The sequence below is a fragment of the Felis catus genome, chromosome E1 (assembly GCF_018350175.1).
Source record: "Felis catus isolate Fca126 chromosome E1, F.catus_Fca126_mat1.0, whole genome shotgun sequence".
In the NCBI taxonomy this organism is placed as follows: domain Eukaryota; kingdom Metazoa; phylum Chordata; class Mammalia; order Carnivora; family Felidae; genus Felis; species Felis catus.
In genome coordinates, this window is record NC_058381.1 from 39,902,075 (window position 1) to 39,963,022 (window position 60,948).

The 60,948-nt window shown below is 45.1% G+C and overlaps 6 protein-coding genes across 6 annotated transcripts; all 6 read right to left on the bottom strand.

Moving 5' to 3' along the window:
- Nucleotides 1–2,293: 2,293 nt before the first annotated feature.
- On the bottom strand, nucleotides 2,294–2,854 carry LOC123381909 (keratin-associated protein 4-2-like). The gene has a single exon (XM_045044472.1). It carries the CDS (start codon nucleotides 2,843–2,845, stop codon nucleotides 2,294–2,296), a length of 552 nt encoding a protein of 183 aa, XP_044900407.1. The 5' UTR covers nucleotides 2,846–2,854.
- A 10,010-nt stretch (nucleotides 2,855–12,864) lies between these two features.
- Nucleotides 12,865–13,699, bottom strand: LOC123381903 (keratin-associated protein 4-2-like). Its single transcript, XM_045044465.1, has one exon. The coding sequence runs from the start codon at nucleotides 13,626–13,628 to the stop codon at nucleotides 13,032–13,034; it is 597 nt and encodes a 198-aa protein (XP_044900400.1). The 5' UTR covers nucleotides 13,629–13,699; the 3' UTR covers nucleotides 12,865–13,031.
- Nucleotides 13,700–25,665: 11,966 nt separating this feature from the next.
- Nucleotides 25,666–26,226, bottom strand: LOC123381910 (keratin-associated protein 4-2-like). The gene has a single exon (XM_045044473.1). It carries the CDS (start codon nucleotides 26,215–26,217, stop codon nucleotides 25,666–25,668), a length of 552 nt encoding a protein of 183 aa, XP_044900408.1. The 5' UTR covers nucleotides 26,218–26,226.
- Nucleotides 26,227–36,238: 10,012 nt separating this feature from the next.
- LOC123381904 (keratin-associated protein 4-2-like) lies at nucleotides 36,239–37,073 on the bottom strand. The gene has a single exon (XM_045044466.1). It carries the CDS (start codon nucleotides 37,000–37,002, stop codon nucleotides 36,406–36,408), a length of 597 nt encoding a protein of 198 aa, XP_044900401.1. The 5' UTR covers nucleotides 37,003–37,073; the 3' UTR covers nucleotides 36,239–36,405.
- An 11,965-nt stretch (nucleotides 37,074–49,038) lies between these two features.
- On the bottom strand, nucleotides 49,039–49,599 carry LOC123381908 (keratin-associated protein 4-2-like). The gene has a single exon (XM_045044471.1). The coding sequence runs from the start codon at nucleotides 49,588–49,590 to the stop codon at nucleotides 49,039–49,041; it is 552 nt and encodes a 183-aa protein (XP_044900406.1). The 5' UTR covers nucleotides 49,591–49,599.
- A 10,024-nt stretch (nucleotides 49,600–59,623) lies between these two features.
- On the bottom strand, nucleotides 59,624–60,458 carry LOC123381902 (keratin-associated protein 4-2-like). Its single transcript, XM_045044464.1, has one exon. The coding sequence runs from the start codon at nucleotides 60,385–60,387 to the stop codon at nucleotides 59,791–59,793; it is 597 nt and encodes a 198-aa protein (XP_044900399.1). The 5' UTR covers nucleotides 60,388–60,458; the 3' UTR covers nucleotides 59,624–59,790.
- Nucleotides 60,459–60,948: the final 490 nt, after the last annotated feature.

Consider the following 60,948-nt stretch of genomic DNA (forward strand, 5'->3'; position numbering starts at 1 on the left):
ATTGGTTCAGCGGAAGCTAGAATGCTCATGGGTTTGCAGGCTGTTGGACATGGGATCTCAGTTGAACTCACTGCTGGATACCCACGATCCTTTATGTCCCCTATTTAAATACCTTGATCTAGGTGTGAGAGTTAAAGGAGAACTTTCCCCATTACCTTCATCTGAATGGTCCACTAGGGGGAATTTGTGCCTCCTCCTACGATAATTGTAGGCTGTGTGCCTCTAGAGGTCTCAGGTCTGAGACAGGAAAGCTCATTGGAAGGCACGTGGGTAGTTCTGATTGGAAGTAAAATTCTGGCTGCCACCTCATCCCTTTGGGTTTCTAGTGCCAGGAAGGCAGCGGTCAACGTTAGGAGCTACAGGGGCCACAGGGAATATTTTTAGCATTCAGGTGATCTGCAGGGACATTTGTGGCGTTCCTATTCCCGGCATTCACTGCAGATGGGCCAGTAGTGTAGCCTGAAGAGGACATAGGACCCATGGGTTCAGAACTCTCAGGGATGGGGACCTTGGTCACAACACCAGGCAAGGAAGCTAAAGGAAGAGAGGACCTGCCCTCTAACCCTCATGTTGTAGGTTTTTACAGAAACTGGGACAAACCACATGGCGCAAGGTTAATGAGAGAAATCCACAGACATGAGCAGAACCAGGGGTAGGTATACAATATCCCATCCTGATGCTCTTTGCCATATGTGCCCTCATCCACAAGGTAGTGTGAGTATGGACTATGAGTGGCTCACACTGATCACACACTGTAGGTAAGGGTCTCAGCCTCTGGGGTGGGGGACACCTGGAGTTCTTCCTCTCCATCCTTTCCACCCATCAGAGGATGTCAAAACGTAGTGAAAGTGATGTAGGAGTACCATGGCCTAACCCCTTAGCCCCTGTGACGAGCAAGTCCATGGCCCAGTACACACCCCTCATCTGTGGGTCAGAATACGGGGGTGGAGTTGAAACGAAAGCACCCTTTGTCTTAGCTTCTTTTACTACCCTGTGCTGACTCCGCTTTGCACTGGGTCTCCTGAGAGCACCTCCTTCCTTATGCAGTACTTATGCAGGAATACCCGTTGTAGGCTCTGGTGTTTTGAATGCAACGTGAGAATCGCAGTTTGGTGCGGTCCACCTCAAGCATAGCCTCCTTGAGAGAGACACTTCCTAACATGGTGAGCTGTTTTATTCGTGGGAGTGTCTCCTGTCCCTCGGGATACATGATCTTTCAGGAATTGGACACAGGAAGTCTAAAACCAAGTGTGTACAAGCTGTGAGAAGCAACAGCATCCTATGAAAAGATTCAGTGGTTCAGCGGAGAATAAGGTCGAGAGCCCACGGTGTCACCCAGTGACCGTTCATATCATAGGGAAATGTTTGAAGGCACTGTTACTGAGACTTGGAACACTGGTGTCAGGTCGACCTCAGGGTCGGAGCTCAAAACAGGCTTGAGACCAAGTAGATTGTCTGGGAGGTGGTCCCAAGTAGTGCTCTAGGGATACTGTGAAGTGATCCAGGGAAGGGTGGAAACCAATCCAGGTTGATTTCAAGAGCAGGTGAGTCTTGTGGGCATCAGGGGTTCGTTCAGTGCTACTGAGGCCCTCTGGTCTCACATGTCCCACTAGAGGGGATAGAGGCTAGAGCACTTATCCACCAACTACTGGCTACCTTTCGAACGCTCCTCCCAGGCACGTGCCTTCCATATTGCGTCCTTCGCGATCTGCTCCTTCATGTAGACCGAGCCCTCCGCAGAGAGTTCCAGGTGCTTGCTGCAAGCCACCGTCCTACACTGTTAGCATGGGAAGGACTGAGGTGATAGAAGTGAAAATCCTGAAATCGCCTGCTATGATCTCCTCGTTGTGCAGGTCTTCTATTGAAGACCTGGCAGCTAAGGGTGACCACTCACGAAGGAAAAAAGAATGAGACACGATTCTTTACATTTAATGCCTGGAAAGTTAAGATTTATTTGGTATATAGAAACATCTCCATATAGAACATTTGGCAGTAACAGATACATCAGGTAGGATGATATGTTATTGTATATCAGGGAAAATACAACCTTTGTACTGAATTGGGATGGACATCATAAGAAAGAGGTGGGAGGGAATTGGGCGGTGGGGTGGTATATTCCAAGGCCAACCAGTTGAAAAATCATTGGGAACTGAGGATTTACAGTTGGCCTCACATGATTCAGCTGCCAGTTGGACGACATGAAGGAGATTGGCTGATGAAAACAGCAGGGTGCAGGTGAGGGCACTCAGCAGCAGCAAGAGCCACTAGAGCAGGTTGGGTGGTGGCAGGGGGTCTAGCAACAGCTGGGGCGGCAGCAGCTGGACACACAGCAGGTGGGGCGGCAGCAGGTGGTCCGGCAGCAGGTGGTCTGGCAGCAGGTGGGGCGGCAGCAAGGCTGGCAGCAGCTGGAGCCACAGCAATTAGAGCCACAGCAGCTGGAGCCCCCACAGCAGGGGCGGCAGCAGCTGGACACACAGCAGGTGGGGCGGCAGCAGGTGGTCCTGCAGCAGGTGGTCTGGCAGCAAGGCTGGCAGCAGCTGGAGCCACAGCAGCTGGAACCCCCACAGCAGGGGCGGCAGCAGGTGGTCCTGCAGCAGGTGGTCTGGCAGCAGGTGGGGCGGCAGCAGCTAGAGATGCAGCAGCTGGGCCTGCAGCAGCTGGAGCCACAGCAATTAGAGCCACAACAGCTGGAGCCACAGCAGGAGGGGCGGCAGCAGCTGGACACACAGCAGGTGGGCCGGCAGCAGGTGGTCCTGCAGCACGTTGTCTGGCAGCAGGTGGGGCGGCAGCAAGGCTGGCAGCAGCTGGAGCCACAGCAGCTGGAGCCACAACAGGAGTTGACCATGGTATCAGAGGGTGGAGGTTCTGGGCTGGTTTCCAGGAGAGTGAGGGGCTGGACTTTGGAAGTCTCCTTGTGCCCTGGCCTCTTATATACTGCTCGTACCGGGTGATTTGTCAACACATCTTCCTTGTGTTTGTTTACCTAATATTTAAGTAATTGTCAGATTACAGAATAATGTGTGTCTATGTACTGGTTGAAACTGATGGCAAAGAGGTTTTCTTGTTGGATGTGAGAAACTCTGCGTGGTCTGCTTTTCCTCCTGACCTACACCCACTGGCATCCTCTGGACCACTCTCCTCTTCTTCCTCCACAGCAGGCTGTCATGTGGTAGGTGGCATTTGCAATTACATTTCTTGTTTTCCTCTCCTACACCCCTAGCAGCAAGGGGTTAAGGCAAACCTGTTTTGGATTGTGCATTTCTTCCAATGGTCAGTGGGAGGGAACCCCATCTGCATAGTGTGGAGGTGGCATGGGACAAGAGGAAAAGGTCCTATTTTATGGGTCAGTTTTAATGAGGAAGGGAGTCAGTGTCTATGAACACGTGATGTTGGTAACCTCTGCCACTGGAATGGGTTTTCTTGTTTCTAACTTTAATGTTTCTGCCTTTGGATCACGTTCTCTACCCCAAAGCCACGGCAGACAATTGGGTGCATGGTTCCCATCACTGCCACGATTTGTAGTTCATTGAGTGTTATCATTGCCGTCATGTATCTTTGCATTACATTTCTCTGGAAGGTCTTTAGACTGTGGAAGACACCGCCTTTACAAATTCTTATCTCATTCTTAATAAAGCATATTCTTCAATGGAGGAGAAAAAAAAAGTTGAATAATCAGAATGCACTCTCCTCTGATCTTATCTCCATAGCTGGGAATTCTAGAGTGCACATTTGTTTGGATCCATTTAAAATGTGAATGGATTTTAGTGTAGTCAGGTTACATAGTTGGTCTTTATACTTATTCCCCATTTACTAATAGTCCAACTTGAGGATGCAGCAAGTATCTGAAGGGCTCATAAGATATGGTGCGACAAATCTCAGAAGTTCTGAATATGGCGCTAGGGGTGTGGGCTGAAATTTGGCATTTCTGCCAAGTACCCAGATGATGCTGAAGGCCCCAGGATGACACTTAGAGGCCTGTTCCTTTGTCCTGATCCTTTAAGCTCTGAGAGGTGCCTCTGTGTAGTTCCTGTGTGCTTTTAAAGCCGACTTGTTGAATGGCTTTAAAGAGATACACACATTGCCAGTTGTTGATGTTCTATGTACCGTTTAGGGTCTCCTCCCCGGAAATGCACAGGCTACTGAGAAGCCCCACCATGAACACACTTACAGATAACTGCAATGTAGTATTGAAAGAACCGTCAAAGGAGTTCGTAGTAGTATGATTTAACTAGAAGAATTGTGTTTGAGGCAAATCAGCCAAGAAGACAGTTTGGTAAAACCATAGAGTTACTCATAAATAAACTACTTAGTGTTTCTTGTTTACATTTTGTGATTTATTTCGCAACGTAGAAGGGATTTACACACAGTTGAATCTATTTATCCTAAGTGTACTCATCCATAGTGATGAGTTATGATACACAGAAGCAGGTCCATGTAATCCCCCCATCTCTCAGTAGAACATTTCCATTATGGCAGAAAGTCCCCACTTGTCCCTTACTAAAGTCTGAACTACCATAGAGGCAATCACTGTTTTCATGTATTTTTCACTGTAGAATAGTTTTGATCTAGACCTTTGAATAGATGATATGTAGTATATATCTCTAGCATATATACTGTTTCTAGAGAATATGTTATTTCTCCTCTGTTTTGCACCATTAACATGCCTATGCCTATGCGAATCACTAACACTGGTGCATATATTAGTGGTTCATTTTGTGCTATATGAGAGAAGTATCAAGACTTATCCTAACTGTTTCCAATGTATGTTATGGTAGGGTAACCAGGCATTCCTTAAGCCCATCTTTCATTTTTAATCTTAAATAGAGATGCATTTCAGTTCACCCTAAATTTTTTGAAAAAGTCTTTCATATTATTTAAAATGCACATATGCAGTGTGTGCAGCATGGTCTTGGCTTTGGGAGTTGATTCCCTTGGTTTGTCACTTGCATGCAGCACTTGGTGCTTGTCCCATTGGGTGCCTCCTCTGTGCCCATCACCCATTTTCCCCACCCCACTGACCCTCAGTTTGTTCTCTGTATTTAGGACTCTGTTGGGCTTTGCCTCCCTCTCTAGAGACAGAGGCTGTTAAGTGCAGAGAACTAACTAAGGTCCCTGGAGGGGCTTGAGTGGGGGGATGGGCTAAGTGGGTGATGGCATTGGGGAGGGCACTTGTTTGGAAGGGCACTGGGTGTTGTATGTAAGTGAGGAATAACTAAATTCTATTGCTGAAACCATTACTACCCTGTATGTTCACTAACTTGGATGAAAGAAAAGAAAGGAAAGGAAAGGAAAGGAAAGGAAAGGAAAGGAAAGGAAAGGAGGAAAGGAAGGAAGGAAGGAAGGAAGGAAGGAAGGAAGGAAGGAAGGAAGGAAGGAAGGAAGGAAAAGAAAGGGAGAGAGAAGAAAGGGAGGAAGGAAGAAAGGAAGGAAGGAAGGAAGGAAGGAAGGAAGGAAGGAGGAAATCTGAGACTCGGCAATGAGTGGGTGGCCCCTCGCTGTTTCCATTGCAGATCCTAGATCTATAGAAACTATACAATTCATCTACAGAGGGAAAAGAAACAAAAAACCAGTATGATCCCTGATGTCACAATATAGGTCTACATGTCACTAGTTTGTAGACAACCAGCCTTGATTTCCATTTCTGGCTGCACTCTGAAAGCTGGGTTCCTGGCCATGTAAGAGGAAGTGCTTAAGGAGGCCAAGACATGGCCAAGTAAGTACTGGGAATTCATCTGCGCATGGCAAACAGAATAAACCCATTATAAAAGGCATTATTTTAGCTTAAGAGCAATATATTCCCATGTGTTTAAGTAAGAGTAGGTGGTATTTTTACTTTACATTTTGGCAGATTTGTTGTGAAAAAATTCAGGCCATACCACATCATCTGAAGAGCAGAGAATACGTCCGATAGTTGGGCGAGGATCTGTCCCTTGGTACTGAGCTAGAGTTAGAAGGAAAGCATAGACATTGAAGAGCCCATCAAGAAATAGAAAATTTGAACAGACCCATAACCAGTAAAGAAATCGAATTAGTAGTCAAAAATGTCCCAAAACACAAGAGTCCAGAGCCAGATGGCTTTCCAGGGGACTTCTACCAAACATTTAAGGAAGAGTTCATACCTATTCTCTTGAAGCTGTTCCAAAAAATAGAAATGAAAGGAAAACTTTCATACCCTTTCTATGAAGCCAGCATTACCTTGATTCCAAAACCAACCCCATTAAAAAGGGGAACTATAGACCAATTTCCCTGATGAACATGGATGCAAAAATCCTCAAGATATTAGCCAACTGGATCCAACAATACTTAAAAAAAAAAAATTATTCACCTCGCCCAAGTGGGATTTATACCTGGGATGCAGGGCTGGTTCAATATCTGCAAAACAATTGACGTGATTCATCACATCAATGGAAGAAAGTTCAAGAACCCTATGATCCTCTCAATAGATGCAGAGAAAGCATTTGACAAGATACAGCGTCCTTTCTTGATAAAAACCCTCAAGAAAGTAGGGGCAGAAGGATCATACCTCGAGGTCATAAAAGCCATATATGAACAACCCAACACTAATATCATCCTTAATGGGGAAACACTGAGAGCTGTCCCCCTCCGGTCAGGAACACGACAGGGATGTCCACTCTCACTACTGTTATTCAACATGGTATTGGAAGTCTTAGCCTCAGCAGTCAGACAACACAAAGAAATAAAGGGCATCCAAATGGGCCAGGAGGGAGTCAAACTTTCACTCTTTGCAGATGACTGATACTCTATATGGAAAACCCAAAAGATTCCACTAAAAAACTGCTAGAACTGATTCATGAATTCAGCAAGGTTGCAGTATATAAAATCAATGCACAGAAATCGGTTGCATTCCTACACACCGACAATGAAGCAACAGAAAGAGAAGTCAATGAATCGATCCTGTTTACAACTGCACGCAAAACCATAAGATACCCAGGAATAAATCTAACCAAAGAAGTGAAAAATCTATACACTGAAAACTATAGAAAGCTTATGAAAGAAATTGGAGAAGACAAACCCCAAAAAGGAAAAATATTCCATGCTCCTGGATAGGAAGAACAAATATTGTTAAAAGGTCAATACTACCGAAAGCAACCTACATATTCAATGCAATCCCTATCAAAATAACACCAGCGTTCTTCACAGAGGTAGAACAAACAATCCTAAAATTTGTGTAGAACCAGAAAAGACCCCGAATAGCCAAAGCATTCTTGAAGAAGAAACCCAATGCAGGAGACATCACAATTCTGGACATCAAGCTGTATTACATAGCTGTAATCATCAAGACAGTATGGCACAAAAACAGACACTCAGGTCAGTGAAGCACAATAGAGAACCCAGAAAGGGATCCACAAACTTATGACCAACTAATCTTTGACAAAGCAGGAAAGAATATCCAATGGAATAAAGACAGTCTCTTCAGCAAGTGGTGCTGAGAAAACTGGGCAGCGACATGCAGAAAAACGAACCTGGACCACTTTCTTACACCATCCACAACAATAAACTCAAAATGGATGAAAGGCCTGAATGTAAGACAGGAAGCCATCAAAATCCCCAAAGAGAAAGCAGGCAAAAACCTCTTTGACCTTGGCCACAGCAGCTTCTTACTCAGCATGTCTCTGGAGGCAAGGGAGACAAAAGCAAAAATGAACTACTGGGACCTCATCAAAATAAAAGTTTCTGCACAGCAAAGAAAACAATCAGCAAAACTAACAGGCAACGCACGGAATGGGAGAAGATATTTGCAAATGACATATCAGATAAAGGGTTAGTATCCAAAATCTCTAAAGAAGTTATCAAACTCAACACCCCCAAAACAAATAATCCAGTGAAGACATGGGCAAAAGGCATGAACAGACACTTCTCCAAAGGAGACATCTGGGAAATACAAATCAAAGCCACCATGAGATACCACCTCACACCTATCAGAACGGCTAACATTAACGACTCAGCTATAAACAGATGTTGGCGAGGATGTGGAGAAAGAGGATCTCTTTTGCACTGCTGGTGGGAATGCAAACTGGTGCAGCCACTCTGGAAACCAGTATGGAGGTTCCTCAACAAATTAAAAGTAGAACTACCCCACGACCCAGCAATTGCACTACTAGGTATTTACCCAAGGGATACAGGTGGGCTGTTTCGAAGGGACGTATGCACCCTAACGTTTGTATATATGTATATGTGTGTGTGTGTGTGTGTGTGTGTGTGTGTGTGTACATATATATACACACACACACATCCACAATGGAGTATTACTCGGCAATCAAAAAGAATGGAATCTTGCCATTTGCAACTATGTGGATGGAACTAGAGGATATTATGCTAAGCAGAACTAGCAAGTCAGAGAAAGACAAATATTACATGACTTCACTCATATGAGGACTTTAAGATACAAACCAGATGAACATAAGGGAAGGGAAGAAAAATATAAAAACAGGGAGGGGGACAAAAACATAAGAGACTCATAAATATGGAGAACACAGAGAGGGTTACTGGAGGGGTTGAGGGAGGGGGGATGGGCTAAATGGGTAAGGGACATTAAGGAATCTACTCCTGAAATCACTGTTACACTATCTGCTAACTAACTTGGATGTAAATAAAAAAAAATAAATTAAATAAAAATTGTTTTTTAAAAAAGAGCCCATCTGTGACCCACTGGCAAATGCAATCTCTTTCTAAGCCTTTCTAAATCTCTTACCCACTGGTAAATGTCAGTGGATCTTACCATGAAAAATGAGAAATAGAAGAAAGCTTACCACTTCTCAAATCCTATTAGAAAAAACAACTGTTGTATATTGTATTTTTCCACGGAGGAGCCAGCTCACATATTAACATATGAATTCTTTTTCTTGCGAAGACGCCATGGAAGCATTCATTTGACTAACAACACCCTAATATTGCATTTTTACAATGAAAAAAAATGCACATACGGTGTAAAGCATACAAAGTACATGTACGTGATAAAAAATAGTTATAGGGGCGCCTGGGTGGCTCAGTTGGTTGAGCGTCCAGCTTCAGCTCAGGTCATGATCTCGCTTTCTGTGGGTTCGAGCCCCATGTCGGCCTCTGTGCTGACAGCTCAGAGCCTGGAGCCTGCATCCGATTCTGTGTCTCCCTCTCCGGCCCCTCCCCCGCTCGTGCCCTGTCTCTCTCTCGCTCCCTCAAAAATAAGTAAACATTAAAAAAATAGTTATAGAGCAAACATCCACGTATCAAAACCTGGAGTCAAGAAATAGAACCTTGTTACTACTAAGAAGGCTCTTCTATGCCCTTTCTTGACCACGAACACTTTTCCACCCTCCAGATGATTATTATGCTGATTTTTCAAGTAATCTTTTCATTTATTTTTCTTGCAGTTTCATTACCTATGTAGGCATCCCTATATGATACAGTTTTATTTCGCATCTTTCTGAATTTTTATAGGAATGAAATCTCACTGTAAGTGTAACTTTTTTACTCAATGTTATGGAAGAGTTTGGGTAGGTAGCTTCCAAGAAGGTCCAATGTTTTCCACCTCTTGGAGTTCATGGTCTCATGTAATTCCCACCCCTCAAGTAAACTGCCTATCAACAGGATATGACAACATCAAGTGATTGAGTTACAAAGGATTGTGACTTTCATCTTAATGCCGACTCTTTCTGTCTCTCACTGGCTTTGATGAAGCCAGGTCCTATGTGAGAGATCCTTGCAGCAAAGAACTGAGCATAGTCTCCATTCAACAACCAGCAAGGAAGCGAGGGCCTCCCACCTGTGGCCCTAAAGGATCTGAACCCTGCCGCATAAATGTAGTTGGAAGTAGAGTCTTCCCCAGGCGAGACCTCAGATGAGACCCCAGTGCTAGCCAGCACCTTGAGTGCAGCCATGTGAAACCCTATGAAATGGAGAGTCTGGGTGGGCCATACCTGGATTTGGATCCACAGAAGTAGAGAAAATAAATGTCACTATAAGCTGCTAAATTTGGGGGTAATGTTACATAACAGTAGGTAACCAGTATAGATTTATCTAGGACCACGGCACACACAGGTGAGAAGGGAGGCATCGAAAGGTGCCAAGAAATAGAAATGCTAAAATGGATATAGCCATAAGGTCACAAAGCCCACGTAGCCATTCCCTGGGAGGGTCTGGGGCACTCTCTTTACCACACTATTAGGGACTCATCAAGTACCGGTGTCAGCAGCATCTTGGGAGAGGAGTGCCTATTGTCTAAAGTTGGAGGTTGTGGTAGGGAATACTGTGACCAAACTGTGCTCCCTAGGAAGAATGGGGATGGTCATAGCTCTGAATGACTGAGTCATGTGCAGGACTTAATTGTAGGAAGTAGTGTGGGTATCATTATGTGATTGCCAACAAGGTTGGAATGACAAAGGGGGCAGAATGATATGTGACCCTCAGGGATCTATCAATATGGATAATAAAGCATGATGTCCCTCATATAGGATATAGGCAGCCAACTCAGATACACCTTAATAGGAGAGAGAGAGAGAGAGAGAGAGAGAGAGAGAGAGAGAGAGAGAGAGAGTATAGGTGTGTGCGTGCATTTAAAGGAACAAGAATAAAAGAACAAAGGCTGAGACCATGAACCAATGGAAAGTCATGATCCCTGGCAGAGTTTGCAGAGTCAGGCTATTAAGTAGACCTAGAAACCATTAACCTAGAAATGAAGAGGCCAGTCGTCTAGGATGAAGGGCTGCACAAGTATATATCATAGAATTTCTTTCATCCTTACTCAAGGAATCTATGGCCATTGGTTCAGCAGAAACAGGAATACTCATGTGTTTGCAGGCTGTCGGATGAGATCTGAGCTGAACTCACTACTGGATACGTACAATCGTTCATGGTTCCTATTTAAACACCTTGATCTAATGTCAGAGTTGAAGGAGAAGGTTCCTCACTACCTTCACCCCAGTGATCCACTGGGGAGAATTTATGCCACCTTCTACCATAATCGTAGCCTGTGAACATCTAGAGGTCTCGGCTCTAAGACAGGAAAGCTACCTGGAAGGGACATGGTAAAGTTCTGTGTGGCATTAACCTCCGGCTGCCACCTTATCCTTTTGGACTTCTAGTGCCTACACATAGGAGCTATGGGAGCCACAAGGAATATGTTTAGCATATTACATGTTTAGGTGATCTACAGGGACATTCGTGGTATTCCTATTCCTGACATTCACTGCAGATGGACAAGTAGTTGTAGTCTGAAGAGGACACAGGAACCATGGGTTCAGAACTCTCAGGAAGGGAGACCATGGTCACTATACCAGGCAAGTCAGCTAAAGGAGCGCAGAAGCTGCCCATTAACTCTCATCTTCTAGGTTTTTATAGAAACTGTGGCAAACGACCTGGAGCAAGGTTACTGAGAGAAATGCATAGATATGGGCAGAACCAGGAGTAGGTATACGATATCCCATTCTGTTTCTCTTTGCCATACATGCCCTCACCCACAAGGTAGTTGAGTGTGGGCTACGCGTGGTTCACACTGATCACGCACTATCTGCAGGTAACTGTCTCAGGCTCTGGGGTGGGGGACACCTGGAGTTCTTGCTCTCCATCCTTTCCACTCACCAAAGGATGTTGACGTAGGAGCACAAAGGCCCAGGCGCTTTTTCCACTAAGATGAGCAAGCCTGTGGCCCAGTACACACCCCTCATGTGTGGGTCAGAATACGGGGGCGGAGTTGAACCGAAAGCACCCTTTGTCTTAGCTTCTTTTACTACCCTGTGCTGACTCCGCTTTGCACTGGGTCTCCTGAGAGCACCTCCTTCCTCATGCAGTACTTATGCAGGAATACCCGTTGTAGGCTCTGGTATTTTGAATGCAACGTGAGAATCACATTTTGGTGTGGTCCGTCTCAAGCATAGCCTCCTTGAGAGAGACACTTCCTAACATGGTGAGCTGTTTTATTGGTGGGAGTGTCGGCAGTCCTTTGGGATATATGATCTTCCAAGAATTGGACACAGGAAGTCTAAAACCAAGTGTGCACAAACTGTGAGAAGAAACAACATCCTATGAAAAGATTCAGTGGTTCAGCGGAGAATGAGGTCGAGAGCCCACAGTGTCACCCAGTGACCGTTCATATCATAGGGAAATGTTTGAAGGCACTGTTACTGAGACTAGGAACCCTGGTGTCAGGTCGACCTCAGGGTCGGAGCTCAAAACAGAGGCTTGAGACCAAGTAGATTGTCCGGGAGGTGGTCCCAAGTAGTGCTCTAGGGATACTGTGAAGTGATCCAGGGAAGGGTGGAAACCAATCCAGGTTGATTTCAAGAGCAGGTGAGTCCTGTGGGCATCGGGGGTTCGTTCAGTGCTACTGAGGCCCTCTGGTCTCACACGCCCACTCAAGGGGAAAGAGGCTAGAGCACTTATCCACCAACTACTGGCCACCTTTCAAACGCTTCTCCCAGGCACTTGCCTTCCCTGCTCTGTCCTGTGATAAACGTTCCTTCACGTAGACCGAGCCCTCCACAGAGAGTTCCAGGTGCTTGCTGCAAGGCACCGTCCTAAACTGTTAGCGTGGGAAGCGCCGAGGTGATAGAAGTGAAAGTCCTGAAATCGCCTGCTATGACCTGCTCGTTGTGCAGAGAATAGTAGAAGACCTGACAGCTAAGGGTGACCATTGAAGAAGGAAAAAGAATGAGACACGATTTCTTATATTTATGCCTGGAAAATCAAGATTTATTTGACGTACAGAAACATCTCCATATCAGAAAATCTGGCAGTAGCTGATACATCAATCAGAGTGGCACGTTAACCTATATCAGATAATACAATCTTTGTAGTGATTTGCGGTGGAGTTAGTAACAAGGAGGTGAGGAGGGAGTGGGCGGTAGGGAGGTATATTCCAAGGCCAACCATTGAAAAATCACTGGGAACTGAGGTTTTACAGTTGGCCTCACATGATTCAGCTCCCAGTTGGACGACATGAAGGAGGTTGGCTGACGAAAACAGCAGGGTGCAGGTCAGGGCACTCAGCAGCAGCAAGAGCCACTAGAGCAGGTTGGTGGGTGGTGGCAGGGGGTCTAGCAACAGCTGGGGCGGCAGCAGCTGGACACACAGCAGGTGGGGCGGCAGCAGGTGGTCCGGCAGCAGGTGGTCTGGCAGCAGGTGGGGCGGCAGCAAGGCTGGCAGCAGCTGGAGCCACAGCAATTCGAGCCACAGCCGCTGGAACCCCCACAGCAGGGGCGGCAGCAGCTGGACACACAGCAGGTGGGGCGGCAGCAGGTGGTCCGGCAGCAGGTGGTCTGGCAGCAGGTGGGGCGGCAGCAGGGCTGGCAGCAGCTGGAGCCACAGCAGCTGGAACCCCCACAGCAGGGCCGGCAGCAGCTAGAGATGCAGCAGCTGGGCCTGCAGCAGCTGGAACCACAGCAGCTGGGGCGGCAGCAAGTGGTCCTGCAGCAGGTGGTCTGGCAGCAGGTGGGGCGGCAGCAAGGCTGGCAGCAGCTGGAGCCACAGCAGCTGGAACCCCCACAGCAGGGGCGGCAGCAGCTGGAGCCACAGCAGCTGGGGCGACAGCAGGTGGTCCTGCAGCAGGTGGTCTGGCAGCAGCTGGGGCGGCAACAAGTCTCCTGGCCACAGCCCTGGTCAGAGCAGACGGAGCCACAACACGAGTTGACCATGGTGTCAGAGGGTGGAGGTTCTGGGATGGTTTCCAGGAGAGTAGGGGCTTGAGTCTGATGTCTCCTCGTGCCATGGCCTCTTATATACTGCCCGTCCATGGTGAGTTGTCAACACATCTTCCTTGTGTTTGTTTACCTAATATTAACTAATTATCAGATTACACAATAATGTTTGTGCATGTAATGGTTTAAACTTGTGGGGAACAAAATTTCTTTTCTCGATGTGATGAATTCTCTCTGGTCTGTGTTTCCTCCTGATTCACACCCACTGGCATCTTCCTGACCACTTTCTCCTCATCTTCCTCCACCGTGGGCTGTCACGTGATAGGTGGCATTTGCAATTACATTCCGTACTCTCCCTCCTGTATCCCCTAGCAGGTAGGATAAGGGCCGTCCTATTTTTGGTGGTGCATTTCTTCCAATGGTCAGTGGCATGAGTAATGATCTGCATGTGACAAGAAGAAAAGGCCCTCTTTATGGCGGCAGTTTGGAGCAAAGGGGACAGCTGTATATTTGTATGACGTTGCCGATTTCTAGCCACTGGACTGGGTTTTTTTGGATGTTTCTACCTTGGATCACGTCCTCTAGCCTACAACCGTGGCAGACAATTATCTGTATGGTTCCCATCACTGCCATGCTTCATGGTTCATGAAGTGTTAACCTTGGTGTCATGTATGTTTGGTTTTATTTCTCCAGATGCTCTTATCTTGTGGAAGACATTGCTTTACTTTTGTTTCTTACTCTTTTTTTAATATGAAATTTGTTGTCAAATTGGTTTCCATACAACACCCAGTGCTCATCCCAACAGGTGCCCTCCTTAATACCCATCACGAACCCACCCCTCCCTCCCATCCCCCACCCCCCCATCAACCCTCAGTTTGTTCTCAGTTTTTAAGAGTCTCTTATCTTTTGGCTCCCTCCCTCTCTAACCTTTCTTTTTCCCTTCCCCTCCCCCATGGTCTTCTGGTAAGTTTCTCAGGATCCACATAAGAGTGAAAACATATGGTATCTGTCTTTGTATGACTTATTTCACTTAGCATAACACTCTTTTCACTTCGCATAATACTCTCCAGTTCCATCCATGTTGCCACAAAAGGGCATATTTCATTTTTTCTCATTGCCACGTAGTATTCCGTTGTGTATATAAACCATAATTTCTTTATCCTTTCATCAGTTGGTGGACATTTAAAGGCTCTTTCCATAATTTGGCTATTGTTGAAAGTGCTGCTATAAACATTGGGGTACAAGTGCCCCTGTGCATCAGCACTCCTGTATCCCTTGGGTAAATTCCTAGCAGTGCTATTGCTGGGTCATAGGGTAGATCTATTTTTAATTTTCTGAGGAACCTCCACACTGTTTTCCAGAGAGGCTGCACCAGTTTGCGTTCCCACCAACAGTGCAAGAGGGTTCCCGTTTCTCCACATCCTCGCCAGCATCTATAGTTTCCCGATTTGTTCCTTTTTGCCACTCTGACTGGCGTAAGGTAGTATCTCAGTGCGGTTTTGATTGTGTTTCCCTCATGAGGAGCGACGTTGAGCATCTTTTCATGTGTCTGTTGGCCATCTGGGTGTCTTCTTTAGAGAAGTGTCTATTCATGTTTTCTGCCCATTTCTTCACTGGATTATTTGCTTTTCGGGTGTGGAGTTTGGTGAGCTCTTTATAGATTTTGGATACTAGCCGTTTGTCCGACATGTCATTTGCAAATATCTTTTCCCATTCCGTTGGTTGCCTTTTAGTTTTGTTGATTGTTTCCTTTGCAGTGCAGAAGCTTTTTATCTTCATGAGGTCCCAATAGTTCATTTTTGCTTTTAATTCCTTTGCCTTTGGGGATGTGTCAAGTAAGAAATTTCTGCGGCTGAGGTCAGAGGGGTGTTCTCCCGCTTTCTCCTCTAGGGTTTTGATGGTTTCCTGTCTCACATTCTGGTCCTTTATCCATTTTGAGTTTATTTTTGTGAATGGTGTAAGAAAGTGGTCTAGTTTCATCCTTCTGCATGTTGCTGTTGAGTTCTCCCAGCACCATTTGTTAAAGAGACTGTCTTTTTTCCGTTGGATGTTCTTTCCTGCTTTGTCAAAGGTTAGTTGGCCATACTTTTGTGGGTCTAATTCTGGGGTTTCTATTCTATTCCATTGGTCTATGTGTCTGTTTTTGTGCCCATACCGTGCTGTCTTGATGATTATAGCTTTGTAGTAGAGGCTAAAGTCTGGGATTGTGATGGCTCCCGCTTTGGTCTTCTTCTTCAAAATTACTTTGGCTATTCGGGGCCTTTTGTGGTTCCATACACATTTTAGGATTGCTTGTTCTAGCTTCGGGAAGAATGCTGGTGCAATTTTGATTGGGATTCCATTGAATGTGTACATAGCTTTGGGTAGTATTGACATTTTAACAATATTTATTCTTTCAATCCATGAGCAAGGAATGTTTTTCCATTTCTTGATATCTTCTTCAATTTTCTTCATAAGCTTTCTATAGTTTTCAGCAGACAGATCTTTTACATCTTTGTGTAGGTTTATTCCTAGGTATTTTATGCTTCTTGGTGCAGTTGTGAATGGGATCAGTTTGTTTATTTGTCTTTCTGTTGCTTCATTATTAGTGTATAAGAATGCAACTGATTTCTGTACATTGAGTTTGTATCCTGCGACTTTGCTGAATTCATGTATCAGTTCTAGCAGACTTTTGGTGGAGTCTTTCGTGTTTTCCATGTATAATATCGTGTCATTGCAAAAAGTGAAGGCTTGACTTCATCGTTGCCAGTTTTGATGTTTGATGTTTCCTTTTGTTGTCTGATTGCTGATGCTAGCACTTCCAACACTATGTTAAACAACAGCGGTGAGAGTGGACATCCCTGTCGTGTTCCTGATCACAGGGGGAAAGCTCTCAGTGTTTCCCCATTGAGGATGATATTAGCTGTGGGCTTTTCATAGATGGCTTTTATGATGTTTAGGTATGTTCCTTCTATCCCGACTTTCTCGAGGGTTTTTAATTAAGAAAGGATGCTGAATTTTGTCAAATCCCTTTTCTGCATCGATGCACAGGATCATATGGTTCTTGTCTTTTATTAATGGGATGTATCACATTGATTGATTTGCAAATGTTAAATCAGCCCTGCAGCCCAGGAATGAATCCCACTTGATCATGGTGAATAATTCTTTTTATGTGCTGTTGAATTCGATTTGCTAGTATCTTATTGACAATTTTTGCATCCATATTCATCAGGGATATTGGCCTGTAGTTTTCTTTTTTTTTTTTTTGCTGGGTCTCTGTCTGGTTTAGGAATCAGAGTAATGCTGGAAGTTTCCCTTCCCTTTCTATTTTTTGGAATAGGTTGAGAAGGACAGGTATTATCTCTGCTTTGAATGTCTGGTAGAATTCCCCTGGGTAGGCATCTGGTCCTGGACTCTTATTTGTTGGGAGATTTTTGATAGCTGATTCAATTTCTTTGCTGGTTATGGGTCTGTTCAAGTTTTCTATTTCTTCCTGTTTGAGTTTGGGAAGTGTGTGGGTGCTTAGGAATTTGTCCATTTCCTCCAGGTTGTCCAGTGTGTTGGCAGGACATAGTATTTTTCATAGTATTCCCTGATAATTGCTTGTATTTCTGAGGGATTGGTTGTAATAATTCCATTTTCATTCACGATTTTGTCTATTTGGATGATCTCCCTTTTCTTTTTGAGAAGCCTGGCTGGAGGTTTATCAATTTTGTTTATTTTTTCAAGAAACCAACACTTGGTTTCATTGATCTGCTGTACAGTCTTTTTAGATTCTATATTGTTTATTTCTGCTGTGCTCTTTATTATTTCTCTTCTTCTGCTGGGTTTGGGGTGTCTTTGCTGTTCTGCTTCTGTTTCCTTTAGGTGTGCTGTTAGATTTTGTATTTGGGATTTTTCTTGTTTCTTGAGATAGGCCTGGATTGTGATGTATTTTCCTCTCAGGACTGCCTTCGCTGTGTCCCAAAGCGTTTGTATTGTTATATTTTCATTTTCGTTTGTTTCCGTATAGTTTTTAATTTCTTCTCTGATTGCCTGGTTGACCCATTCATTCTTTAGTAAGGTGTTCTTTAACCCCTATGCTTTTGGAGGTTTTCCAGACTTTTTCCTGTGGTTGATTTCAAGATTCATAGCATTGTGGTCTGAAAGTGTGCACGGTATGATCTCAAGTCTTTTATACTTATGAAGGGCTGTTTTGTGAGCCAGTATGTGATCTATCTTGGAGAATGTTCCACGTGCATTCGAGAAGAAAGTATATTCTGTTGCTTTGGGATGCAGAGTTCTAAATATATCTGTTAAGTCCGTCTGATCCAATGTATCATTCAGGGCCCTTGTTTCTTTTCTGGTCCTGTGTCTAGATGATCTATCCGTTACTGTAAGTGGAGTGTTAAAGTCCCCTGCAATGACCACATTCTTATCAATAAAGTTGCTTATGTTTGTGATTAATTGTTTTATATATTTGGGGGCTCCCATATTCAGTGCATAGACATTTATAATTGTTGGCTCTTCCTGATGGATAGACCCTGAAATTATTACATAATGCCCTTCTTCATCTCTTGTTACGGCCTTTAATTTAAAGTCTAGTTTGTCTGATGTAAGTATGGCTACTCCAGCTTTCTTTTGACTTCCAGTAGCATGATAGATAGTTCTCCATCCCCTCACTTTCAATCTGAAGATCTTCTCAGGTTTAAAATGAGTCTCTTCTAGACAGCAAATAGATGGGTCTTGTTTTGTTTTGTTTTGTTTTGTTTTGTTTTGTTTTGTTTTGTTTTGTTGTTTTTATCCATTCTGATACCCTATGTCTTCTGGTTGGAGCATTTAGTCCATTGACATTTAGTGTTATTATAGAAAGACATGGGTTTAGGGTCATCATGATGTCTGTAGGTTTCATGCTTGTAGTGATATCTCTGGTACTTTGTGGTCCTTGAACATTTCACTCACAGAATCCCCTTTAGGATCTCTTGTAGGGCTGGTTTAGTGGTGATGAATTCCTTCAGTTTTTGTTTGTTTGGGAAGACGTTTATTTCTCCTTCTATTCCAAAGGACAGACTTGCCGGATAAAGGATTCTCGGCTGCATATTTTTTCCGTTCATCACATTGAAGATTTCCTGCCATTCCTTTCTGGCCTGCCAAGTTTCAGTAGACAGGTCTGTCACTAGTCTTATCGGTCTCCCTTTATATGTTAGAGCGTGTTTATCCCTAGCTGCTTTCAGAATTTTCTCTTTCTCCTTGTGTTTTGCCAGTTTCACTATGATACGTCGTGCAGAAGATCGATTCAAGTTACGTCTGAAGTGAGTTCTCTGTGCCTCTTGGATTTCAGTGCCTTTTTCCTTCCCCAGATCAGGGAAGTTCTCAGCTATGATTTCTTCAATTACACCTTCAGCCCCTTTCTCTCTGTCTTCCTCTTCTGGAATTCCTAGTATACGGATATTGTTGCGTTTTATTGCATCACTTAGTTCTCTAATTCTCCCCTCATACTCCTGGACTTTTTTATCTCTTTTTCTCAGCTTCCTCTTTTTCCATAATTTTATCTTCTAATTCACCTGTTCTCTCCTCTGCCTATTCAATCCGAGCTGTGGTCGCCTCCCTTTTATTTTGCACCTCATTTATAGCATTATTTAGCTCCTCCTGACTATTTCTTAGTCCCTTGATCTCTGTAGCAATAGATTCTCTGCTGTCCTCTACACTTTTTTCAAGCCCAGCGATGAGTTTTAGGACTATTATTCTAAATTCTCTTTCCGCTATATTGCTTAAATCGTTTTTGATCAATTCGTTAGCTGTTGCTACTTCCTGGAGTTTCTTTTGAGGAGAATTCTTCCGTTTCGTCATTTTGGATAGTCCCTGGGGTGGTGCGGAACTGCAGGGCACTTCCCCTGTGCTGTCTGGAGTAACTTGTGTTGGTGGGCGGGGCCGCAGTCAGACCAGATGTCTGTCCCCAGCCCACCGCTGGGGCCACAGTCAGACTGGTGTGTACCTTATCTTCCCCTCGCCCAGGGGCAGGACTCACTGTGGAGTGGAGTGGCCCCTGTGTGGGCTACTTGCACACTGCCAGGCTTGTGGTGCTGCTTTCATGGGATCTGGCGTATTAACCGGGGTGGATCCGCAAGGTGCACAGGGGCGGGAGGGGCGGGCTCAGCTCGCTTTGCTGTCGGTGGTCCCCTGAGGGAGGGGCCCTGAAGCACCAGGGAGGGAGGGTGACCCGTCCGAGGGATGGATCCACAGAAGCACAGCGCTGGGTGTTTGTGCGGTGCAAGCAAGTTCGGTGAACTGGTTCCCTTTGGGGTTTTGGCTGGGGGATGGGAGAGGGAGATGGCGCTGGCCAGCGCCTTGGTTCACCGCGGAGCTGAGCTCTTGTCTTCCAGGGCTCAACACCTCTCCCTCCCGGTGTCCTCTCGCCCTCCCTCTCTCCGAGCAGAGCTGTTGACTTATAACATGCCGGATGTTCAGTCCCGCTGGCTGTCAGAACTCATGCAGTCCGGCCCCTCCGCTTTTGCAAGCCAGACTCGGGGGCTCTGCCTTGCCGGGCGGGCTTCCCCTCCACCACCCCGGCTACCTCTCGCCAGTCCGTGCAGCCCGTCCCGCCTCTCCGCCCTTCCTACCCTCTTCCGTGGGCCTCTTGTCTATGCTTGGCTCCAGAGAGTCCATTCTGCTAGTCTTCTGGTGGTTTGCTGGGTTATTTAGGCAGGTGTGGGTGGAATCTAAGTGATCAGCCGGACGAGGTGAGCCCAGCGTACTCCTACGCCTCCATCTTCTCCCTGTTTCTTATCTTATTCTTAATAAAATTATTCTGCATCAATTCTGGAAAAAAACAGACAAGTTTGAATATTCAGCAAGTTCCTCTCCTGAGGATTTACCTTTTGCTGGCAAATCTACAGCAAACAGTTTTTGGATCTATTTCAAATGTGAATGGAATGTAGTCAATTCGGGTTCTTTTAGTTACTATTTCTGCTTATTCTCCATTTTGTGATAGTCCAACATAGCACACAGCAAGTCTTTTGAAAGACTTATTACATATGGTTGAGACACATCCGGGAAGACCACACATAGAGACCTACTACTTTGTTCTGTTCATTTTAGCATTGGGGAAGTGCCTCTCTCAAATTACTGCCAGGTTTTAAAGCATGTATGTTGAGTGGATTTGTTGAGATAGACACATTGACAGTTACTGGCATTACAGATGTGATGTGGAGTCTCCTACCCAGGTATTTACAGTTAACTGAAAAGATTAAACACACACACACACACACACACACACACACACACACACACACACACAACTTTAATAAAATTTGAAACAGTTACATCAAAGGTGGGAATAGTAGTGTAATTTAAGTAAAGAGTTGTGTTTTAGGCAAATTAGCCAAGATGACAGTTTAGTAAAGACAGAGATTTTATTCATAAATAATTGTAGTCACCATTTCTCACTTACTTTTACGATTTAGTATAAATTTTAGATGAAATTTACACACATTGGAATGCACAAATCCTAACTGTATTCATCCAGTGTATTACGTTTTCAAAAACTGATGCACATCCATGTAATCCCCACATTTATCAAGAAGAAGAACATGCCCTTAGACCAAAAGGTCCCCACTTGTCATTTAGTAAACTCCCTGATGCCAGAGGCAATTGCCGTCTCAATACATTTCTCACCGTCACATTGTTTTGATCTAGAACTCCAAACAAATGATAATATAGTATAATTTCTGTTCTGTCCTCCACTTAGCTTGGCACATGCTAATGTTGATGCAGGTGTCACTAGATCAGACCTGTCCTAACAAAGTACCAAGGTTTGTGATAGCTATTACCAATTACTTTCATGGTAGGGTAACCAACTTTCATTTAAGCTCATCATTTTTAATAACATAAACAGAGTAAGAAATTGAGTTCCTCCTGGTTTTCAAAAAAATTTCATATTGTGGAAAACATACATATACTAAAACGTGTAAAACATATAAATACAAAAATCATTATGGAGCAAATCGTCTCTATACACAACACTTGAGTCGAGAAATAGAACACTGCTCTCAAGATGGCTCTTCCTATGTCTTTTCTTGGTCATAATTCTCCTTCTATCTTATAGATGGCTACTATGCTGATTCCTCAAGTAACTATTTCATCTATTTTCTTTACAGTTTTATAACCTAGGTATGACCCCGAAACAATAGAGTTTGCTTTTAAATGTTTTCACATTTTATATAAGGAAATCTTAGTATATATGTGTTTGGATTCTTTCACTCAATTATGGTGGCCCAATAATTTCAGCCTCTTGGTGTTCAGAGTCTCATGTAATTTCCTCCCCTTGAGTAACTTGCTTCTACCCACAGGATAGGACAACATCGAGTGACTGAGTTACAAATGATTGTGATTTTCATTTTAATGCCAACTCTTTCTCCCTCTCTCACTGGCTTTGATGAAGCCAGGCGCTATGTGGGAGAGATCCTTGCAGCAGAGACCTGAGCGCAGTCTCATTCGACGACCAGCAAGGAAGTGAGGTCCTCCCTCCTGTGGACTGCGAGGAATTGAATCCTGCCAATGACCACATAAGTGACCTTGGAAGTGGATTCTTCCCCAGACCATACCTAGATGAAACCCTGGTGCCAGCCAGCACTTTGAGTGCAGACTTGTGAAACCCTACGAAATGGAGAGTCTGGGTGGGCCGTACCTGGATTTTGGATCCACAGAAAGAGAGAAAATAAATTTGAGTGTCACTCTGAGCTACTAAATTTTTAGGTAATGTTACATAACAGTAGGTAACTGGTATAGATTTATCTAGGGCCACGGCCCACACAGGTGAGAAGGGAGGGATCAGAAGGTGCAGAGAGAAATAGAAATGCTAAAATGGGTATAGTCATAAGGTCACAAAGCCCACGTAGCCATTCCCTAGGAGGGTCTGGGGCACTCTCTTTATCACGCTATTAGGGACTCATGAAGTACCGGTGTCAGCAGCATCTTGGGAGAGGAGTGCCTATTGTCTAAAGTTGGAGGTTGTGGTAGGGAATACTGTGACCAAACTGTGCTCCCTGGGAAGAATGGGGATGGTCATAGCTCTGAATGACTGAGTCATGTGCAGGACTTAATTGTAGGAAGTAATGTGGGTATCATTATGTGATTGCCAACACGGTTGGAATGACAAAGGGGGCAGAATGATATGTGACCCTCAGGGATCTATCAATATGGATAATAGAGCATGGTTTCCCTCATAATAGGATATAGGCAACGAACTCAGTTTCACCCTCATGTACCCAAAAGCCTACACGCACGTGCGCACGTGCGCACACACACACACACATACAAACACACACAGACATGTACACCTACCCCTGGTTCTGCCCATGTCTGTGCATTTCTGTCATTAACCTTGCTCCAGGTGGTTTGTCACAGTTTCTATAAAAACCTACAAGTAGAGAGTTAATGGTCAGCTTCTCTGCTCCTTAGCTGACTTGCCTGGCACAGTGACCAAGGTCTTCATTCCTTATATTTCTTATATTCCTTATTCCTTATATAGGGGTGTGTGTGTGTGTGTGTGTGTGTGTGTGTGTGTGTGTGTGTGGAATTAAAAGAAGATAAGAATAAAGAACAAAGGCTGAGGTCATTGATCCAATGGAAAGTCATGTTCCCTGACACAGTTGGCAGAGTCAGGCTATTAGCAGACCTAGAAGCCATTAACCTACAAATGGAGAGGCCAGTCCTCTGGGTTGAAGGGCTGCACGAGTACATATCGTAGAAATTCTTTCATCCTTCTTCCAGAAGTCTATGGCCATTGGTTCAGCGGAAGCTAGAATGCTCATGGGTTTGCAGGCTGTTGGACATGGGATCTCAGTTGAACTCACTGCTGGATACCCACGATCCTTTATGTCCCCTATTTAAATACCTTGATCTAGGTGTGAGAGTTAAAGGAGAACTTTCCCCATTACCTTCATCTGAATGGTCCACTAGGGGGAATTTGTGCCTCCTCCTACGATAATTGTAGGCTGTGTGCCTCTAGAGGTCTCAGGTCTGAGACAGGAAAGCTCATTGGAAGGCACGTGGGTAGTTCTGATTGGAAGTAAAATTCTGGCTGCCACCTCATCCCTTTGGGTTTCTAGTGCCAGGAAGGCAGCGGTCAACGTTAGGAGCTACAGGGGCCACAGGGAATATTTTTAGCATTCAGGTGATCTGCAGGGACATTTGTGGCGTTCCTATTCCCGGCATTCACTGCAGATGGGCCAGTAGTGTAGCCTGAAGAGGACATAGGACCCATGGGTTCAGAACTCTCAGGGATGGGGACCTTGGTCACAACACCAGGCAAGGAAGCTAAAGGAAGAGAGGACCTGCCCTCTAACCCTCATGTTGTAGGTTTTTACAGAAACTGGGACAAACCACATGGCGCAAGGTTAATGAGAGAAATCCACAGACATGAGCAGAACCAGGGGTAGGTATACAATATCCCATCCTGATGCTCTTTGCCATATGTGCCCTCATCCACAAGGTAGTGTGAGTATGGACTATGAGTGGCTCACACTGATCACACACTGTAGGTAAGGGTCTCAGCCTCTGGGGTGGGGGACACCTGGAGTTCTTCCTCTCCATCCTTTCCACCCATCAGAGGATGTCAAAACGTAGTGAAAGTGATGTAGGAGTACCATGGCCTAACCCCTTAGCCCCTGTGACGAGCAAGTCCATGGCCCAGTACACACCCCTCATCTGTGGGTCAGAATACGGGGGTGGAGTTGAAACGAAAGCACCCTTTGTCTTAGCTTCTTTTACTACCCTGTGCTGACTCCGCTTTGCACTGGGTCTCCTGAGAGCACCTCCTTCCTTATGCAGTACTTATGCAGGAATACCCGTTGTAGGCTCTGGTGTTTTGAATGCAACGTGAGAATCGCAGTTTGGTGCGGTCCACCTCAAGCATAGCCTCCTTGAGAGAGACACTTCCTAACATGGTGAGCTGTTTTATTCGTGGGAGTGTCTCCTGTCCCTCGGGATACATGATCTTTCAGGAATTGGACACAGGAAGTCTAAAACCAAGTGTGTACAAGCTGTGAGAAGCAACAGCATCCTATGAAAAGATTCAGTGGTTCAGCGGAGAATAAGGTCGAGAGCCCACGGTGTCACCCAGTGACCGTTCATATCATAGGGAAATGTTTGAAGGCACTGTTACTGAGACTTGGAACACTGGTGTCAGGTCGACCTCAGGGTCGGAGCTCAAAACAGGCTTGAGACCAAGTAGATTGTCTGGGAGGTGGTCCCAAGTAGTGCTCTAGGGATACTGTGAAGTGATCCAGGGAAGGGTGGAAACCAATCCAGGTTGATTTCAAGAGCAGGTGAGTCTTGTGGGCATCAGGGGTTCGTTCAGTGCTACTGAGGCCCTCTGGTCTCACATGTCCCACTAGAGGGGATAGAGGCTAGAGCACTTATCCACCAACTACTGGCTACCTTTCGAACGCTCCTCCCAGGCACGTGCCTTCCATATTGCGTCCTTCGCGATCTGCTCCTTCATGTAGACCGAGCCCTCCGCAGAGAGTTCCAGGTGCTTGCTGCAAGCCACCGTCCTACACTGTTAGCATGGGAAGGACTGAGGTGATAGAAGTGAAAATCCTGAAATCGCCTGCTATGATCTCCTCGTTGTGCAGGTCTTCTATTGAAGACCTGGCAGCTAAGGGTGACCACTCACGAAGGAAAAAAGAATGAGACACGATTCTTTACATTTAATGCCTGGAAAGTTAAGATTTATTTGGTATATAGAAACATCTCCATATAGAACATTTGGCAGTAACAGATACATCAGGTAGGATGATATGTTATTGTATATCAGGGAAAATACAACCTTTGTACTGAATTGGGATGGACATCATAAGAAAGAGGTGGGAGGGAATTGGGCGGTGGGGTGGTATATTCCAAGGCCAACCAGTTGAAAAATCATTGGGAACTGAGGATTTACAGTTGGCCTCACATGATTCAGCTGCCAGTTGGACGACATGAAGGAGATTGGCTGATGAAAACAGCAGGGTGCAGGTGAGGGCACTCAGCAGCAGCAAGAGCCACTAGAGCAGGTTGGGTGGTGGCAGGGGGTCTAGCAACAGCTGGGGCGGCAGCAGCTGGACACACAGCAGGTGGGGCGGCAGCAGGTGGTCCGGCAGCAGGTGGTCTGGCAGCAGGTGGGGCGGCAGCAAGGCTGGCAGCAGCTGGAGCCACAGCAATTAGAGCCACAGCAGCTGGAGCCCCCACAGCAGGGGCGGCAGCAGCTGGACACACAGCAGGTGGGGCGGCAGCAGGTGGTCCTGCAGCAGGTGGTCTGGCAGCAAGGCTGGCAGCAGCTGGAGCCACAGCAGCTGGAACCCCCACAGCAGGGGCGGCAGCAGGTGGTCCTGCAGCAGGTGGTCTGGCAGCAGGTGGGGCGGCAGCAGCTAGAGATGCAGCAGCTGGGCCTGCAGCAGCTGGAGCCACAGCAATTAGAGCCACAACAGCTGGAGCCACAGCAGGAGGGGCGGCAGCAGCTGGACACACAGCAGGTGGGCCGGCAGCAGGTGGTCCTGCAGCACGTTGTCTGGCAGCAGGTGGGGCGGCAGCAAGGCTGGCAGCAGCTGGAGCCACAGCAGCTGGAGCCACAACAGGAGTTGACCATGGTATCAGAGGGTGGAGGTTCTGGGCTGGTTTCCAGGAGAGTGAGGGGCTGGACTTTGGAAGTCTCCTTGTGCCCTGGCCTCTTATATACTGCTCGTACCGGGTGATTTGTCAACACATCTTCCTTGTGTTTGTTTACCTAATATTTAAGTAATTGTCAGATTACAGAATAATGTGTGTCTATGTACTGGTTGAAACTGATGGCAAAGAGGTTTTCTTGTTGGATGTGAGAAACTCTGCGTGGTCTGCTTTTCCTCCTGACCTACACCCACTGGCATCCTCTGGACCACTCTCCTCTTCTTCCTCCACAGCAGGCTGTCATGTGGTAGGTGGCATTTGCAATTACATTTCTTGTTTTCCTCTCCTACACCCCTAGCAGCAAGGGGTTAAGGCAAACCTGTTTTGGATTGTGCATTTCTTCCAATGGTCAGTGGGAGGGAACCCCATCTGCATAGTGTGGAGGTGGCATGGGACAAGAGGAAAAGGTCCTATTTTATGGGTCAGTTTTAATGAGGAAGGGAGTCAGTGTCTATGAACACGTGATGTTGGTAACCTCTGCCACTGGAATGGGTTTTCTTGTTTCTAACTTTAATGTTTCTGCCTTTGGATCACGTTCTCTACCCCAAAGCCACGGCAGACAATTGGGTGCATGGTTCCCATCACTGCCACGATTTGTAGTTCATTGAGTGTTATCATTGCCGTCATGTATCTTTGCATTACATTTCTCTGGAAGGTCTTTAGACTGTGGAAGACACCGCCTTTACAAATTCTTATCTCATTCTTAATAAAGCATATTCTTCAATGGAGGAGAAAAAAAAAGTTGAATAATCAGAATGCACTCTCCTCTGATCTTATCTCCATAGCTGGGAATTCTAGAGTGCACATTTGTTTGGATCCATTTAAAATGTGAATGGATTTTAGTGTAGTCAGGTTACATAGTTGGTCTTTATACTTATTCCCCATTTACTAATAGTCCAACTTGAGGATGCAGCAAGTATCTGAAGGGCTCATAAGATATGGTGCGACAAATCTCAGAAGTTCTGAATATGGCGCTAGGGGTGTGGGCTGAAATTTGGCATTTCTGCCAAGTACCCAGATGATGCTGAAGGCCCCAGGATGACACTTAGAGGCCTGTTCCTTTGTCCTGATCCTTTAAGCTCTGAGAGGTGCCTCTGTGTAGTTCCTGTGTGCTTTTAAAGCCGACTTGTTGAATGGCTTTAAAGAGATACACACATTGCCAGTTGTTGATGTTCTATGTACCGTTTAGGGTCTCCTCCCCGGAAATGCACAGGCTACTGAGAAGCCCCACCATGAACACACTTACAGATAACTGCAATGTAGTATTGAAAGAACCGTCAAAGGAGTTCGTAGTAGTATGATTTAACTAGAAGAATTGTGTTTGAGGCAAATCAGCCAAGAAGACAGTTTGGTAAAACCATAGAGTTACTCATAAATAAACTACTTAGTGTTTCTTGTTTACATTTTGTGATTTATTTCGCAACGTAGAAGGGATTTACACACAGTTGAATCTATTTATCCTAAGTGTACTCATCCATAGTGATGAGTTATGATACACAGAAGCAGGTCCATGTAATCCCCCCATCTCTCAGTAGAACATTTCCATTATGGCAGAAAGTCCCCACTTGTCCCTTACTAAAGTCTGAACTACCATAGAGGCAATCACTGTTTTCATGTATTTTTCACTGTAGAATAGTTTTGATCTAGACCTTTGAATAGATGATATGTAGTATATATCTCTAGCATATATACTGTTTCTAGAGAATATGTTATTTCTCCTCTGTTTTGCACCATTAACATGCCTATGCCTATGCGAATCACTAACACTGGTGCATATATTAGTGGTTCATTTTGTGCTATATGAGAGAAGTATCAAGACTTATCCTAACTGTTTCCAATGTATGTTATGGTAGGGTAACCAGGCATTCCTTAAGCCCATCTTTCATTTTTAATCTTAAATAGAGATGCATTTCAGTTCACCCTAAATTTTTTGAAAAAGTCTTTCATATTATTTAAAATGCACATATGCAGTGTGTGCAGCATGGTCTTGGCTTTGGGAGTTGATTCCCTTGGTTTGTCACTTGCATGCAGCACTTGGTGCTTGTCCCATTGGGTGCCTCCTCTGTGCCCATCACCCATTTTCCCCACCCCACTGACCCTCAGTTTGTTCTCTGTATTTAGGACTCTGTTGGGCTTTGCCTCCCTCTCTAGAGACAGAGGCTGTTAAGTGCAGAGAACTAACTAAGGTCCCTGGAGGGGCTTGAGTGGGGGGATGGGCTAAGTGGGTGATGGCATTGGGGAGGGCACTTGTTTGGAAGGGCACTGGGTGTTGTATGTAAGTGAGGAATAACTAAATTCTATTGCTGAAACCATTACTACCCTGTATGTTCACTAACTTGGATGAAAGAAAAGAAAGGAAAGGAAAGGAAAGGAAAGGAAAGGAAAGGAAAGGAAAGGAAAGGAAAGGAAGGAAGGAAGGAAGGAAGGAAGGAAGGAAGGAAGGAAGGAAGGAAGGAAGGAAGGAAGGAAAAGAAAGGGAGAGAGAAGAAAGGGAGGAAGGAAGAAAGGAAGGAAGGAAGGAAGGAAGGAAGGAAGGAGGAAATCTGAGACTCGGCAATGAGTGGGTGGCCCCTCGCTGTTTCCATTGCAGATCCTAGATCTATAGAAACTATACAATTCATCTACAGAGGGAAAAGAAACAAAAAACCAGTATGATCCCTGATGTCACAATATAGGTCTACATGTCACTAGTTTGTAGACAACCAGCCTTGATTTCCATTTCTGGCTGCACTCTGAAAGCTGGGTTCCTGGCCATGTAAGAGGAAGTGCTTAAGGAGGCCAAGACATGGCCAAGTAAGTACTGGGAATTCATCTGCGCATGGCAAACAGAATAAACCCATTATAAAAGGCATTATTTTAGCTTAAGAGCAATATATTCCCATGTGTTTAAGTAAGAGTAGGTGGTATTTTTACTTTACATTTTGGCAGATTTGTTGTGAAAAAATTCAGGCCATACCACATCATCTGAAGAGCAGAGAATACGTCCGATAGTTGGGCGAGGATCTGTCCCTTGGTACTGAGCTAGAGTTAGAAGGAAAGCATAGACATTGAAGAGCCCATCAAGAAATAGAAAATTTGAACAGACCCATAACCAGTAAAGAAATCGAATTAGTAGTCAAAAATGTCCCAAAACACAAGAGTCCAGAGCCAGATGGCTTTCCAGGGGACTTCTACCAAACATTTAAGGAAGAGTTCATACCTATTCTCTTGAAGCTGTTCCAAAAAATAGAAATGAAAGGAAAACTTTCATACCCTTTCTATGAAGCCAGCATTACCTTGATTCCAAAACCAACCCCATTAAAAAGGGGAACTATAGACCAATTTCCCTGATGAACATGGATGCAAAAATCCTCAAGATATTAGCCAACTGGATCCAACAATACTTAAAAAAAAAAAATTATTCACCTCGCCCAAGTGGGATTTATACCTGGGATGCAGGGCTGGTTCAATATCTGCAAAACAATTGACGTGATTCATCACATCAATGGAAGAAAGTTCAAGAACCCTATGATCCTCTCAATAGATGCAGAGAAAGCATTTGACAAGATACAGCGTCCTTTCTTGATAAAAACCCTCAAGAAAGTAGGGGCAGAAGGATCATACCTCGAGGTCATAAAAGCCATATATGAACAACCCAACACTAATATCATCCTTAATGGGGAAACACTGAGAGCTGTCCCCCTCCGGTCAGGAACACGACAGGGATGTCCACTCTCACTACTGTTATTCAACATGGTATTGGAAGTCTTAGCCTCAGCAGTCAGACAACACAAAGAAATAAAGGGCATCCAAATGGGCCAGGAGGGAGTCAAACTTTCACTCTTTGCAGATGACTGATACTCTATATGGAAAACCCAAAAGATTCCACTAAAAAACTGCTAGAACTGATTCATGAATTCAGCAAGGTTGCAGTATATAAAATCAATGCACAGAAATCGGTTGCATTCCTACACACCGACAATGAAGCAACAGAAAGAGAAGTCAATGAATCGATCCTGTTTACAACTGCACGCAAAACCATAAGATACCCAGGAATAAATCTAACCAAAGAAGTGAAAAATCTATACACTGAAAACTATAGAAAGCTTATGAAAGAAATTGGAGAAGACAAACCCCAAAAAGGAAAAATATTCCATGCTCCTGGATAGGAAGAACAAATATTGTTAAAAGGTCAATACTACCGAAAGCAACCTACATATTCAATGCAATCCCTATCAAAATAACACCAGCGTTCTTCACAGAGGTAGAACAAACAATCCTAAAATTTGTGTAGAACCAGAAAAGACCCCGAATAGCCAAAGCATTCTTGAAGAAGAAACCCAATGCAGGAGACATCACAATTCTGGACATCAAGCTGTATTACATAGCTGTAATCATCAAGACAGTATGGCACAAAAACAGACACTCAGGTCAGTGAAGCACAATAGAGAACCCAGAAAGGGATCCACAAACTTATGACCAACTAATCTTTGACAAAGCAGGAAAGAATATCCAATGGAATAAAGACAGTCTCTTCAGCAAGTGGTGCTGAGAAAACTGGGCAGCGACATGCAGAAAAACGAACCTGGACCACTTTCTTACACCATCCACAACAATAAACTCAAAATGGATGAAAGGCCTGAATGTAAGACAGGAAGCCATCAAAATCCCCAAAGAGAAAGCAGGCAAAAACCTCTTTGACCTTGGCCACAGCAGCTTCTTACTCAGCATGTCTCTGGAGGCAAGGGAGACAAAAGCAAAAATGAACTACTGGGACCTCATCAAAATAAAAGTTTCTGCACAGCAAAGAAAACAATCAGCAAAACTAACAGGCAACGCACGGAATGGGAGAAGATATTTGCAAATGACATATCAGATAAAGGGTTAGTATCCAAAATCTCTAAAGAAGTTATCAAACTCAACACCCCCAAAACAAATAATCCAGTGAAGACATGGGCAAAAGGCATGAACAGACACTTCTCCAAAGGAGACATCTGGGAAATACAAATCAAAGCCACCATGAGATACCACCTCACACCTATCAGAACGGCTAACATTAACGACTCAGCTATAAACAGATGTTGGCGAGGATGTGGAGAAAGAGGATCTCTTTTGCACTGCTGGTGGGAATGCAAACTGGTGCAGCCACTCTGGAAACCAGTATGGAGGTTCCTCAACAAATTAAAAGTAGAACTACCCCACGACCCAGCAATTGCACTACTAGGTATTTACCCAAGGGATACAGGTGGGCTGTTTCGAAGGGACGTATGCACCCTAACGTTTGTATATATGTATATGTGTGTGTGTGTGTGTGTGTGTGTGTGTGTGTGTACATATATATACACACACACACATCCACAATGGAGTATTACTCGGCAATCAAAAAGAATGGAATCTTGCCATTTGCAACTATGTGGATGGAACTAGAGGATATTATGCTAAGCAGAACTAGCAAGTCAGAGAAAGACAAATATTACATGACTTCACTCATATGAGGACTTTAAGATACAAACCAGATGAACATAAGGGAAGGGAAGAAAAATATAAAAACAGGGAGGGGGACAAAAACATAAGAGACTCATAAATATGGAGAACACAGAGAGGGTTACTGGAGGGGTTGAGGGAGGGGGGATGGGCTAAATGGGTAAGGGACATTAAGGAATCTACTCCTGAAATCACTGTTACACTATCTGCTAACTAACTTGGATGTAAATAAAAAAAAATAAATTAAATAAAAATTGTTTTTTAAAAAAGAGCCCATCTGTGACCCACTGGCAAATGCAATCTCTTTCTAAGCCTTTCTAAATCTCTTACCCACTGGTAAATGTCAGTGGATCTTACCATGAAAAATGAGAAATAGAAGAAAGCTTACCACTTCTCAAATCCTATTAGAAAAAACAACTGTTGTATATTGTATTTTTCCACGGAGGAGCCAGCTCACATATTAACATATGAATTCTTTTTCTTGCGAAGACGCCATGGAAGCATTCATTTGACTAACAACACCCTAATATTGCATTTTTACAATGAAAAAAAATGCACATACGGTGTAAAGCATACAAAGTACATGTACGTGATAAAAAATAGTTATAGGGGCGCCTGGGTGGCTCAGTTGGTTGAGCGTCCAGCTTCAGCTCAGGTCATGATCTCGCTTTCTGTGGGTTCGAGCCCCATGTCGGCCTCTGTGCTGACAGCTCAGAGCCTGGAGCCTGCATCCGATTCTGTGTCTCCCTCTCCGGCCCCTCCCCCGCTCGTGCCCTGTCTCTCTCTCGCTCCCTCAAAAATAAGTAAACATTAAAAAAATAGTTATAGAGCAAACATCCACGTATCAAAACCTGGAGTCAAGAAATAGAACCTTGTTACTACTAAGAAGGCTCTTCTATGCCCTTTCTTGACCACGAACACTTTTCCACCCTCCAGATGATTATTATGCTGATTTTTCAAGTAATCTTTTCATTTATTTTTCTTGCAGTTTCATTACCTATGTAGGCATCCCTATATGATACAGTTTTATTTCGCATCTTTCTGAATTTTTATAGGAATGAAATCTCACTGTAAGTGTAACTTTTTTACTCAATGTTATGGAAGAGTTTGGGTAGGTAGCTTCCAAGAAGGTCCAATGTTTTCCACCTCTTGGAGTTCATGGTCTCATGTAATTCCCACCCCTCAAGTAAACTGCCTATCAACAGGATATGACAACATCAAGTGATTGAGTTACAAAGGATTGTGACTTTCATCTTAATGCCGACTCTTTCTGTCTCTCACTGGCTTTGATGAAGCCAGGTCCTATGTGAGAGATCCTTGCAGCAAAGAACTGAGCATAGTCTCCATTCAACAACCAGCAAGGAAGCGAGGGCCTCCCACCTGTGGCCCTAAAGGATCTGAACCCTGCCGCATAAATGTAGTTGGAAGTAGAGTCTTCCCCAGGCGAGACCTCAGATGAGACCCCAGTGCTAGCCAGCACCTTGAGTGCAGCCATGTGAAACCCTATGAAATGGAGAGTCTGGGTGGGCCATACCTGGATTTGGATCCACAGAAGTAGAGAAAATAAATGTCACTATAAGCTGCTAAATTTGGGGGTAATGTTACATAACAGTAGGTAACCAGTATAGATTTATCTAGGACCACGGCACACACAGGTGAGAAGGGAGGCATCGAAAGGTGCCAAGAAATAGAAATGCTAAAATGGATATAGCCATAAGGTCACAAAGCCCACGTAGCCATTCCCTGGGAGGGTCTGGGGCACTCTCTTTACCACACTATTAGGGACTCATCAAGTACCGGTGTCAGCAGCATCTTGGGAGAGGAGTGCCTATTGTCTAAAGTTGGAGGTTGTGGTAGGGAATACTGTGACCAAACTGTGCTCCCTAGGAAGAATGGGGATGGTCATAGCTCTGAATGACTGAGTCATGTGCAGGACTTAATTGTAGGAAGTAGTGTGGGTATCATTATGTGATTGCCAACAAGGTTGGAATGACAAAGGGGGCAGAATGATATGTGACCCTCAGGGATCTATCAATATGGATAATAAAGCATGATGTCCCTCATATAGGATATAGGCAGCCAACTCAGATACACCTTAATAGGAGAGAGAGAGAGAGAGAGAGAGAGAGAGAGAGAGAGAGAGAGAGAGAGTATAGGTGTGTGCGTGCATTTAAAGGAACAAGAATAAAAGAACAAAGGCTGAGACCATGAACCAATGGAAAGTCATGATCCCTGGCAGAGTTTGCAGAGTCAGGCTATTAAGTAGACCTAGAAACCATTAACCTAGAAATGAAGAGGCCAGTCGTCTAGGATGAAGGGCTGCACAAGTATATATCATAGAATTTCTTTCATCCTTACTCAAGGAATCTATGGCCATTGGTTCAGCAGAAACAGGAATACTCATGTGTTTGCAGGCTGTCGGATGAGATCTGAGCTGAACTCACTACTGGATACGTACAATCGTTCATGGTTCCTATTTAAACACCTTGATCTAATGTCAGAGTTGAAGGAGAAGGTTCCTCACTACCTTCACCCCAGTGATCCACTGGGGAGAATTTATGCCACCTTCTACCATAATCGTAGCCTGTGAACATCTAGAGGTCTCGGCTCTAAGACAGGAAAGCTACCTGGAAGGGACATGGTAAAGTTCTGTGTGGCATTAACCTCCGGCTGCCACCTTATCCTTTTGGACTTCTAGTGCCTACACATAGGAGCTATGGGAGCCACAAGGAATATGTTTAGCATATTACATGTTTAGGTGATCTACAGGGACATTCGTGGTATTCCTATTCCTGACATTCACTGCAGATGGACAAGTAGTTGTAGTCTGAAGAGGACACAGGAACCATGGGTTCAGAACTCTCAGGAAGGGAGACCATGGTCACTATACCAGGCAAGTCAGCTAAAGGAGCGCAGAAGCTGCCCATTAACTCTCATCTTCTAGGTTTTTATAGAAACTGTGGCAAACGACCTGGAGCAAGGTTACTGAGAGAAATGCATAGATATGGGCAGAACCAGGAGTAGGTATACGATATCCCATTCTGTTTCTCTTTGCCATACATGCCCTCACCCACAAGGTAGTTGAGTGTGGGCTACGCGTGGTTCACACTGATCACGCACTATCTGCAGGTAACTGTCTCAGGCTCTGGGGTGGGGGACACCTGGAGTTCTTGCTCTCCATCCTTTCCACTCACCAAAGGATGTTGACGTAGGAGCACAAAGGCCCAGGCGCTTTTTCCACTAAGATGAGCAAGCCTGTGGCCCAGTACACACCCCTCATGTGTGGGTCAGAATACGGGGGCGGAGTTGAACCGAAAGCACCCTTTGTCTTAGCTTCTTTTACTACCCTGTGCTGACTCCGCTTTGCACTGGGTCTCCTGAGAGCACCTCCTTCCTCATGCAGTACTTATGCAGGAATACCCGTTGTAGGCTCTGGTATTTTGAATGCAACGTGAGAATCACATTTTGGTGTGGTCCGTCTCAAGCATAGCCTCCTTGAGAGAGACACTTCCTAACATGGTGAGCTGTTTTATTGGTGGGAGTGTCGGCAGTCCTTTGGGATATATGATCTTCCAAGAATTGGACACAGGAAGTCTAAAACCAAGTGTGCACAAACTGTGAGAAGAAACAACATCCTATGAAAAGATTCAGTGGTTCAGCGGAGAATGAGGTCGAGAGCCCACAGTGTCACCCAGTGACCGTTCATATCATAGGGAAATGTTTGAAGGCACTGTTACTGAGACTAGGAACCCTGGTGTCAGGTCGACCTCAGGGTCGGAGCTCAAAACAGAGGCTTGAGACCAAGTAGATTGTCCGGGAGGTGGTCCCAAGTAGTGCTCTAGGGATACTGTGAAGTGATCCAGGGAAGGGTGGAAACCAATCCAGGTTGATTTCAAGAGCAGGTGAGTCCTGTGGGCATCGGGGGTTCGTTCAGTGCTACTGAGGCCCTCTGGTCTCACACGCCCACTCAAGGGGAAAGAGGCTAGAGCACTTATCCACCAACTACTGGCCACCTTTCAAACGCTTCTCCCAGGCACTTGCCTTCCCTGCTCTGTCCTGTGATAAACGTTCCTTCACGTAGACCGAGCCCTCCACAGAGAGTTCCAGGTGCTTGCTGCAAGGCACCGTCCTAAACTGTTAGCGTGGGAAGCGCCGAGGTGATAGAAGTGAAAGTCCTGAAATCGCCTGCTATGACCTGCTCGTTGTGCAGAGAATAGTAGAAGACCTGACAGCTAAGGGTGACCATTGAAGAAGGAAAAAGAATGAGACACGATTTCTTATATTTATGCCTGGAAAATCAAGATTTATTTGACGTACAGAAACATCTCCATATCAGAAAATCTGGCAGTAGCTGATACATCAATCAGAGTGGCACGTTAACCTATATCAGATAATACAATCTTTGTAGTGATTTGCGGTGGAGTTAGTAACAAGGAGGTGAGGAGGGAGTGGGCGGTAGGGAGGTATATTCCAAGGCCAACCATTGAAAAATCACTGGGAACTGAGGTTTTACAGTTGGCCTCACATGATTCAGCTCCCAGTTGGACGACATGAAGGAGGTTGGCTGACGAAAACAGCAGGGTGCAGGTCAGGGCACTCAGCAGCAGCAAGAGCCACTAGAGCAGGTTGGTGGGTGGTGGCAGGGGGTCTAGCAACAGCTGGGGCGGCAGCAGCTGGACACACAGCAGGTGGGGCGGCAGCAGGTGGTCCGGCAGCAGGTGGTCTGGCAGCAGGTGGGGCGGCAGCAAGGCTGGCAGCAGCTGGAGCCACAGCAATTCGAGCCACAGCCGCTGGAACCCCCACAGCAGGGGCGGCAGCAGCTGGACACACAGCAGGTGGGGCGGCAGCAGGTGGTCCGGCAGCAGGTGGTCTGGCAGCAGGTGGGGCGGCAGCAGGGCTGGCAGCAGCTGGAGCCACAGCAGCTGGAACCCCCACAGCAGGGCCGGCAGCAGCTAGAGATGCAGCAGCTGGGCCTGCAGCAGCTGGAACCACAGCAGCTGGGGCGGCAGCAAGTGGTCCTGCAGCAGGTGGTCTGGCAGCAGGTGGGGCGGCAGCAAGGCTGGCAGCAGCTGGAGCCACAGCAGCTGGAACCCCCACAGCAGGGGCGGCAGCAGCTGGAGCCACAGCAGCTGGGGCGACAGCAGGTGGTCCTGCAGCAGGTGGTCTGGCAGCAGCTGGGGCGGCAACAAGTCTCCTGGCCACAGCCCTGGTCAGAGCAGACGGAGCCACAACACGAGTTGACCATGGTGTCAGAGGGTGGAGGTTCTGGGATGGTTTCCAGGAGAGTAGGGGCTTGAGTCTGATGTCTCCTCGTGCCATGGCCTCTTATATACTGCCCGTCCATGGTGAGTTGTCAACACATCTTCCTTGTGTTTGTTTACCTAATATTAACTAATTATCAGATTACACAATAATGTTTGTGCATGTAATGGTTTAAACTTGTGGGGAACAAAATTTCTTTTCTCGATGTGATGAATTCTCTCTGGTCTGTGTTTCCTCCTGATTCACACCCACTGGCATCTTCCTGACCACTTTCTCCTCATCTTCCTCCACCGTGGGCTGTCACGTGATAGGTGGCATTTGCAATTACATTCCGTACTCTCCCTCCTGTATCCCCTAGCAGGTAGGATAAGGGCCGTCCTATTTTTGGTGGTGCATTTCTTCCAATGGTCAGTGGCATGAGTAATGATCTGCATGTGACAAGAAGAAAAGGCCCTCTTTATGGCGGCAGTTTGGAGCAAAGGGGACAGCTGTATATTTGTATGACGTTGCCGATTTCTAGCCACTGGACTGGGTTTTTTTGGATGTTTCTACCTTGGATCACGTCCTCTAGCCTACAACCGTGGCAGACAATTATCTGTATGGTTCCCATCACTGCCATGCTTCATGGTTCATGAAGTGTTAACCTTGGTGTCATGTATGTTTGGTTTTATTTCTCCAGATGCTCTTATCTTGTGGAAGACATTGCTTTACTTTTGTTTCTTACTCTTTTTTTAATATGAAATTTGTTGTCAAATTGGTTTCCATACAACACCCAGTGCTCATCCCAACAGGTGCCCTCCTTAATACCCATCACGAACCCACCCCTCCCTCCCATCCCCCACCCCCCCATCAACCCTCAGTTTGTTCTCAGTTTTTAAGAGTCTCTTATCTTTTGGCTCCCTCCCTCTCTAACCTTTCTTTTTCCCTTCCCCTCCCCCATGGTCTTCTGGTAAGTTTCTCAGGATCCACATAAGAGTGAAAACATATGGTATCTGTCTTTGTATGACTTATTTCACTTAGCATAACACTCTTTTCACTTCGCATAATACTCTCCAGTTCCATCCATGTTGCCACAAAAGGGCATATTTCATTTTTTCTCATTGCCACGTAGTATTCCGTTGTGTATATAAACCATAATTTCTTTATCCTTTCATCAGTTGGTGGACATTTAAAGGCTCTTTCCATAATTTGGCTATTGTTGAAAGTGCTGCTATAAACATTGGGGTACAAGTGCCCCTGTGCATCAGCACTCCTGTATCCCTTGGGTAAATTCCTAGCAGTGCTATTGCTGGGTCATAGGGTAGATCTATTTTTAATTTTCTGAGGAACCTCCACACTGTTTTCCAGAGAGGCTGCACCAGTTTGCGTTCCCACCAACAGTGCAAGAGGGTTCCCGTTTCTCCACATCCTCGCCAGCATCTATAGTTTCCCGATTTGTTCCTTTTTGCCACTCTGACTGGCGTAAGGTAGTATCTCAGTGCGGTTTTGATTGTGTTTCCCTCATGAGGAGCGACGTTGAGCATCTTTTCATGTGTCTGTTGGCCATCTGGGTGTCTTCTTTAGAGAAGTGTCTATTCATGTTTTCTGCCCATTTCTTCACTGGATTATTTGCTTTTCGGGTGTGGAGTTTGGTGAGCTCTTTATAGATTTTGGATACTAGCCGTTTGTCCGACATGTCATTTGCAAATATCTTTTCCCATTCCGTTGGTTGCCTTTTAGTTTTGTTGATTGTTTCCTTTGCAGTGCAGAAGCTTTTTATCTTCATGAGGTCCCAATAGTTCATTTTTGCTTTTAATTCCTTTGCCTTTGGGGATGTGTCAAGTAAGAAATTTCTGCGGCTGAGGTCAGAGGGGTGTTCTCCCGCTTTCTCCTCTAGGGTTTTGATGGTTTCCTGTCTCACATTCTGGTCCTTTATCCATTTTGAGTTTATTTTTGTGAATGGTGTAAGAAAGTGGTCTAGTTTCATCCTTCTGCATGTTGCTGTTGAGTTCTCCCAGCACCATTTGTTAAAGAGACCGTCTTTTTTCCGTTGGATGTTCTTTCCTGCTTTGTCAAAGGTTAGTTGGCCATACTTTTGTGGGTCTAATTCTGGGGTTTCTATTCTATTCCATTGGTCTATGTGTCTGTTTTTGTGCCCATACCGTGCTGTCTTGATGATTATAGCTTTGTAGTAGAGGCTAAAGTCTGGGATTGTGATGGCTCCCGCTTTGGTCTTCTTCTTCAAAATTACTTTGGCTATTCGGGGCCTTTTGTGGTTCCATACACATTTTAGGATTGCTTGTTCTAGCTTCGGGAAGAATGCTGGTGCAATTTTGATTGGGATTCCATTGAATGTGTACATAGCTTTGGGTAGTATTGACATTTTAACAATATTTATTCTTTCAATCCATGAGCAAGGAATGTTTTTCCATTTCTTGATATCTTCTTCAATTTTCTTCATAAGCTTTCTATAGTTTTCAGCAGACAGATCTTTTACATCTTTGTGTAGGTTTATTCCTAGGTATTTTATGCTTCTTGGTGCAGTTGTGAATGGGATCAGTTTGTTTATTTGTCTTTCTGTTGCTTCATTATTAGTGTATAAGAATGCAACTGATTTCTGTACATTGAGTTTGTATCCTGCGACTTTGCTGAATTCATGTATCAGTTCTAGCAGACTTTTGGTGGAGTCTTTCGTGTTTTCCATGTATAATATCGTGTCATTGCAAAAAGTGAAGGCTTGACTTCATCGTTGCCAGTTTTGATGTTTGATGTTTCCTTTTGTTGTCTGATTGCTGATGCTAGCACTTCCAACACTATGTTAAACAACAGCGGTGAGAGTGGACATCCCTGTCGTGTTCCTGATCACAGGGGGAAAGCTCTCAGTGTTTCCCCATTGAGGATGATATTAGCTGTGGGCTTTTCATAGATGGCTTTTATGATGTTTAGGTATGTTCCTTCTATCCCGACTTTCTCGAGGGTTTTTAATTAAGAAAGGATGCTGAATTTTGTCAAATCCCTTTTCTGCATCGATGCACAGGATCATATGGTTCTTGTCTTTTATTAATGGGATGTATCACATTGATTGATTTGCAAATGTTAAATCAGCCCTGCAGCCCAGGAATGAATCCCACTTGATCATGGTGAATAATTCTTTTTATGTGCTGTTGAATTCGATTTGCTAGTATCTTATTGACAATTTTTGCATCCATATTCATCAGGGATATTGGCCTGTAGTTTTCTTTTTTTTTTTTTTTGCTGGGTCTCTGTCTGGTTTAGGAATCAGAGTAATGCTGGAAGTTTCCCTTCCCTTTCTATTTTTTGGAATAGGTTGAGAAGGACAGGTATTATCTCTGCTTTGAATGTCTGGTAGAATTCCCCTGGGTAGGCATCTGGTCCTGGACTCTTATTTGTTGGGAGATTTTTGATAGCTGATTCAATTTCTTTGCTGGTTATGGGTCTGTTCAAGTTTTCTATTTCTTCCTGTTTGAGTTTGGGAAGTGTGTGGGTGCTTAGGAATTTGTCCATTTCCTCCAGGTTGTCCAGTGTGTTGGCAGGACATAGTATTTTTCATAGTATTCCCTGATAATTGCTTGTATTTCTGAGGGATTGGTTGTAATAATTCCATTTTCATTCACGATTTTGTCTATTTGGATGATCTCCCTTTTCTTTTTGAGAAGCCTGGCTGGAGGTTTATCAATTTTGTTTATTTTTTCAAGAAACCAACACTTGGTTTCATTGATCTGCTGTACAGTCTTTTTAGATTCTATATTGTTTATTTCTGCTGTGCTCTTTATTATTTCTCTTCTTCTGCTGGGTTTGGGGTGTCTTTGCTGTTCTGCTTCTGTTTCCTTTAGGTGTGCTGTTAGATTTTGTATTTGGGATTTTTCTTGTTTCTTGAGATAGGCCTGGATTGTGATGTATTTTCCTCTCAGGACTGCCTTCGCTGTGTCCCAAAGCGTTTGTATTGTTATATTTTCATTTTCGTTTGTTTCCGTATAGTTTTTAATTTCTTCTCTGATTGCCTGGTTGACCCATTCATTCTTTAGTAAGGTGTTCTTTAACCCCTATGCTTTTGGAGGTTTTCCAGACTTTTTCCTGTGGTTGATTTCAAGATTCATAGCATTGTGGTCTGAAAGTGTGCACGGTATGATCTCAAGTCTTTTATACTTATGAAGGGCTGTTTTGTGAGCCAGTATGTGATCTATCTTGGAGAATGTTCCACGTGCATTCGAGAAGAAAGTATATTCTGTTGCTTTGGGATGCAGAGTTCTAAATATATCTGTTAAGTCCGTCTGATCCAATGTATCATTCAGGGCCCTTGTTTCTTTTCTGGTCCTGTGTCTAGATGATCTATCCGTTACTGTAAGTGGAGTGTTAAAGTCCCCTGCAATGACCACATTCTTATCAATAAAGTTGCTTATGTTTGTGATTAATTGTTTTATATATTTGGGGGCTCCCATATTCAGTGCATAGACATTTATAATTGTTGGCTCTTCCTGATGGATAGACCCTGAAATTATTACATAATGCCCTTCTTCATCTCTTGTTACGGCCTTTAATTTAAAGTCTAGTTTGTCTGATGTAAGTATGGCTACTCCAGCTTTCTTTTGACTTCCAGTAGCATGATAGATAGTTCTCCATCCCCTCACTTTCAATCTGAAGATCTTCTCAGGTTTAAAATGAGTCTCTTCTAGACAGCAAATAGATGGGTCTTGTTTTGTTTTGTTTTGTTTTGTTTTGTTTTGTTTTGTTTTGTTTTGTTGTTTTTATCCATTCTGATACCCTATGTCTTCTGGTTGGAGCATTTAGTCCATTGACATTTAGTGTTATTATAGAAAGACATGGGTTTAGGGTCATCATGATGTCTGTAGGTTTCATGCTTGTAGTGATATCTCTGGTACTTTGTGGTCCTTGAACATTTCACTCACAGAATCCCCTTTAGGATCTCTTGTAGGGCTGGTTTAGTGGTGATGAATTCCTTCAGTTTTTGTTTGTTTGGGAAGACGTTTATTTCTCCTTCTATTCCAAAGGACAGACTTGCCGGATAAAGGATTCTCGGCTGCATATTTTTTCCGTTCATCACATTGAAGATTTCCTGCCATTCCTTTCTGGCCTGCCAAGTTTCAGTAGACAGGTCTGTCACTAGTCTTATCGGTCTCCCTTTATATGTTAGAGCGTGTTTATCCCTAGCTGCTTTCAGAATTTTCTCTTTCTCCTTGTGTTTTGCCAGTTTCACTATGATACGTCGTGCAGAAGATCGATTCAAGTTACGTCTGAAGTGAGTTCTCTGTGCCTCTTGGATTTCAGTGCCTTTTTCCTTCCCCAGATCAGGGAAGTTCTCAGCTATGATTTCTTCAATTACACCTTCAGCCCCTTTCTCTCTGTCTTCCTCTTCTGGAATTCCTAGTATACGGATATTGTTGCGTTTTATTGCATCACTTAGTTCTCTAATTCTCCCCTCATACTCCTGGACTTTTTTATCTCTTTTTCTCAGCTTCCTCTTTTTCCATAATTTTATCTTCTAATTCACCTGTTCTCTCCTCTGCCTATTCAATCCGAGCTGTGGTCGCCTCCCTTTTATTTTGCACCTCATTTATAGCATTATTTAGCTCCTCCTGACTATTTCTTAGTCCCTTGATCTCTGTAGCAATAGATTCTCTGCTGTCCTCTACACTTTTTTCAAGCCCAGCGATGAGTTTTAGGACTATTATTCTAAATTCTCTTTCCGCTATATTGCTTAAATCGTTTTTGATCAATTCGTTAGCTGTTGCTACTTCCTGGAGTTTCTTTTGAGGAGAATTCTTCCGTTTCGTCATTTTGGATAGTCCCTGGGGTGGTGCGGAACTGCAGGGCACTTCCCCTGTGCTGTCTGGAGTAACTTGTGTTGGTGGGCGGGGCCGCAGTCAGACCAGATGTCTGTCCCCAGCCCACCGCTGGGGCCACAGTCAGACTGGTGTGTACCTTATCTTCCCCTCGCCCAGGGGCAGGACTCACTGTGGAGTGGAGTGGCCCCTGTGTGGGCTACTTGCACACTGCCAGGCTTGTGGTGCTGCTTTCATGGGATCTGGCGTATTAACCGGGGTGGATCCGCAAGGTGCACAGGGGCGGGAGGGGCGGGCTCAGCTCGCTTTGCTGTCGGTGGTCCCCTGAGGGAGGGGCCCTGAAGCACCAGGGAGGGAGGGTGACCCGTCCGAGGGATGGATCCACAGAAGCACAGCGCTGGGTGTTTGTGCGGTGCAAGCAAGTTCGGTGAACTGGTTCCCTTTGGGGTTTTGGCTGGGGGATGGGAGAGGGAGATGGCGCTGGCCAGCGCCTTGGTTCACCGCGGAGCTGAGCTCTTGTCTTCCAGGGCTCAACACCTCTCCCTCCCGGTGTCCTCTCGCCCTCCCTCTCTCCGAGCAGAGCTGTTGACTTATAACATGCCGGATGTTCAGTCCCGCTGGCTGTCAGAACTCATGCAGTCCGGCCCCTCCGCTTTTGCAAGCCAGACTCGGGGGCTCTGCCTTGCCGGGCGGGCTTCCCCTCCACCACCCCGGCTACCTCTCGCCAGTCCGTGCAGCCCGTCCCGCCTCTCCGCCCTTCCTACCCTCTTCCGTGGGCCTCTTGTCTATGCTTGGCTCCAGAGAGTCCATTCTGCTAGTCTTCTGGTGGTTTGCTGGGTTATTTAGGCAGGTGTGGGTGGAATCTAAGTGATCAGCCGGACGAGGTGAGCCCAGCGTACTCCTACGCCTCCATCTTCTCCCTGTTTCTTATCTTATTCTTAATAAAATTATTCTGCATCAATTCTGGAAAAAAACAGACAAGTTTGAATATTCAGCAAGTTCCTCTCCTGAGGATTTACCTTTTGCTGGCAAATCTACAGCAAACAGTTTTTGGATCTATTTCAAATGTGAATGGAATGTAGTCAATTCGGGTTCTTTTAGTTACTATTTCTGCTTATTCTCCATTTTGTGATAGTCCAACATAGCACACAGCAAGTCTTTTGAAAGACTTATTACATATGGTTGAGACACATCCGGGAAGACCACACATAGAGACCTACTACTTTGTTCTGTTCATTTTAGCATTGGGGAAGTGCCTCTCTCAAATTACTGCCAGGTTTTAAAGCATGTATGTTGAGTGGATTTGTTGAGATAGACACATTGACAGTTACTGGCATTACAGATGTGATGTGGAGTCTCCTACCCAGGTATTTACAGTTAACTGAAAAGATTAAACACACACACACACACACACACACACACACACACACACACACACAACTTTAATAAAATTTGAAACAGTTACATCAAAGGTGGGAATAGTAGTGTAATTTAAGTAAAGAGTTGTGTTTTAGGCAAATTAGCCAAGATGACAGTTTAGTAAAGACAGAGATTTTATTCATAAATAATTGTAGTCACCATTTCTCACTTACTTTTACGATTTAGTATAAATTTTAGATGAAATTTACACACATTGGAATGCACAAATCCTAACTGTATTCATCCAGTGTATTACGTTTTCAAAAACTGATGCACATCCATGTAATCCCCACATTTATCAAGAAGAAGAACATGCCCTTAGACCAAAAGGTCCCCACTTGTCATTTAGTAAACTCCCTGATGCCAGAGGCAATTGCCGTCTCAATACATTTCTCACCGTCACATTGTTTTGATCTAGAACTCCAAACAAATGATAATATAGTATAATTTCTGTTCTGTCCTCCACTTAGCTTGGCACATGCTAATGTTGATGCAGGTGTCACTAGATCAGACCTGTCCTAACAAAGTACCAAGGTTTGTGATAGCTATTACCAATTACTTTCATGGTAGGGTAACCAACTTTCATTTAAGCTCATCATTTTTAATAACATAAACAGAGTAAGAAATTGAGTTCCTCCTGGTTTTCAAAAAAATTTCATATTGTGGAAAACATACATATACTAAAACGTGTAAAACATATAAATACAAAAATCATTATGGAGCAAATCGTCTCTATACACAACACTTGAGTCGAGAAATAGAACACTGCTCTCAAGATGGCTCTTCCTATGTCTTTTCTTGGTCATAATTCTCCTTCTATCTTATAGATGGCTACTATGCTGATTCCTCAAGTAACTATTTCATCTATTTTCTTTACAGTTTTATAACCTAGGTATGACCCCGAAACAATAGAGTTTGCTTTTAAATGTTTTCACATTTTATATAAGGAAATCTTAGTATATATGTGTTTGGATTCTTTCACTCAATTATGGTGGCCCAATAATTTCAGCCTCTTGGTGTTCAGAGTCTCATGTAATTTCCTCCCCTTGAGTAACTTGCTTCTACCCACAGGATAGGACAACATCGAGTGACTGAGTTACAAATGATTGTGATTTTCATTTTAATGCCAACTCTTTCTCCCTCTCTCACTGGCTTTGATGAAGCCAGGCGCTATGTGGGAGAGATCCTTGCAGCAGAGACCTGAGCGCAGTCTCATTCGACGACCAGCAAGGAAGTGAGGTCCTCCCTCCTGTGGACTGCGAGGAATTGAATCCTGCCAATGACCACATAAGTGACCTTGGAAGTGGATTCTTCCCCAGACCATACCTAGATGAAACCCTGGTGCCAGCCAGCACTTTGAGTGCAGACTTGTGAAACCCTACGAAATGGAGAGTCTGGGTGGGCCGTACCTGGATTTTGGATCCACAGAAAGAGAGAAAATAAATTTGAGTGTCACTCTGAGCTACTAAATTTTTAGGTAATGTTACATAACAGTAGGTAACTGGTATAGATTTATCTAGGGCCACGGCCCACACAGGTGAGAAGGGAGGGATCAGAAGGTGCAGAGAGAAATAGAAATGCTAAAATGGGTATAGTCATAAGGTCACAAAGCCCACGTAGCCATTCCCTAGGAGGGTCTGGGGCACTCTCTTTATCACGCTATTAGGGACTCATGAAGTACCGGTGTCAGCAGCATCTTGGGAGAGGAGTGCCTATTGTCTAAAGTTGGAGGTTGTGGTAGGGAATACTGTGACCAAACTGTGCTCCCTGGGAAGAATGGGGATGGTCATAGCTCTGAATGACTGAGTCATGTGCAGGACTTAATTGTAGGAAGTAATGTGGGTATCATTATGTGATTGCCAACACGGTTGGAATGACAAAGGGGGCAGAATGATATGTGACCCTCAGGGATCTATCAATATGGATAATAGAGCATGGTTTCCCTCATAATAGGATATAGGCAACGAACTCAGTTTCACCCTCATGTACCCAAAAGCCTACACGCACGTGCGCACGTGCGCACACACACACACACATACAAACACACACAGACATGTACACCTACCCCTGGTTCTGCCCATGTCTGTGCATTTCTGTCATTAACCTTGCTCCAGGTGGTTTGTCACAGTTTCTATAAAAACCTACAAGTAGAGAGTTAATGGTCAGCTTCTCTGCTCCTTAGCTGACTTGCCTGGCACAGTGACCAAGGTCTTCATTCCTTATATTTCTTATATTCCTTATTCCTTATATAGGGGTGTGTGTGTGTGTGTGTGTGTGTGTGTGTGTGTGTGTGTGTGGAATTAAAAGAAGATAAGAATAAAGAACAAAGGCTGAGGTCATTGATCCAATGGAAAGTCATGTTCCCTGACACAGTTGGCAGAGTCAGGCTATTAGCAGACCTAGAAGCCATTAACCTACAAATGGAGAGGCCAGTCCTCTGGGTTGAAGGGCTGCACGAGTACATATCGTAGAAATTCTTTCATCCTTCTTCCAGAAGTCTATGGCCATTGGTTCAGCGGAAGCTAGAATGCTCATGGGTTTGCAGGCTGTTGGACATGGGATCTCAGTTGAACTCACTGCTGGATACCCACGATCCTTTATGTCCCCTATTTAAATACCTTGATCTAGGTGTGAGAGTTAAAGGAGAACTTTCCCCATTACCTTCATCTGAATGGTCCACTAGGGGGAATTTGTGCCTCCTCCTACGATAATTGTAGGCTGTGTGCCTCTAGAGGTCTCAGGTCTGAGACAGGAAAGCTCATTGGAAGGCACGTGGGTAGTTCTGATTGGAAGTAAAATTCTGGCTGCCACCTCATCCCTTTGGGTTTCTAGTGCCAGGAAGGCAGCGGTCAACGTTAGGAGCTACAGGGGCCACAGGGAATATTTTTAGCATTCAGGTGATCTGCAGGGACATTTGTGGCGTTCCTATTCCCGGCATTCACTGCAGATGGGCCAGTAGTGTAGCCTGAAGAGGACATAGGACCCATGGGTTCAGAACTCTCAGGGATGGGGACCTTGGTCACAACACCAGGCAAGGAAGCTAAAGGAAGAGAGGACCTGCCCTCTAACCCTCATGTTGTAGGTTTTTACAGAAACTGGGACAAACCACATGGCGCAAGGTTAATGAGAGAAATCCACAGACATGAGCAGAACCAGGGGTAGGTATACAATATCCCATCCTGATGCTCTTTGCCATATGTGCCCTCATCCACAAGGTAGTGTGAGTATGGACTATGAGTGGCTCACACTGATCACACACTGTAGGTAAGGGTCTCAGCCTCTGGGGTGGGGGACACCTGGAGTTCTTCCTCTCCATCCTTTCCACCCATCAGAGGATGTCAAAACGTAGTGAAAGTGATGTAGGAGTACCATGGCCTAACCCCTTAGCCCCTGTGACGAGCAAGTCCATGGCCCAGTACACACCCCTCATCTGTGGGTCAGAATACGGGGGTGGAGTTGAAACGAAAGCACCCTTTGTCTTAGCTTCTTTTACTACCCTGTGCTGACTCCGCTTTGCACTGGGTCTCCTGAGAGCACCTCCTTCCTTATGCAGTACTTATGCAGGAATACCCGTTGTAGGCTCTGGTGTTTTGAATGCAACGTGAGAATCGCAGTTTGGTGCGGTCCACCTCAAGCATAGCCTCCTTGAGAGAGACACTTCCTAACATGGTGAGCTGTTTTATTCGTGGGAGTGTCTCCTGTCCCTCGGGATACATGATCTTTCAGGAATTGGACACAGGAAGTCTAAAACCAAGTGTGTACAAGCTGTGAGAAGCAACAGCATCCTATGAAAAGATTCAGTGGTTCAGCGGAGAATAAGGTCGAGAGCCCACGGTGTCACCCAGTGACCGTTCATATCATAGGGAAATGTTTGAAGGCACTGTTACTGAGACTTGGAACACTGGTGTCAGGTCGACCTCAGGGTCGGAGCTCAAAACAGGCTTGAGACCAAGTAGATTGTCTGGGAGGTGGTCCCAAGTAGTGCTCTAGGGATACTGTGAAGTGATCCAGGGAAGGGTGGAAACCAATCCAGGTTGATTTCAAGAGCAGGTGAGTCTTGTGGGCATCAGGGGTTCGTTCAGTGCTACTGAGGCCCTCTGGTCTCACATGTCCCACTAGAGGGGATAGAGGCTAGAGCACTTATCCACCAACTACTGGCTACCTTTCGAACGCTCCTCCCAGGCACGTGCCTTCCATATTGCGTCCTTCGCGATCTGCTCCTTCATGTAGACCGAGCCCTCCGCAGAGAGTTCCAGGTGCTTGCTGCAAGCCACCGTCCTACACTGTTAGCATGGGAAGGACTGAGGTGATAGAAGTGAAAATCCTGAAATCGCCTGCTATGATCTCCTCGTTGTGCAGGTCTTCTATTGAAGACCTGGCAGCTAAGGGTGACCACTCACGAAGGAAAAAAGAATGAGACACGATTCTTTACATTTAATGCCTGGAAAGTTAAGATTTATTTGGTATATAGAAACATCTCCATATAGAACATTTGGCAGTAACAGATACATCAGGTAGGATGATATGTTATTGTATATCAGGGAAAATACAACCTTTGTACTGAATTGGGATGGACATCATAAGAAAGAGGTGGGAGGGAATTGGGCGGTGGGGTGGTATATTCCAAGGCCAACCAGTTGAAAAATCATTGGGAACTGAGGATTTACAGTTGGCCTCACATGATTCAGCTGCCAGTTGGACGACATGAAGGAGATTGGCTGATGAAAACAGCAGGGTGCAGGTGAGGGCACTCAGCAGCAGCAAGAGCCACTAGAGCAGGTTGGGTGGTGGCAGGGGGTCTAGCAACAGCTGGGGCGGCAGCAGCTGGACACACAGCAGGTGGGGCGGCAGCAGGTGGTCCGGCAGCAGGTGGTCTGGCAGCAGGTGGGGCGGCAGCAAGGCTGGCAGCAGCTGGAGCCACAGCAATTAGAGCCACAGCAGCTGGAGCCCCCACAGCAGGGGCGGCAGCAGCTGGACACACAGCAGGTGGGGCGGCAGCAGGTGGTCCTGCAGCAGGTGGTCTGGCAGCAAGGCTGGCAGCAGCTGGAGCCACAGCAGCTGGAACCCCCACAGCAGGGGCGGCAGCAGGTGGTCCTGCAGCAGGTGGTCTGGCAGCAGGTGGGGCGGCAGCAGCTAGAGATGCAGCAGCTGGGCCTGCAGCAGCTGGAGCCACAGCAATTAGAGCCACAACAGCTGGAGCCACAGCAGGAGGGGCGGCAGCAGCTGGACACACAGCAGGTGGGCCGGCAGCAGGTGGTCCTGCAGCACGTTGTCTGGCAGCAGGTGGGGCGGCAGCAAGGCTGGCAGCAGCTGGAGCCACAGCAGCTGGAGCCACAACAGGAGTTGACCATGGTATCAGAGGGTGGAGGTTCTGGGCTGGTTTCCAGGAGAGTGAGGGGCTGGACTTTGGAAGTCTCCTTGTGCCCTGGCCTCTTATATACTGCTCGTACCGGGTGATTTGTCAACACATCTTCCTTGTGTTTGTTTACCTAATATTTAAGTAATTGTCAGATTACAGAATAATGTGTGTCTATGTACTGGTTGAAACTGATGGCAAAGAGGTTTTCTTGTTGGATGTGAGAAACTCTGCGTGGTCTGCTTTTCCTCCTGACCTACACCCACTGGCATCCTCTGGACCACTCTCCTCTTCTTCCTCCACAGCAGGCTGTCATGTGGTAGGTGGCATTTGCAATTACATTTCTTGTTTTCCTCTCCTACACCCCTAGCAGCAAGGGGTTAAGGCAAACCTGTTTTGGATTGTGCATTTCTTCCAATGGTCAGTGGGAGGGAACCCCATCTGCATAGTGTGGAGGTGGCATGGGACAAGAGGAAAAGGTCCTATTTTATGGGTCAGTTTTAATGAGGAAGGGAGTCAGTGTCTATGAACACGTGATGTTGGTAACCTCTGCCACTGGAATGGGTTTTCTTGTTTCTAACTTTAATGTTTCTGCCTTTGGATCACGTTCTCTACCCCAAAGCCACGGCAGACAATTGGGTGCATGGTTCCCATCACTGCCACGATTTGTAGTTCATTGAGTGTTATCATTGCCGTCATGTATCTTTGCATTACATTTCTCTGGAAGGTCTTTAGACTGTGGAAGACACCGCCTTTACAAATTCTTATCTCATTCTTAATAAAGCATATTCTTCAATGGAGGAGAAAAAAAAAGTTGAATAATCAGAATGCACTCTCCTCTGATCTTATCTCCATAGCTGGGAATTCTAGAGTGCACATTTGTTTGGATCCATTTAAAATGTGAATGGATTTTAGTGTAGTCAGGTTACATAGTTGGTCTTTATACTTATTCCCCATTTACTAATAGTCCAACTTGAGGATGCAGCAAGTATCTGAAGGGCTCATAAGATATGGTGCGACAAATCTCAGAAGTTCTGAATATGGCGCTAGGGGTGTGGGCTGAAATTTGGCATTTCTGCCAAGTACCCAGATGATGCTGAAGGCCCCAGGATGACACTTAGAGGCCTGTTCCTTTGTCCTGATCCTTTAAGCTCTGAGAGGTGCCTCTGTGTAGTTCCTGTGTGCTTTTAAAGCCGACTTGTTGAATGGCTTTAAAGAGATACACACATTGCCAGTTGTTGATGTTCTATGTACCGTTTAGGGTCTCCTCCCCGGAAATGCACAGGCTACTGAGAAGCCCCACCATGAACACACTTACAGATAACTGCAATGTAGTATTGAAAGAACCGTCAAAGGAGTTCGTAGTAGTATGATTTAACTAGAAGAATTGTGTTTGAGGCAAATCAGCCAAGAAGACAGTTTGGTAAAACCATAGAGTTACTCATAAATAAACTACTTAGTGTTTCTTGTTTACATTTTGTGATTTATTTCGCAACGTAGAAGGGATTTACACACAGTTGAATCTATTTATCCTAAGTGTACTCATCCATAGTGATGAGTTATGATACACAGAAGCAGGTCCATGTAATCCCCCCATCTCTCAGTAGAACATTTCCATTATGGCAGAAAGTCCCCACTTGTCCCTTACTAAAGTCTGAACTACCATAGAGGCAATCACTGTTTTCATGTATTTTTCACTGTAGAATAGTTTTGATCTAGACCTTTGAATAGATGATATGTAGTATATATCTCTAGCATATATACTGTTTCTAGAGAATATGTTATTTCTCCTCTGTTTTGCACCATTAACATGCCTATGCCTATGCGAATCACTAACACTGGTGCATATATTAGTGGTTCATTTTGTGCTATATGAGAGAAGTATCAAGACTTATCCTAACTGTTTCCAATGTATGTTATGGTAGGGTAACCAGGCATTCCTTAAGCCCATCTTTCATTTTTAATCTTAAATAGAGATGCATTTCAGTTCACCCTAAATTTTTTGAAAAAGTCTTTCATATTATTTAAAATGCACATATGCAGTGTGTGCAGCATGGTCTTGGCTTTGGGAGTTGATTCCCTTGGTTTGTCACTTGCATGCAGCACTTGGTGCTTGTCCCATTGGGTGCCTCCTCTGTGCCCATCACCCATTTTCCCCACCCCACTGACCCTCAGTTTGTTCTCTGTATTTAGGACTCTGTTGGGCTTTGCCTCCCTCTCTAGAGACAGAGGCTGTTAAGTGCAGAGAACTAACTAAGGTCCCTGGAGGGGCTTGAGTGGGGGGATGGGCTAAGTGGGTGATGGCATTGGGGAGGGCACTTGTTTGGAAGGGCACTGGGTGTTGTATGTAAGTGAGGAATAACTAAATTCTATTGCTGAAACCATTACTACCCTGTATGTTCACTAACTTGGATGAAAGAAAAGAAAGGAAAGGAAAGGAAAGGAAAGGAAAGGAAAGGAAAGGAAAGGAAAGGAGGAAGGAAGGAAGGAAGGAAGGAAGGAAGGAAGGAAGGAAGGAAGGAAGGAAGGAAAAGAAAGGGAGAGAGAAGAAAGGGAGGAAGGAAGAAAGGAAGGAAGGAAGGAAGGAAGGAAGGAAGGAAGGAAGGAAGGAAGGAGGAAATCTGAGACTCGGCAATGAGTGGGTGGCCCCTCGCTGTTTCCATTGCAGATCCTAGATCTATAGAAACTATACAATTCATCTACAGAGGGAAAAGAAACAAAAAACCAGTATGATCCCTGATGTCACAATATAGGTCTACATGTCACTAGTTTGTAGACAACCAGCCTTGATTTCCATTTCTGGCTGCACTCTGAAAGCTGGGTTCCTGGCCATGTAAGAGGAAGTGCTTAAGGAGGCCAAGACATGGCCAAGTAAGTACTGGGAATTCATCTGCGCATGGCAAACAGAATAAACCCATTATAAAAGGCATTATTTTAGCTTAAGAGCAATATATTCCCATGTGTTTAAGTAAGAGTAGGTGGTATTTTTACTTTACATTTTGGCAGATTTGTTGTGAAAAAATTCAGGCCATACCACATCATCTGAAGAGCAGAGAATACGTCCGATAGTTGGGCGAGGATCTGTCCCTTGGTACTGAGCTAGAGTTAGAAGGAAAGCATAGACATTGAAGAGCCCATCAAGAAATAGAAAATTTGAACAGACCCATAACCAGTAAAGAAATCGAATTAGTAGTCAAAAATGTCCCAAAACACAAGAGTCCAGAGCCAGATGGCTTTCCAGGGGACTTCTACCAAACATTTAAGGAAGAGTTCATACCTATTCTCTTGAAGCTGTTCCAAAAAATAGAAATGAAAGGAAAACTTTCATACCCTTTCTATGAAGCCAGCATTACCTTGATTCCAAAACCAACCCCATTAAAAAGGGGAACTATAGACCAATTTCCCTGATGAACATGGATGCAAAAATCCTCAAGATATTAGCCAACTGGATCCAACAATACTTAAAAAAAAAAAATTATTCACCTCGCCCAAGTGGGATTTATACCTGGGATGCAGGGCTGGTTCAATATCTGCAAAACAATTGACGTGATTCATCACATCAATGGAAGAAAGTTCAAGAACCCTATGATCCTCTCAATAGATGCAGAGAAAGCATTTGACAAGATACAGCGTCCTTTCTTGATAAAAACCCTCAAGAAAGTAGGGGCAGAAGGATCATACCTCGAGGTCATAAAAGCCATATATGAACAACCCAACACTAATATCATCCTTAATGGGGAAACACTGAGAGCTGTCCCCCTCCGGTCAGGAACACGACAGGGATGTCCACTCTCACTACTGTTATTCAACATGGTATTGGAAGTCTTAGCCTCAGCAGTCAGACAACACAAAGAAATAAAGGGCATCCAAATGGGCCAGGAGGGAGTCAAACTTTCACTCTTTGCAGATGACTGATACTCTATATGGAAAACCCAAAAGATTCCACTAAAAAACTGCTAGAACTGATTCATGAATTCAGCAAGGTTGCAGTATATAAAATCAATGCACAGAAATCGGTTGCATTCCTACACACCGACAATGAAGCAACAGAAAGAGAAGTCAATGAATCGATCCTGTTTACAACTGCACGCAAAACCATAAGATACCCAGGAATAAATCTAACCAAAGAAGTGAAAAATCTATACACTGAAAACTATAGAAAGCTTATGAAAGAAATTGGAGAAGACAAACCCCAAAAAGGAAAAATATTCCATGCTCCTGGATAGGAAGAACAAATATTGTTAAAAGGTCAATACTACCGAAAGCAACCTACATATTCAATGCAATCCCTATCAAAATAACACCAGCGTTCTTCACAGAGGTAGAACAAACAATCCTAAAATTTGTGTAGAACCAGAAAAGACCCCGAATAGCCAAAGCATTCTTGAAGAAGAAACCCAATGCAGGAGACATCACAATTCTGGACATCAAGCTGTATTACATAGCTGTAATCATCAAGACAGTATGGCACAAAAACAGACACTCAGGTCAGTGAAGCACAATAGAGAACCCAGAAAGGGATCCACAAACTTATGACCAACTAATCTTTGACAAAGCAGGAAAGAATATCCAATGGAATAAAGACAGTCTCTTCAGCAAGTGGTGCTGAGAAAACTGGGCAGCGACATGCAGAAAAACGAACCTGGACCACTTTCTTACACCATCCACAACAATAAACTCAAAATGGATGAAAGGCCTGAATGTAAGACAGGAAGCCATCAAAATCCCCAAAGAGAAAGCAGGCAAAAACCTCTTTGACCTTGGCCACAGCAGCTTCTTACTCAGCATGTCTCTGGAGGCAAGGGAGACAAAAGCAAAAATGAACTACTGGGACCTCATCAAAATAAAAGTTTCTGCACAGCAAAGAAAACAATCAGCAAAACTAACAGGCAACGCACGGAATGGGAGAAGATATTTGCAAATGACATATCAGATAAAGGGTTAGTATCCAAAATCTCTAAAGAAGTTATCAAACTCAACACCCCCAAAACAAATAATCCAGTGAAGACATGGGCAAAAGGCATGAACAGACACTTCTCCAAAGGAGACATCTGGGAAATACAAATCAAAGCCACCATGAGATACCACCTCACACCTATCAGAACGGCTAACATTAACGACTCAGCTATAAACAGATGTTGGCGAGGATGTGGAGAAAGAGGATCTCTTTTGCACTGCTGGTGGGAATGCAAACTGGTGCAGCCACTCTGGAAACCAGTATGGAGGTTCCTCAACAAATTAAAAGTAGAACTACCCCACGACCCAGCAATTGCACTACTAGGTATTTACCCAAGGGATACAGGTGGGCTGTTTCGAAGGGACGTATGCACCCTAACGTTTGTATATATGTATATGTGTGTGTGTGTGTGTGTGTGTGTGTGTGTGTGTGTACATATATATACACACACACACATCCACAATGGAGTATTACTCGGCAATCAAAAAGAATGGAATCTTGCCATTTGCAACTATGTGGATGGAACTAGAGGATATTATGCTAAGCAGAACTAGCAAGTCAGAGAAAGACAAATATTACATGACTTCACTCATATGAGGACTTTAAGATACAAACCAGATGAACATAAGGGAAGGGAAGAAAAATATAAAAACAGGGAGGGGGACAAAAACATAAGAGACTCATAAATATGGAGAACACAGAGAGGGTTACTGGAGGGGTTGAGGGAGGGGGGATGGGCTAAATGGGTAAGGGACATTAAGGAATCTACTCCTGAAATCACTGTTACACTATCTGCTAACTAACTTGGATGTAAATAAAAAAAAATAAATTAAATAAAAATTGTTTTTTAAAAAAGAGCCCATCTGTGACCCACTGGCAAATGCAATCTCTTTCTAAGCCTTTCTAAATCTCTTACCCACTGGTAAATGTCAGTGGATCTTACCATGAAAAATGAGAAATAGAAGAAAGCTTACCACTTCTCAAATCCTATTAGAAAAAACAACTGTTGTATATTGTATTTTTCCACGGAGGAGCCAGCTCACATATTAACATATGAATTCTTTTTCTTGCGAAGACGCCATGGAAGCATTCATTTGACTAACAACACCCTAATATTGCATTTTTACAATGAAAAAAAATGCACATACGGTGTAAAGCATACAAAGTACATGTACGTGATAAAAAATAGTTATAGGGGCGCCTGGGTGGCTCAGTTGGTTGAGCGTCCAGCTTCAGCTCAGGTCATGATCTCGCTTTCTGTGGGTTCGAGCCCCATGTCGGCCTCTGTGCTGACAGCTCAGAGCCTGGAGCCTGCATCCGATTCTGTGTCTCCCTCTCCGGCCCCTCCCCCGCTCGTGCCCTGTCTCTCTCTCGCTCCCTCAAAAATAAGTAAACATTAAAAAAATAGTTATAGAGCAAACATCCACGTATCAAAACCTGGAGTCAAGAAATAGAACCTTGTTACTACTAAGAAGGCTCTTCTATGCCCTTTCTTGACCACGAACACTTTTCCACCCTCCAGATGATTATTATGCTGATTTTTCAAGTAATCTTTTCATTTATTTTTCTTGCAGTTTCATTACCTATGTAGGCATCCCTATATGATACAGTTTTATTTCGCATCTTTCTGAATTTTTATAGGAATGAAATCTCACTGTAAGTGTAACTTTTTTACTCAATGTTATGGAAGAGTTTGGGTAGGTAGCTTCCAAGAAGGTCCAATGTTTTCCACCTCTTGGAGTTCATGGTCTCATGTAATTCCCACCCCTCAAGTAAACTGCCTATCAACAGGATATGACAACATCAAGTGATTGAGTTACAAAGGATTGTGACTTTCATCTTAATGCCGACTCTTTCTGTCTCTCACTGGCTTTGATGAAGCCAGGTCCTATGTGAGAGATCCTTGCAGCAAAGAACTGAGCATAGTCTCCATTCAACAACCAGCAAGGAAGCGAGGGCCTCCCACCTGTGGCCCTAAAGGATCTGAACCCTGCCGCATAAATGTAGTTGGAAGTAGAGTCTTCCCCAGGCGAGACCTCAGATGAGACCCCAGTGCTAGCCAGCACCTTGAGTGCAGCCATGTGAAACCCTATGAAATGGAGAGTCTGGGTGGGCCATACCTGGATTTGGATCCACAGAAGTAGAGAAAATAAATGTCACTATAAGCTGCTAAATTTGGGGGTAATGTTACATAACAGTAGGTAACCAGTATAGATTTATCTAGGACCACGGCACACACAGGTGAGAAGGGAGGCATCGAAAGGTGCCAAGAAATAGAAATGCTAAAATGGATATAGCCATAAGGTCACAAAGCCCACGTAGCCATTCCCTGGGAGGGTCTGGGGCACTCTCTTTACCACACTATTAGGGACTCATCAAGTACCGGTGTCAGCAGCATCTTGGGAGAGGAGTGCCTATTGTCTAAAGTTGGAGGTTGTGGTAGGGAATACTGTGACCAAACTGTGCTCCCTAGGAAGAATGGGGATGGTCATAGCTCTGAATGACTGAGTCATGTGCAGGACTTAATTGTAGGAAGTAGTGTGGGTATCATTATGTGATTGCCAACAAGGTTGGAATGACAAAGGGGGCAGAATGATATGTGACCCTCAGGGATCTATCAATATGGATAATAAAGCATGATGTCCCTCATATAGGATATAGGCAGCCAACTCAGATACACCTTAATAGGAGAGAGAGAGAGAGAGAGAGAGAGAGAGAGAGAGAGAGAGAGAGAGAGAGAGTATAGGTGTGTGCGTGCATTTAAAGGAACAAGAATAAAAGAACAAAGGCTGAGACCATGAACCAATGGAAAGTCATGATCCCTGGCAGAGTTTGCAGAGTCAGGCTATTAAGTAGACCTAGAAACCATTAACCTAGAAATGAAGAGGCCAGTCGTCTAGGATGAAGGGCTGCACAAGTATATATCATAGAATTTCTTTCATCCTTACTCAAGGAATCTATGGCCATTGGTTCAGCAGAAACAGGAATACTCATGTGTTTGCAGGCTGTCGGATGAGATCTGAGCTGAACTCACTACTGGATACGTACAATCGTTCATGGTTCCTATTTAAACACCTTGATCTAATGTCAGAGTTGAAGGAGAAGGTTCCTCACTACCTTCACCCCAGTGATCCACTGGGGAGAATTTATGCCACCTTCTACCATAATCGTAGCCTGTGAACATCTAGAGGTCTCGGCTCTAAGACAGGAAAGCTACCTGGAAGGGACATGGTAAAGTTCTGTGTGGCATTAACCTCCGGCTGCCACCTTATCCTTTTGGACTTCTAGTGCCTACACATAGGAGCTATGGGAGCCACAAGGAATATGTTTAGCATATTACATGTTTAGGTGATCTACAGGGACATTCGTGGTATTCCTATTCCTGACATTCACTGCAGATGGACAAGTAGTTGTAGTCTGAAGAGGACACAGGAACCATGGGTTCAGAACTCTCAGGAAGGGAGACCATGGTCACTATACCAGGCAAGTCAGCTAAAGGAGCGCAGAAGCTGCCCATTAACTCTCATCTTCTAGGTTTTTATAGAAACTGTGGCAAACGACCTGGAGCAAGGTTACTGAGAGAAATGCATAGATATGGGCAGAACCAGGAGTAGGTATACGATATCCCATTCTGTTTCTCTTTGCCATACATGCCCTCACCCACAAGGTAGTTGAGTGTGGGCTACGCGTGGTTCACACTGATCACGCACTATCTGCAGGTAACTGTCTCAGGCTCTGGGGTGGGGGACACCTGGAGTTCTTGCTCTCCATCCTTTCCACTCACCAAAGGATGTTGACGTAGGAGCACAAAGGCCCAGGCGCTTTTTCCACTAAGATGAGCAAGCCTGTGGCCCAGTACACACCCCTCATGTGTGGGTCAGAATACGGGGGCGGAGTTGAACCGAAAGCACCCTTTGTCTTAGCTTCTTTTACTACCCTGTGCTGACTCCGCTTTGCACTGGGTCTCCTGAGAGCACCTCCTTCCTCATGCAGTACTTATGCAGGAATACCCGTTGTAGGCTCTGGTATTTTGAATGCAACGTGAGAATCACATTTTGGTGTGGTCCGTCTCAAGCATAGCCTCCTTGAGAGAGACACTTCCTAACATGGTGAGCTGTTTTATTGGTGGGAGTGTCGGCAGTCCTTTGGGATATATGATCTTCCAAGAATTGGACACAGGAAGTCTAAAACCAAGTGTGCACAAACTGTGAGAAGAAACAACATCCTATGAAAAGATTCAGTGGTTCAGCGGAGAATGAGGTCGAGAGCCCACAGTGTCACCCAGTGACCGTTCATATCATAGGGAAATGTTTGAAGGCACTGTTACTGAGACTAGGAACCCTGGTGTCAGGTCGACCTCAGGGTCGGAGCTCAAAACAGAGGCTTGAGACCAAGTAGATTGTCCGGGAGGTGGTCCCAAGTAGTGCTCTAGGGATACTGTGAAGTGATCCAGGGAAGGGTGGAAACCAATCCAGGTTGATTTCAAGAGCAGGTGAGTCCTGTGGGCATCGGGGGTTCGTTCAGTGCTACTGAGGCCCTCTGGTCTCACACGCCCACTCAAGGGGAAAGAGGCTAGAGCACTTATCCACCAACTACTGGCCACCTTTCAAACGCTTCTCCCAGGCACTTGCCTTCCCTGCTCTGTCCTGTGATAAACGTTCCTTCACGTAGACCGAGCCCTCCACAGAGAGTTCCAGGTGCTTGCTGCAAGGCACCGTCCTAAACTGTTAGCGTGGGAAGCGCCGAGGTGATAGAAGTGAAAGTCCTGAAATCGCCTGCTATGACCTGCTCGTTGTGCAGAGAATAGTAGAAGACCTGACAGCTAAGGGTGACCATTGAAGAAGGAAAAAGAATGAGACACGATTTCTTATATTTATGCCTGGAAAATCAAGATTTATTTGACGTACAGAAACATCTCCATATCAGAAAATCTGGCAGTAGCTGATACATCAATCAGAGTGGCACGTTAACCTATATCAGATAATACAATCTTTGTAGTGATTTGCGGTGGAGTTAGTAACAAGGAGGTGAGGAGGGAGTGGGCGGTAGGGAGGTATATTCCAAGGCCAACCATTGAAAAATCACTGGGAACTGAGGTTTTACAGTTGGCCTCACATGATTCAGCTCCCAGTTGGACGACATGAAGGAGGTTGGCTGACGAAAACAGCAGGGTGCAGGTCAGGGCACTCAGCAGCAGCAAGAGCCACTAGAGCAGGTTGGTGGGTGGTGGCAGGGGGTCTAGCAACAGCTGGGGCGGCAGCAGCTGGACACACAGCAGGTGGGGCGGCAGCAGGTGGTCCGGCAGCAGGTGGTCTGGCAGCAGGTGGGGCGGCAGCAAGGCTGGCAGCAGCTGGAGCCACAGCAATTCGAGCCACAGCCGCTGGAACCCCCACAGCAGGGGCGGCAGCAGCTGGACACACAGCAGGTGGGGCGGCAGCAGGTGGTCCGGCAGCAGGTGGTCTGGCAGCAGGTGGGGCGGCAGCAGGGCTGGCAGCAGCTGGAGCCACAGCAGCTGGAACCCCCACAGCAGGGCCGGCAGCAGCTAGAGATGCAGCAGCTGGGCCTGCAGCAGCTGGAACCACAGCAGCTGGGGCGGCAGCAAGTGGTCCTGCAGCAGGTGGTCTGGCAGCAGGTGGGGCGGCAGCAAGGCTGGCAGCAGCTGGAGCCACAGCAGCTGGAACCCCCACAGCAGGGGCGGCAGCAGCTGGAGCCACAGCAGCTGGGGCGACAGCAGGTGGTCCTGCAGCAGGTGGTCTGGCAGCAGCTGGGGCGGCAACAAGTCTCCTGGCCACAGCCCTGGTCAGAGCAGACGGAGCCACAACACGAGTTGACCATGGTGTCAGAGGGTGGAGGTTCTGGGATGGTTTCCAGGAGAGTAGGGGCTTGAGTCTGATGTCTCCTCGTGCCATGGCCTCTTATATACTGCCCGTCCATGGTGAGTTGTCAACACATCTTCCTTGTGTTTGTTTACCTAATATTAACTAATTATCAGATTACACAATAATGTTTGTGCATGTAATGGTTTAAACTTGTGGGGAACAAAATTTCTTTTCTCGATGTGATGAATTCTCTCTGGTCTGTGTTTCCTCCTGATTCACACCCACTGGCATCTTCCTGACCACTTTCTCCTCATCTTCCTCCACCGTGGGCTGTCACGTGATAGGTGGCATTTGCAATTACATTCCGTACTCTCCCTCCTGTATCCCCTAGCAGGTAGGATAAGGGCCGTCCTATTTTTGGTGGTGCATTTCTTCCAATGGTCAGTGGCATGAGTAATGATCTGCATGTGACAAGAAGAAAAGGCCCTCTTTATGGCGGCAGTTTGGAGCAAAGGGGACAGCTGTATATTTGTATGACGTTGCCGATTTCTAGCCACTGGACTGGGTTTTTTTGGAT

What these genes read in the sequence shown, in the direction of transcription:
- LOC123381902 (XM_045044464.1), bottom strand. Translation starts at nt 60,387, where the DNA reads ATGGTCAACTCGTGTTGTGGCTCCGTCTGCTCTGACCAGGGCTGTGGC.
- LOC123381904 (XM_045044466.1), bottom strand. Translation starts at nt 37,002, where the DNA reads ATGGTCAACTCGTGTTGTGGCTCCGTCTGCTCTGACCAGGGCTGTGGC.
- LOC123381908 (XM_045044471.1), bottom strand. Translation starts at nt 49,590, where the DNA reads ATGGTCAACTCCTGTTGTGGCTCCAGCTGCTGTGGCTCCAGCTGCTGC.
- LOC123381909 (XM_045044472.1), bottom strand. Translation starts at nt 2,845, where the DNA reads ATGGTCAACTCCTGTTGTGGCTCCAGCTGCTGTGGCTCCAGCTGCTGC.
- LOC123381903 (XM_045044465.1), bottom strand. Translation starts at nt 13,628, where the DNA reads ATGGTCAACTCGTGTTGTGGCTCCGTCTGCTCTGACCAGGGCTGTGGC.
- LOC123381910 (XM_045044473.1), bottom strand. Translation starts at nt 26,217, where the DNA reads ATGGTCAACTCCTGTTGTGGCTCCAGCTGCTGTGGCTCCAGCTGCTGC.